The sequence below is a fragment of the Tenrec ecaudatus genome, chromosome 10 (assembly GCF_050624435.1).
Source record: "Tenrec ecaudatus isolate mTenEca1 chromosome 10, mTenEca1.hap1, whole genome shotgun sequence".
Classification (NCBI taxonomy): domain Eukaryota; kingdom Metazoa; phylum Chordata; class Mammalia; order Afrosoricida; family Tenrecidae; genus Tenrec; species Tenrec ecaudatus.
In genome coordinates, this window is record NC_134539.1 from 2,923,291 (window position 1) to 2,982,790 (window position 59,500).

The 59,500-nt window shown below is 59.3% G+C and overlaps 1 protein-coding gene across 1 annotated transcript; it reads right to left on the reverse strand.

The window, feature by feature from the left end:
• Positions 1-234: 234 nt before the first annotated feature.
• DBH (dopamine beta-hydroxylase) lies at positions 235-22,573 on the reverse strand. Its single transcript, XM_075558900.1, has 12 exons — positions 22,265-22,573; positions 20,003-20,149; positions 18,336-18,593; positions 14,063-14,239; positions 13,263-13,365; positions 7,236-7,402; positions 4,715-4,858; positions 4,349-4,387; positions 3,809-3,868; positions 1,864-1,991; positions 1,232-1,391; positions 235-366 (listed from the first exon to the last, which is right to left on the reverse strand). The coding sequence occupies exons 1-12, from the start codon at positions 22,541-22,543 to the stop codon at positions 235-237; spliced, it is 1,794 nt and encodes a 597-aa protein (XP_075415015.1). The 5' UTR covers positions 22,544-22,573.
• Positions 22,574-59,500: the final 36,927 nt, after the last annotated feature.

Consider the following 59,500-nt stretch of genomic DNA (forward strand, 5'->3'; position numbering starts at 1 on the left):
CCCCCCCATCCCCGCTCTCCAGACAGTGGGGGCTTACTGGGAAGCTTCCTTAGCATAGGGGACAGAGGGCAGGTCAGACATGCTGGGGTCCTCCAGCCCTAGGGGAGGGCTGGGGTGGGCCAGGTCTCAGTGGTCCTGGGCACAAAGAGCTGTTCTGAGGGGTCTTCACAGAGAGGGGCTGTCAGGGGGACAGGACAGGGACAGCAGGAGGGATGGGGGAGGAGCGGGCCCCATTCAGCCTCTGCCCCTAGTCACATTGACCACGGTGGGGCTGCTGGGGCGCTGGGCCCGGCTGGCAGGACAGTGCGAGGTGGGCCCCCTCAGAGTGGAGGTGATCTTGGGCAGCGGCTGTAGGTTCCACTCACCCTGCAGGGGAAGGACAGGGGTGAACTGAGGCTGGGGGCAGCCTGAATGCACCCTCACCCCTACGCTGCTCCTCCTCCTGGTGCCCCATCTTTTGCTCAGATGGGGTGCTCTGGGCACAGACTGGCTTCAGTCATCCTCCCCGAGAAGGCTGCCCAGCCCCCAGCCCACCAGACGCCCACCCTGCCTGCTCTCAGGCCACTGGCAATCACTGGGTACGGCCCTGTGCACTGGAAATGTTTGATTCAGCTGTTAACTGGCTCCTGAGGAGGCCCCAGGCTCTGGGCTGCAGGTCCTTCGGTGGCCCAGTTGAAATAAATTCACCATTTCCACATCCCGGGCCTCCAGCAAGCCGGCTGCATCTTGCGGGGGGGGGGGGGGTTCAGGTCTCTCCCAACCCCCATGGTTTATTTTTAGTCTCTGGGGGTGGCTGCCTGGCTCACGTTGCAGACAAGGGAAGTTGAGAGCAGCCCAGAGCTGTGTGCTGCCCAACAGCATCCTGGTGGCCTCAGCCACTCCAGAGGGGGCCTGCTGTCTGGCTGTCCCCCTGTCATCTGGCTGTCCCCGCCTGACCATTGGGCTGTCCCCCCTGTCCTCTGGCTATCCCTGCCTGACCCTAACTGCTTCCTCTGAGTGGTTTCTTTTCTTGCCAGCTTCCTGGATTGGGGGGACTCTGCCCCCCCCACTTGGGTCCTCTGGCCTGTGGACGGACCTCTGTGTACATGGGCGTGCAGCCTCAGGAAGGGACAAGGATGTCCCTGTGGGGGACACTACTCTCTAGCAGATGGGCCTTCGAGGGCCTGCCTCACTGTGCTGTCTCCACACCAGGTGAGCACACCAAGGGGAGGGCACACCTGGGGCAACCTACCTGGAAGCGGACGGCTGAGGACTTGTTGCAGTGCATGGAGATGGGGGCAAAGCCATACAGGGCCTTGAGCACGTCCCGGTTGAAGGCATTCCAGGGGACAGAGGCGAACTGCTGGGGGATGGAGGTCTGCGGGCAGGTGCAGACGTTCATGCTGTCGAAGCTGCAGGGGAAGGGACAGCCCTGCCAGGTGCAGCCGGTGGGAGGGGCCCAGCACGGCTGTCTCCCGATGAGGAGCAGAGAGAGGCTGGACTCTGGCACTGGCATACGTCAGATTCCGGTGACTAGGAGGACACGTCCCCCCCCCCCCCACACACACACACCAGCACTGTGGGCTCAGCACCCCCATGTTAAGTTGTGGCCCGTGTCTTCTCTGACTCCCCTCCCCCTTAAGGACACTGTTAGCTCTACCCCCTGCTGCATAGCAGGCACCTGTTTAACCTGCTTAAACTGGTCATAGGAACAGGCTGGACACTGTGGCCATCCCATAATGAGTGATGCCAGCCTAACCAGAAGCCTTGGCCTCAGTTTGTGGTGCCCGCAGGGCACCCCAGTCAGCAGTTGAGGCATGCTGCCCAAGCCCGCTGACCCTCACACTCCCCTTGCCCAGGCCCTGAGGGCCCTTCAGGAGTCACCTGTTCACCAGATGGAAGTACTTCTGCAGGAAGCCGGCGTCCATGGTACTCTTGCACAGCTCCAGCTGGGTCAGGGGGTAGTAGTGCACGTAGTTGACGCACATCTCCTCCTCGATCCCGAAGCCGCCCTGAGAGATGAGGGCACAGTCATGCCAGCACGTGGGCTTGCTGCCAGCCCTGCCCGCCTGCCTGCGTCTGCTCAGTCATGCCCGCTGCCCGGGGACCTCAGTATCCAGCTGAGCCAGCCTGCTCCTGTGCACTCAGCCCTTCAGTGGCCAGCTGTGGTTATGCCCATTCTGTGGACACAAACGGAGTCCCAGAGGGCAAGGGCCCAGCTGTAAGGCCCTGGAGCTCAGTGGCCGAGCCTGGCCCCACAGACGGGACAGTCCACAGATGGGAGAGATGGGACAGCCCACAGATGGGACAGGCCACAGACAGGACAGAAGTGACAGCCCACAGACGGGACAGTCCACAGATGGGAGTAATGGGATAGTCCACAGACAGGACAAACGGCATAGCCCACAGACGGGACAGTGCACAGATGGGACGGCCCACAGATGGGACAGTCTACAGATGGGGAAGCCCACAGACGGAACAGTCCACAGATGGAACAACCCACAGATGGGACAGCCCACAACAAGGCATGTTGGGGTCCAGGCTCACTGTCCCATCACTCAGCAGCAATGTGGCCACCTCAGGTCTGTCAGGACACCAAGTAATGCTTCGGGGTCTCTATTCACAAGGCCCCACCACCCACCCGCTGAGGAGCTCCGGGACTAGTGGGGGCTGGCTGTCCGCTGTCAGCAGAGCGCCCTGATAGCCAGAGGGCAGCCTGGCCTCTCCTAGGGCCTGCCTGTACACTAGGCCTGGGAGGAGAAGCGGGAAGAGAGGGGGTTGGAGTGATGGGAAAGAGTCCCTGTGGGGTGGGACAGGACGGGGAGGAGAGCACAGAGCAGGACTGGGGGCCCCAGCCCTTTGAAGATGTCCCTGTGGGCCTGTGGGAACCTGGGTACCCCTTGCTCTCTGGCAGCACAGAAGAATGAGACAACCTCCCCTCCCCCACTGGGCGGTGGAGGCCGCCTGTGACCAGCCATCTGGCCTGGCCAGTGACACTCAGTGACAGCTAAGTGGCCTTGTTCCGGATCAAGCCCCCTCCTCTCTGAGGTCCCTGGGGGACATTGGCCTTTCTTGTCTCCAGGCCAGAATTCCCGCTCAGACATCAAAGGGGGCTCATCTCCAACCCCCTGCTGGCTCTCTCTCTCTCTCTCTCTCTCCCAGGCATTTCAAAGGCCTCCAGGACTGGCAGGCCTGGTGGTCAGCATGGGAAGCTGCTCAGAGGAGCAGATGTCTGCAGTAGCCTGGCTGCCCCCTGGGTCTCAGGGACAGGGCCCCCGCCACCCACTGAGGAGGGGAGTCCCAAAGGCCACTCCAGGCCAGGCAGCCTGGGGGTGAGTCAGCTACCCAGGAAATGTCTGCTCCCTGGATACCTACCTGTTCCTGGAGACGTCCAGGACTGTGCCCTGCCAAGCCCACTCCCTGCCCCTGTTGGGGTATCACGGGGGCAGTACCTGCACAGGAGCTGTGGGCCCTCACTGTCTGCCCCTGGTGGCTGCACCTCGCCCTGGCAGGTCCCAGGGACTCTCAGACTGCCTCAGACCCCAGGCCAGGACGCCGAGGCTTGGGGAAGCCAGGTGACTGGATGGTACCCCAGTGTTCCTGACCCTGCAGATCTCAGAGTAGGGGTCGGGCAGAACCTGAACTCACAAGTCCCTGCTGGAACAGCCAGTCTGGGGGACCCTCGGAGTGAGGGATAGCCCCGGTCCTCTGAAAGCCACACACCACTCGAGAAAGGAGGACGAGGTGTCACTAAAGGGTGTAGAGTGTGGACCCGCCTCGCCCCCCCCTCCCCACATCTGTGTCCCGGGTGCACCAGCAGGTGACTTACCACAGTGGCCAGCTGCCTGTCCTCCGTGTTATACGTGCAGGAAGTGATGAGGACGTCCCCCTGGGGACCAAGCACAATGCCATCAGCACCTGCCCCTATGCTGCCAGGGGGAGGATGGCGGGTACTGCTCGGTCTCCGGGAGCCTCCTGGTGGTCCTGACCCCGTGGAGGCTCTAGCCTCCTGTCCCCAGTGAGCAGGGAGCCGTGGACAGTTAGCACCTGTTTGGCTTGAGACCTCAGGCAAGTCTTCCCTGGACCTGAGGTTCATGGGGAAGTTGGGGTTACTGGGCTTCTCCCTCACGCCCCCTCCCCCCAAAGCTCTCAGGTGTGAGTGTGGACGTGGCAGATTGGGATGGACGTCACTTAGTGTCCCCACTATGTTCCCCCACCCCCCGCAGAGGCCTTCTCATGGAGTCCCATGCTATTTCCCACAGGGTGACCGTGGAGTCAGCCCTGCAGAGACCGCTCCTCTGCAGCCCCCTCTGCCCCTTCCCCGTGGACCCCCATCCCCACCCCTGACTCCCACAGGGAGGACCCACACCTGGTGAACGGTCACCACCTTCTTCAGCATGCGGATCTCCTGGGGGCCGGAAGGAGAGGAGGTCACAGAGGGCAGCACCCAGCTCCCCACCACCCAGACTCCCTGTCAGTCCCTCCACCCTTCTGGGGCTCGTCCTGATCCCTCTGGTGGGGGCTGGGTGGTCTGGGTGGCCTCAGCCAGGCAAGACTGGAGACAGAAGCAGGAATGGGGAGCCATGGTCCCCACCCTCTCAATCCTGTCCACCGTGGCCCTTCAGATAGATGACTGGGGGCAGGCCATGCCATGTGATCCCCAACCTCAATCCCGCTGGCCAAGCCCCCCAGTTGGTCTCTGGCTGAGGGCAGGTCACATGGTCCCCATGCCTACCTGGAAGTGGGGGCTGTAGTGTGTGTCCCTGTTTACCACCTCCCTCTCCTGGCCGTCCCGGGCCAGCACCGTCACCACCTGGCGGCCAGTCAGGTGTGTGTGCAGCTGCGAAGCGAAGATGTGGATTCCGGAAGGCGGCAGTGCCTGCGGCAGGAGGGCCAGCATGTGGCAGCGTCAGCTCACCAACTGGCTGCCTAGCTGCAAAGTCCCATGTTCAAATCCCCCACCCGCTCCATGGGGCTCAAACCAGGCTCTCTGCCTCCGCAGACACACTGTCTTGGAAACCAGAGTGCTACTGGGTCCTAGAAGGCAGCTTGTGTTGAAATTGACCCCACAATAGTGCCTTTAGTCTTGGGTGCCAGGAGAGCCACGTTGGGCTGCTCACCACAAGGCCGGCAGTTCAAAGCCACCAGCTGCTCCTTGGGAGAAATACAAGGCTCTATGGTTACTGTCTATGGTTCTACCCTGCCCTGTAGGGTCACTGCGATTTGGCATTGGGTCGATGGCAGTGAATTTAGTTTTCCTGGCAAAATGTGGGACAGCCAACAGGAGGAAGACCACTGAGAAACAGATGGACACAGAGGCCATAACTGACACCCTCAAACCCGCCATGGGCAGTGCGATTTGCCCTATGGGGGTCCCTGAGTGGGAACTGACCCCATGCAGTGGGTCTGGCTGGCTTCTTTTCTGCTTGGAGTGGGGGACGGTGTCAGGGGAGAAAAGTGCAGACTCTGACTTTTGTCCTTAGAAGTGCCTGGAGTCTCCGGGCCAGGGACTGGCTGGCTGGTTCCAAGGTCCCCTGGGTCCCCTCCCTGGGCATAGGCACTGCATGGACAGGGGGTCCCTCACCCCAGTGACCCTGAGAGGGACCATGACAGAGCCTTTTATGTCACAAGGGCTTCCAACCCAAAGGCTCTGGGCCTAGAAGATGGTGGCTGCCAGGCATGGGGGCTGGGTTCTGGCCCGTCCACAGAGCAGCTGGTGGTCTCTATGGACGTGTCCAGTGAGCCGTAGCTCAGAGAGGTGCTGGCAAGAAAAGCCCTTTCTGCCTCAGCACACGGCAGCCCCTGCTGTGGACACAGCTTAGGGAGTCAGCAGCCTGACCCAGCAGATGTCGACTGGGTGACCATGCAGACCTCAGTGGCCTCATCTGTGACCGTGACCAGAGGTGTCCCTCCTGAGAAGTCCCCTTGTGAGTAGCCGTTGGGAAGACAGGTGATCATCCCGTGGAAACCGCATCCACGCAATGGACAGGTGTCTGCAGCCCAGGGCCAAGAGCCGTGGCCACAGGGATGCTGGGTCCTCCAGGTGGGTGGACAATGGGCGCATGGAATCAAACACCCGGACTCTCCCTCTCCTGGCGATCAGGCAGGTGTCTAACGTGCTCCCTGGGCCGTGTGGGAGGGGGTGCTTGGCATGCTCCTGTGCCTGCCGTGTGGGGGTGGGGAGATGTGTTGGTGTGGGAGGTTGGGGACATCTTGATGGATATCCTGACATTAAAAACGGGTTTCTGTGTGAGCACTGTCCTTCCCACGACAGAAGTAGCTGTCCGTGTGCCTTCGGAGGCAGCTGACCAGGGACAGCTGGCAGCAGGGCTGTCACTGAGGAGCTTGGGTCACTGTGGGGCAGCCGGCAGGCAGGAAGGACGGACAGACGCTGCTTGAGTCCTTGGCCCACCAGCCACACACAGGCAGCTGTGTCTCCACCGGGTGTCCTCAGGGCGAGGGACAAGCTGGGAGAAGCCTGGGGTGGGGGGTCACAGAGGACTGGGGCGGGGCAGGCAGAGGTGCTGTGTTGGGGAGTGGGGTGGGGTGGGGCCCACCATGTCTGGGTGCAACACATGCACCTCGTGAGGAATGAAAGCACGTGTCGGGGTGTCCATGGGTGGGAGGCTGCGCAGGGCCTGACTCCGCAGGACACTGCCAGGGGACGCCGGGCACAGTGCACTGAGCGCCCTGTGTGTGGGTGCTGATCTCGGCTGTGGTTGTGTGCCGGCGGAACAGCAGGGGCTGGCTCACCGTGTCTGTCCTTATTGGCCCTCATCACCCAGTTCAACCTGTCTCATCTGCGATTGCTCACTTCAAAAGGCCGCCCAATCCACCTCCCTCCACCCGGAGTCCACCCCAGCTCCCGGAGGCCCTTTCTGCACTGGCTTCCAACACTGGGACTCCTTAAGGAGGTGGACGACCTTGGCCTTTCCCTTGGAGCAGTGTCCCCACCCTCAGCGAGCTCCCCTGGAGGGCATGGCAGGGACTCAGGGGTGGGGCTCTGTAGACTGGGAAATGTGGGAGTTAGGGAACACTGTGTGTGTGACTGAGGAACGTTGCGGGCGGGCTGGCGACTGGAGGGGGGAGAACAGGGATTGTGGGGAATGGGAGGTGCCATCAACATGAGAGGGGAGAACTGGTCGGGTAGGGGGACCTGTGGGACTTTCCCTCCCACGTGACTTTTCTTCACACCTGAACTAGCTCTGATCAAGAAGGTCTAAAGTTCAGTGTGGGGAGAGTGGGTGGGGGCTCACCAGCTGGGTGCACTTGTCGGTGCAGTAGCCCGTGAGCGTGAAGGCGGGCTCCCGCGGAGGGATCGCCATCACAGGCGTGTACACCAGCCCCAGCTCCATGATGCCCGCGTCGTAGCGCCGCAGCGAGCGTGTGTAGTACAGGCGGATGCCCGAGGAGTCACGCCGGCCTGCGAGGAAGACCAGCTGTGAGCGCCGTTCTCTGCGGGGCTGGCCCGCGACAGCTGCTCACACCTGCTGCCTGTCCCCGCCCCGCTGATGTCAGGGCCCATCTCCCACCTGCGCAAGGGAAGGGCAGCGGACCCTGTAGGAGCCTGGTGGGGCGGGGCCAGGGGCGGGGCCGGGGCAAAGGCTCAGCTGGGAGGTGGGCGTGGGTCCGTGGATTTGGGACCCGGGAGAACATTGGATCCTGCGCTGGGGTGGCTTCCAGAGTGCTTGTCTGTGTCGTCTTCCACCAGCCGGGAACCTCAGCTGGAACTGGAGCTGGAGCTACAGATTCGGGGCCCTGCGCTGAGGCAGAGAAGGGGTGTAGCACCCCCGGGACACCCCCCCAAGCAAATGAAAGTGTGTGCACCCCAAGCTGCCTGCACTTGAGGCCTGCCCACTGAGCCCATCTCACTGAAGTCCTGCAGTAGGAGCGTGGCCACCTGGGGCAGGCTGTCACCGTGCTGTTACCGTCCCAGTCACTGTCCCTAGGATCAAGGGCACGGGCCTGGTGGCTCTGCCTCTCCAGAAGGATCGCTTGTTGCTCAAGCCACCTGCTGCTGGTCCGGCCCCAGCTGTCCTTCCAGACCCGCCACCACCTGTCTGCCGGCCAGCGGCCTGTGAGGGCTCATGGGGCTGCGATGCAGGAAACCGTGCCATAGGTGCTGAGACCAGCAGGGTCACCCGTGGTGGGCAGGCTCCAATGCCATAGCCCCCCGTGAGCGCCCACAGGTCAGGAGAGAGGAGGACACCGTCTCTGGCAAAGTAGAGGTCACAGGGTGAGCGGGACCCTCGGTGAGATGGAGGGTCCGCTGGCTGCAATGTGGATCTGAACTTGACCTTAAGGATGGCAAGGATCAGGCCATGTTTTGTTCTGTGGCACGTGAGGTCTCCGTGAGCTGCTGCAGCCCAAGCAGCAGCGTATCCATCTGCTCTGTCCGCTCTCTACCTACCTACTGAGAGAGGTAAGGTTCATTGTGCCAACCTGGCCAATAAACACATGTGGGGTTAATTGAAAGGCAGTGAGATAAATGGCTTGGTGAGCCTCGCCTTTCTAGTTCTCGGGTCTCTTGCTCTCTGATGGTCAGACCAGGGTGCAGCTGCCTTAGCCAGTTCCCTGCTTCAGCTGGCAAAGCTCACTTCCTGTAAGACATCCCTGAGGAGAAGCCACATGGACCTACCCCAATGCAGTCCTGGGTGCTGCAGCAGCCGTGTAGAGACCCCTGCCAGCCCTGAAATGCTTACACATTCACTGACTCGGCTTTCCTCCTGCAGTCAGCATCACTGCGTGTGTTTCATGAGATTGAGGAGGACTTTGTAGATCGGTGTTGGACATATGGCTGCTAATGTTGGACTTATGGGCTTGGACAGAACTGGGTTGGGATGCTTTCTGAATGTACACTTACCCTTTATATAAAACTCTCTCTTATACAGATGAGTTTCTGTGGATTTGTTTCCCTAGTTTACCCAGACTAACACACCCACCTACCTACCTACCCACCTACCTACCTACCTACCCACCCACCCACTTATCTGCCTGTCTTCTACGTACTGATCTACCAATCATCTGCTTACCTTTTATCCCTCTAGCTTCTATCTGCCTACCTACCACCTACCTGCTTACCTATCATCTTCTTTATTCAGTGTCCAGCTCCCACATGCACAGGGGGTGATTGAAGATACCATGGCTCGGGTCGGCCGCCCCTCCACCCTCACAGTGAAGAAGGAAGACAGGAAGCATTTGGATGGTGCAGGGAGATGAAACGTACCCGACTGCCGGGAGAACAGGCAGATCTTTCCTGGGAGAAGGACAGTCAGAAGGAGGGCGAGACTTCGTCGCATGTATTTTGGACATCAGGAGAGACCAGTCCCTGGAGAGGGACATCAGACTCGGTAAAGTAGAGGGGCAGCGAAAAAGAGGAGGACCCTCGACAGGATGGATGGACACGGCGGCTGCAACCACGGGCTCAATCGCAACGATGACTGTGAGGCTGGTGCAGGACCAAGCAGGGTTTCGTTCTGTCTCCGTGGGGTGGCTAGAGTCGACAGCATCTAACACTACCACCGCCACCACCTAACATCGATTTATCTTTTCTCCTCCTCCTCCCCTTCCTCCTCCCCTCCTCCTCCTCCTCCTCCTTCTCTTCCTGTACCAGTGTTCAATGCGGCCAATCTTTTCTTGAGATGTTCTCTAAATGCAGGTGGGACAGACTCGAGGTCGTACTTTGGCTCTGGTCGACCTGTCTTCATGGTGCTCAGGTGTATCCTGAACTCAGGTGAGGGAGATGGAGGGTCTGCTCCACAGCCTGCCCCTGGCCGGGTTTAGCTGCTGACCTTGAGCTTCTCCACCGTCTCTTCCCACAGACGCGGTCCGTCTGATTCCTGGGCCTTCCTTCTGGAAACGTCCGTGCGTGTAGTCACCGCTCGCGTTGATGAGAAAAGATACTTGCCAAGAACAAGTCGATGTCGCAACCTCTATCATGCGATCTCCAGCTTTGTTTCTGTCACCAAGTCCGTATCTTCCACCCACTGACGCTTCCTCTTTGATTCCAACGTTTGCCTTCCAAGCACCCATAATTATGCACGCATCTTGACTACACGTTTCATCAGTTTCTGACCGAGGGCGTTGGCAGGCTTTGTTAACTTGTATGTGGGCCTAGAGGCCGTTGTGTGAACAGAACAAGAGAATACGCCATGTTTCAAAATGAGGAAAGGTGTGTGTCAGGGTCGTGTCCTCTCACCATGCTTGTTCCATCCGTGTGCCGAGCAGATCATCAGAGAGGCCGGGTATCTGAAGAAGAGTGTGGCAGCAGGACTGGAGGAAGGCTGATTAACCACCTGCAACGTGCAGGGGACACTACCTTTCCTACTGACAGCGAGGAGGCCTGAAGCCCTCGCTGATGAACATCAAGGACTGCGGCCCTCAGCGTGGATGACGACTCGGTGTAGAGAAGACCCAAATCCTCCCAACTGGGCCCACAGGAACCTCCTGACCAATGGAGAAGAGGTTGATGGTTGTCAAGGACAACCAGTGCTCATGGAAGCCGACGTCAGGAGATCAACGGACGCAGGACATGAGTGACCCCTCTTTAGAGGGCTGAAGAGCAAGGATGTCGCTGGGAGGACTGGGCTGTGCCCACTGCCCCCTGGCACGTGCTGCACGCCGAGTGAGGAGGCCCAGGAAGGATCGCTGCATCTGAACTGCGTGCGGTGCCGGCGAAGGATGCGGCAGGACCACGGACGGCCCGAAGGACGGACAAGTCTGTCTTGGGAGATGTGCGGCCAGAGCACACCTTAGCAGCAAACGTGGTGAGGCTTTGTCTCATGTCCTCGGGACGTGTTGTCAGGAGAGACCAGTCCTTGGAGAGGGACAGCCTGCTTGGCAAAATGTGGGGTGGTGAAAGAGGGGAGCCCTCAATGAGATGGGCGGACACGGCGGCTACAACCATGGGCTCAGGTATGGGACAATGGTGAGGGAGGCACGGGACCGGCACAGTTTCCTCCTGTTGTGCCCAGGGTGGGTAGGGGTCAGAACCACTCGATGGTTCCTTCTCTCTCTCTCTCTCTCTCTCTCTCTCTCTCTCTCTCTCTCTCTGTCTGTCATTTCTAGATCTCTCTACTCATAGCTCTATCTATCTATAGATCTATCTGTGGATCTATGTAACTATCTATGTATCTATAGGTCTATCATCTATCTGTAGATGTATCTATGTAACTATGTATCTATAGCTTTATCATCTATCTATCTATGTAACTATGTACGAATCTATCTAACCATCTGCCTATCTACCTACCTATTTATCTGTCTCCCTATCTGTCATCTGTGATCTATCTTGACTTCTGGGCAGCCTCCCATCAGCCATCTGTGTCTGGTGGTCAGTGATGTGGGGCTCCGGTCCCCACAGGAGCAGCCCCACATCTGCACGGTCTCCAGTGTCCCCGACCCCTGCCTGAACCTCTGCTCATTGTGGGCCAGTCTGCAGCGCCATCCTCAGCTGATCTGAGGGCAGGCCCCTTGGGCATCTAGAGGGCTGGACAGACTCCACCCCTGGGATGTCTGCCAGAGAAGCTGGCATGGCCTGTGTAGCAGGAGGGGTGTGGGACCCCCTCGTCATGTGTGGGGAGACGTGTTAAGTGGTAAGTAAGGATCTTCCAGGAAAGGTGCCACCATCATCACCTGGCACACAGTCCTGGGCTGAGAGGACATGGCACCCACGAATGCGCAGGGCTGACAGGAGCAGTTTCCGTTGTCTCCTCCCTTCTCCCCGACCCCACATGTGCCTTCCTGTCTACTGAGAAGGCCAAAAGACTAGGGCATGGGCCCTAATTCCTGTCCTGGGGTCGGAGGTTGCTCCCACACATCCCAGCACCTTCATGGACATTCTATGCAGTAAGACCCATCCCCTGCCCCCATTTTACAGACAGGGAAACTGAGGCTCAAACCCTGAACAACTAAAGATTTCAGCCAAGACCTGCCAAGCTGTGAAGTACCAAGTGGGGGTTCGAGCCCAGAGCTGGTCACTGGCCGCCAGGGGCCTTGCTGGGGCTTCTGTGACATCCCTGCCCTCTTTGGAATGCTTCGCCTTGACTCCCTCCCCCAACCCCCCATCCTTGTCCAAACTCCAGCAGTTTCAGACTCTCCAGGCTGATGACCTCCGAGGGGAAGGACCGGAAGGGGGATGATGCAATTGGTTAAGCTGGGGATTCAACCACGAAATAATCAGGGGGCCTTGGTATTTATAGAAGAGCGACTCACCCAAGATCCGGGGAGTGACAGGCCCATGCTGGCAGCGGCAGCAGGCACACAGGTGCACCGGGCGTCCAGCAGACACGCTGCCCTGCCGCTTAAGGCTGTTCTCCAAAAATCCCTTTGCTTTCAGGTTTCAAATGAACAATGCATCGCGCATGGAGCTTAAACGCAGGTGACCGATTCCCTGCCGCTTGGGCCCAAGATCATTCCACGGCTACACGGGCATCGTTCACACCGCTGAAACATCAACATTGGCTGCCAATGGACAGGGAGCCGTGCCAGCCGCGGGCCCTGGGTGGGGGCTGGGTGTTGCCCCACATCCCCAGAGTAGCGGGAGGTGATAAAACAGGGGAGGGGGCTCGCAGTGAGGGGCGGGGACTGGCACTCAGCCTGGAGTGATGTTCTTCCTTAGCTCCCAGGCTATTTCTACCTTTCCCTTACACAGATAAAAACAAGTGTCGTAAGGGGGGGGGGGAGCGGCAACAAGGAGAAGTCATGTGACAGACGCTGGTGCTGCTCTTACAAGAGGAAGCGGGAAAAACTGTCTCCAATTCCAGATACAGCGGCACCCGGCCTGGCCTGGCCAGAGGCTGGCTCGGGTTGGTCTACCTTCAGGCACAGGGTGATCCAGCAGTGCCCGCCCCCTCTCTGCTTCTGCCCCTTCACTGCTAGCCACTCCTGGACACACTCTCTGCTCCCCCACCCCCATCCCTGCCCAGCCTGGACGGGACACTCCTCCCCCTGGACCCTGGCTCCCTGCTCATACGTCCCCATGTCTCCTCTCACAGGTCTGCAGGGAGCGTGGCCATCCTGTCACTCCACGGAGCCACGGTGAGACCTGGGGTTGCTGAGTGGCCGCATAGTAACTCAGCAGCACTGCCCAGTGAGGACCAGCCCTGTAGCACCAGTCACACACCCGCTCTGTCCTGCAGAGGCCGGACAGCAGGACCTGCTGCCCAGGAGAGGCATGGGGCCCAGAGCCGGCCCCCTGCCCCCCTGCACACGGTCAGAAAACCAGGGTGCACATTCACTCAGCACACGCTGCTCCAATGCACCCCTCCTGCCCGGCCACCTACCTTGGGTGTTCAGAGGGTTGTGGTAGTGGACCTCCAGGCGGAGATACCGGGAGGATCCCTGACCCCCAAAGGGCAAGCCCACTTCCTCCGGGTAGTAAAATGCCTGCAGGTGGAGTGGGGCCTGTCAGCAGAGAGTCTTACAGCCCAGTCAAACCCAGTGTGTGTGTGGGGGCAGGCCCTAGTGGTCAGCAGGCCCACCCACCACTCAGAATGAGGGGCGGCCCTGGTGAGAGGCTTGCACCCACTGCACACAGTGGAAAAGAGCACCCGGGCCACTCCCACCACCTGCCAACACCCTCCCTCTCCCGCCGGGCTGCTGGATCCTGGTGGGCTCACGCTCTTCCCCAAACCCACAATCCCAGGGGGACAAGAGGCCAGCCTCTGAGGACTCCTGTGGGACCTTGACACTCTGCGGATAGCAGGCCAGATGAGGGACGGGGACTTCGAGTGGGGTAGGGTGAGGGAATGATCTTTCCTGCCTCCCGCCTCCCCAGCCAGGCCATTGGGGAGGCAGTCAAACGGGTTGGGCCTAAGGACAGGGGACAGGTAAGGGGGTTGGGCCCAGAGAGGAAACACAGGTAATGGGGTCAATCCAGAGGAAAAGAGGGATAGATAAGGGACCTGGCCCGGAGAAGGATCACAGCTGAGTGTCCACCCTAAGATCCTGGTGGCCCACCTTAGCTCCCAGGGCCTGGACCAGTCTGTGGCTGCAGTCATTAAGGCCTGAGAGGGGAGCTAGGTTAGGGGTCACCCTAGTGAGCGGGCACAGTGGGGGTCAGCCCTGAGGTCCCGTGGCCCACCTTTGCGCCCAGGGCCCAGGCGGCCAGCACGTGGCGGCAGTAGCTGAGGCGCTCCGGCTTCATCTTGGAGTCGCAGGGCCCGTTGAAGTGGGGGAAGCTCTTGTACTCGGCAGCGCACTGGAAGATCTCCATGTGGTGGACCAGGGCCTCGTTGCCCGCGGTGACAATGGGCTCGTACTGCAGCGAGGAGGATGCCCACTGAGCCTGGGGAATCTCATGCCCACCCACTCACCCTCCTGCAGGGACTTGTTCCACCCACAAAGTGTGAAGCTTGGCAGAGTTGGTTCCAGGGACGCCCCCCAGGTGGGCCACCATCAGGACACAGGTGCGGTCTCCCAGAAGGCCACGTGAGGACCAGCTGGGTCTGTGATATCCAGCTGGAGGGGCAGGAAGGGCCTGTCCTTGTGAACTAGGCAAGGAAGGACATTGAGACCCCCAGGAAGGCAAATGTTCAGGGGGTCAGCCCGGCTCCCACCGCTGCTCCCACTTGAGGTGCGGTGTGGACACACCAGGTATCCTCTCTGCACAAGAGATCAAGACACTAGAGCCATCAAGTGGCCCAGCAATGAATGACATAACTGGGACGGTGACCAGACACACCGACAGACAGATGAGGAAAGATGCAGAAAGGAAGCAGGCAGTGCTGGTTTGGTCCCACCTGCAACCTGGGAGGCTGGGGCAGAGGCCGGCAACTGGTCTAAGGCTTAGGGACTTGCTCCACTAGGCTCAGGGACAGCATCTGTATGCTGGCCACTTTTCCCCATGCCCCAAGGGCCCTGTCCCCAGAGGTGCAAGCCCAGGTAGAGGTGGTGCATGTAGGGAGGGGACCAGGCGCCCCGGCCCCTCTTACAGATTAAATTGTGTAGGACAGTGTCTGCACGTCTATGGGGAAGTCCAGTTGGTACAGCTATTGTTCTGCTTCATGCAATGACCGCTAAAGCTAGTGGGGAAGAAATCCCTGAAGTCTGTCAACGCCTGAGGTCTGAAGTGATCAAAGGGGCCATCCAGATACATGACCGCCACTGGCCGCTGGAATGGGGGGAACTGGAAGAAAGCAGACAGTGGCCGTTGGGAGTTGGCCCGGTGATGGACAGGAGCGGGAGAGGGCATCGTGGGAGTTTGCAGGACCGATGCTCCCTCATTGTAAGTGCTGGTGAGTCTATGCACTTGGACATCGCCAGAGGGCACACTCGGGGATTGAATCTGTGGGGGGAGGTGTGGAGAAGCGCTGGGGTGGGGGGCAGGGAGTGGGGAGTGCTGTCTTACTATGGCTCTTCTCCCCATGTCTGGTCAGGAGCCCTGTGGTGTTGGGGTGACGACAAGTTGGGTTGTGACCTGCATGGTGAGCAGTTCAAAACCACCAGCAGCTCCACGGGAGAAAGACTGAGCTGTCTACTCTTGTCAGCAGGGAAGGGGTCGGATGAGTCAGCCCGATGACTGTGAGTCTGGTGTGGGTGCATCCCTGCGTATGTAACTGCCACCAAATGGTTAGGTGGGACCATGCAAACAGGGCCCATGTGACACTAATAGGGGGACTGGTTAAGTTCTAGCTACCACTCACCCACTCCACCTGGCTATCAGGATGAGGCACCTTTGAAGCAGGAGGAGAGAGGAATCTGACAGGGTGGAGGCCAGGGACAGAGATACCAGGGACAGAGACCAGGAGACCATGTGGGACAGAAGCAGAGGGGCAGCACCAACAATGGGATTGTGAGACAGTAACGGGGACGTCCTCGTCCACAGGCACAGAGGCCACGGGACCACCTGGCTGAGAGGCTGAGGACCACAGAGAGCCCTCGCTGCTGGCTGAGCCTGACTGGTTAAGCCCCCTAAGAACACCCCCCACCACCACTCATAATCATGAGCTGTGAGCTCTGTGTGACCATTGCAATGCACTACTGAGCCCAGCCGAGAAGCAGAGTGTTGTGGGAGGGACAGCTCGTGTCAGAGCCAACAAAGAAAGGCGGAGGAGGGATGCACATGTGTCTGAAGCCTGCCCTTGGCAATGGATGGGGATGTTGGACGTTAGGGCCTCCATGTCATTGTCTACAAGCTCAACGGCATCAGCCAAAACCAGGCCAGGGATAGGCCACCAAACTGCTCACATGCAAGTTCAGGTTGAAGCTGAAGAGGAAGGAAGCAAGTCCATGGGAGCCAAACGTGACCTTGAGCACATCCCATCTGAGTCGAGAGGCTGCCTTGAGAGCAGATGTGATCCACGGAGCCCTGATGGCTTAAGACCCTGTGAGCTGCGGATGACAGGAGATGATCACACGAGGGAAGCAAGAGGTCGAGTTGTCAACGAGAAGTCCAAAGCGGTGTCTGGAGAGACCCTGGAAACCGCTCCTCCGTGGAGAGTCATGGAGGCAAGTGGAAGAACTGATCGAGTCAAAGAGCTGCATCGAAGGCGCCTCCAAGGGGTCCGTGAATGGGCAGAGGAGAGTCTTCTAAGAAAACGTGCAGAGACCTGGAGACAGACAGCCGTCCAGAGACGCACACAGTTAGTGTGCACAAGGTGTCACACTAATGAAGCCCTGGGGCACACACTCATCTCTGCCAAGGCTCTTTGGAGACTGCCTCCTTCTGACCCCAAAGAAAGGCAACCCAACAGAGCGTGGGGAAGCTCGCGCAGAGGTCACGGATGCCACGCACCAGGGAAACTCCGCTGAAGGTCACGCAAAGACAGCTGCAGCCGCAGGCCCACAGCCGCTGCCGATGTGTCAGCCAGATTCGGAAGAGGACGTGGCCCAAGAGACATCATCGCTGAGGTCAGATGGATCTTGGCTGAATGCAGAGAACACTACAGAGATGTCTGCCCGTGTCTTATTGACCGCGTGAATCGTAACAACCCACGAATAACATTGGGCCACATGGGAACTCCGGAGCACGTCATTGTGTTCGTGCAAAACCTGTCCCTAGACCAAGAAGCAGTGGTGGGACCCCCGCGGAGAATGCGTGTGAATCCAAATCAGGAAAGGCAGGCCCACACCCTGAGCAAATGCCCCGAGAAGCTAGGGCAGAGGGAGAAGAGTCCGGCATTGGGATCAGAGGAAGGCCCATGAGCAACGTGCAATCCACAGATGACACAACCTTACTTGCCGACAGCGAGGAGGCCTTGATGAGGGATCCAAAGCTGCAGGCGTCCATCTGGATGGCCCCTCACCGTGAAGATAAAATCACCTGCCCAGCTGGGCCCATCAGCAACATCATGATAAACGGAGAACAGCTTTCCGTGACCCAGGATTCCGTTTCGCTGGGATCCAGGGTCTGCGCTCATGGCAGTAGCAGGCGAGGGACCCCATGATTCATTTCGTTGGCACAGAATCCTTTGTTCCCCTTCAGAGCAGACCCCAAAGCACACCTGACCCAAGCCATGGTGTTTCCGATCCTCTCATTTGCATGGGAAAGTTGGACAGTTAAAAGAATTTGATAGGATGATGATGATATTATGATATCCAGATATAAAATTCTTGAATTGTGATGTTGGAAAGAATATTGAAAGGACCATGGACCTTCCAGCAGAACCAACAATCCTGTCTTGGGAGACAGAGATCCAGAGCGCTCCTGAGAAGCGAGGCGGGCAAGACTTCGGCTCATGTACTTTGGACGGGCTCTCAGGAGAGACCAGTCCTGGAAAGGGCATCATGCCAGGTGAAGGAGCAGATCCCCAAAGGAGGGCAGGACCCTCCCCGGGGTGGATCGGTTGGAAGCGGAGAAGACCGGAGAGATGCGGACCTGCATGATGCTGACTGTGCCGGGGCATTGTGTGTGCGGATCATGACAAGCCGTGGGCAGCATGGGGAAGAGTGGGAATCCAGAGCACTTCCTTGTGCTCCTGCACACAGACCCAGACGGACGGACGCAGCAACGGACGCAAACGGCGCTTCCTTCTGCTGCGTGCGGGGTCACTGTGCACCAGACCGACTGGGAGGCACCCGGCAAAACTCCCAGCATCTGTTCCCGGGAAGACTGGCAGCCTCAGATGCCAGCTGCTGCCGGGAAGGCAGTGGTGGGAGGATGGGTGGGATGACTCTGCCTGGGGGTGAGTCACCTGTTGGGTGAGGGAGGCCAGAGCCATGGGGGCTGTGTGTCCAGCCATGCTCTGGCAGGTTAGACAAGCAGCAGACGCGGGAAGAGAGAAGCCACACCATAGGAGGGTCACCAAGGAGCGGGCGCCCGGGATCCCGACTGCTGGCCTCCTAATCTGTGAGCCTGCTAGCTAATCCCACCTCCCCCAAGTGGGACGTCTGTTATAGCCGCCCCCGCCCCCTACCATGACGATGTGGTGCCGAGAGAAGCCAACCGGAAGCTCAGTGATGTAGCACCAGTATGTGGTCTCGTGGGCTGGGATGGTGATGTTGGGGCTGCGGACCTCCATGGTGGTCAGGTCCCGTGGCAGCGTGGGCACCTCAATGTCGGGCTTCAGCAGCTGCACCCTCTGCAGCCCCATCTGCAGGCTCGACGTGTTGATGGCCTCCAGGGATGGGAACCGCTGCTGCAGGACCCCGTAGATCAGGTGTACCGTGCCGTCCTGCAGGAGTGAGGCCTGGTCACCCACCCAGACACACCCTACCCCGCCCCACCCCAAGGGCTCCATAGCAGAGGGTACAGTGACCCTCCCTACCCATCCTGGACAGGCCTGCTCCGGCCTCTGGAATCAGAGTTTGCTGAGGCTCAGCATGGACATGACCAGATAGGTCACCATCCAGGTCCCCCAGGCCCAGGGGCCATTCTGTCTTTCTGAATAAATTTTTCCTTCTTACCTCTCCTCCACCACCCCTCCTCCACCACCCCTCCTCCATCACCCCTCCTCCATCACCCCTCCTCCACCATCACCTCTCCTCCATCACCCTTCCTCCATCACCCCTCCTCCATCACCCCCTCCACCATCACCCCTCCTCCATCACCCCTCCTCTATCAACCCTCCTCCACCATCACCCCTCCACCATCACCCCTCCACCATCACCCCTCCTCCATCACCCCTCCTCCATCACCCTTCCTCCATTACCCCTCCTCCATCACCCCTCCTCCATCCCCCCTCCTCTATCACCCCTCCTCCATCACCCCTCCTCCATCACCCCTCCTCCATCACCCCTCCTCTACCACCCCTCCTCTACCACCCCTCCTCCATCACCCCTCCACCATCACCCCTCCTCCATCACCCTCCTCCATCACCCCTCCACCATCACCCCTCCACCATCACCCCTCCTCCATCACCCCTCCTCCATCACCCCTCCACCACCACCCCTCCACCATCACCCCTCCTCCATTCCCCCTCCTCTATCACCCTTCCTCCATAACCCTTCCTCCACCATCACCCCTGCACCATCACCCCCTCCACCATCACCCCTCCTCTATCACCCCTCATCTATCACCCCTTCACAACCACCCCCTCCTCTATCACCCCTCCTCCATCACCCCTGCACCATCACCCCCTCCACCATCACCCCTCCTCTATCACCCCTCCTCTATTACCCCTTCACAACCACCCCCTCCTCCATCACCCCTCCTCCATCACCCCTCCTCCATTACCCCTCCTCTATCACCCCTCTTCCATCACCCCTCCTCCACCATCATCCCCCCACCATCATCCCCCCACCATCATCCCTCCACCATCCCCCATCATCATCATTCCTCCACTAATACCCCCTTTGCCATCAACCCCCTATCATCATTCCCCACCATCCCCCTGTTTGCACCCCTCTGCCCAACCCTCATCCCAGTTGGGTTCCTTCCACTTAGCGTGTCTCCCAATGGTGACAACCAGGCCTTCTGTCGACTGGCCCACCCTTGATATTTGGCCCCAGGGCCCTGTGGCCAGGGTGTTGACCACCTCTTCTGCTCGGGTCAGCAGTCCAGCCCACAAGAGCATGGACAACATCAGCCTGGAGGGGTCCTGGACAGCCCATGCTCTCTGGGTCCTAGGAGACCACCACCCACTTCAATGAGGTAATCCTTGGGGTCACAGGTGTCAAAGGGCCTCTTGAAGAGAAGGTAGAAGCCATCTGAGGTCTGCTGCGCCTGTAGCAGCTGGTAATCCTGCTGGGCATCCAGGTGAACCTGCCCCTTCCGGTCACTCCAGGCATCCTGCAGAGACAGGAGGACAGGGGTGGCAGATGGCTCCGGATCTTCAGCCACAGCATACTCTGTGGTTGGGGGTCTGCTCCACTTTCCACGGCAGGTCTGCAGTGGGGGGCTGGCTACTCCACAGCCTCCGGCCAGCCTCTCCCTCTCCCTCTGGGACCAGCCACCTGAGACTTTGGGGAACTCACTGCCAATGTAGATTTCCATCTAGCTCCCCACCCCCACCCCAGTCTGCCAGCATCCCCTCCCTCACCTTCACCTCCACCCCCCTGCTCAGGCCCCCGGGCCTCAGACACACTCGACACTCTTCTTCAGGGAGGGGGCATAGACGGCCCATGGAGCCAGGTGGGGGCAGATGACAGACAAGGCTGGAGCAGCAGAGGTGGGCTGGGGGGTGTGAGGGGCATCACGCTGGGCTGTACCCTCTGCCTGACACCTGGCTCTGCACCTGCTGACCCTGAGCACAGTCCTTTCTGTGAAGCATGCCCCTTGGATGCCTTCACCATCGCCCCCCCCCAAATCCCAGCCAGGCATGGGCATGGGTAAACTGAGGCTCAGGCCAACTGCGCAGCTTTCAGGCCCTTCATCGGTAGTGGGTCTGCCAGCCCCACCCACTCTCACCCCAGCTACCTCCCCAAGCATGTCCACAGCAGATGCTGCCCTAGAGGCAGTCGGTGGGAGGGCAGGAGACCCCCACCCACGTGCTGGGCCAGGCCCAGCTGTCTTAAGAGCATCAGGGCCCCTTTCCATAAGTGTTTCTATCCCACGCCCAAGGCTCAGGCACTTTCTTCATTTTCCTGAGGAAGACGGCGTCCTGCAACACCTTCTGCAAAATGGTCCACAGAGCAAAGCCGTGGTTGGGGGTGACTGGGGGGCCGTGACTGGTGGGGGCGCATGGCCGGCTCTGAAACCGGGGCAGGACACTGGCCGTGAGGTTTCAGCTGGAAACCGAGAGTGAAAAAGTTTCAGGACACGCTACTGAAGGAGGAAAGAGAGCGTGGCCTTTATTTTCCTTTGAATTCATCCTGCAAATTAATCCCCCCATGTGCGGGATGGCGGCGCTCTCTGGGCCACTCTCCGAGCAGGCACTGGGGGGAAGCCTGCTCCAGGGAAGACCAAAGATCCGGATGAGGGATCCTCCAGCCCGCAAAGAGCTCTGGCTGGGAGCTGCAGGGCCCTGACCCCCTCCCCCGCCCCTGGGGGTGGAAGGCACCATCAGGGCCACCTTCTCTTCCTGGCTGCGCCCACTCCTCTGACCACGGGCCCCTCCCAGGTGGCCAATAGCGTATCCTGCACCAGCCTCTGTGTTTGTCTGTGATGGACATCAGGCCTGCCTGCCAGCCAGCCAGCCAAACCTCACGGGGACTGGAGGGGATGCGTCCACTTCAGCAGAGAGTTGGCTGCAGGACAGGCTACGCCCTCCCTGTCTCCCTCTCTGGACCCCGCAGACCTCCACGGACAAGAGTCAAGGACCCTTCTCCCCGCACAGTTTTGAGGAGAGCTGGGTGCATCCCCCGGAGGATGGGGAGCAGATGGGAGCGCTTCTCCCCTGACGAACCCCTCCGGCTGGCTGACAGCCCCAAGGCCCACCCCATACAGTCTGCTGTGACCTCTCTCTTCTCCACCCTGGGGTGTCTGAATCTCAGCACAGAGCTTAGTCTGGGGACAGTCACAAGCTCGGCCTGGCTGGCCCTGGGAAGTCACCTTGTCCCACACCTGGGGAGCACCCATACGCACCCCTCGCCCACCCACTGGTCTGGGTACAGCTATAAGGAGCATGCTCCATCCCACACCCAGGGTACCTGCAAGCTCACCCATCACGCGAGCTCCTGTCATCAGGAGTGCAGGCTGTGAGTGCCTGGGGTACGGTGTGGAGGGGTGGGTTGGCACTGGGCCAGGTGGGTGCCAGTACACTGGTCCCAGGTGACAGTACAGCAGCTCAGGGTGGGCAGTCGAGGGCCATGGAGGTGCCCCACCTGCCCCACTGTCAGCACCCTGAGCCCAGGAAGTACTGAGAGTGGGGTAAGAGAAATCTTCCTTGGGGGTCTCAGGAAGGTTGGTGTGGAAGGAGGGTCAGATGGGTACCAGCCAGGGGAGGGGACCCAGAGGGAGGCTCACCCCAAAGTAGGCTCTGTCCCCATCTGTCCAGAGCACGACCAGGTCTGCGTTCTCGGGCTCGCCACGGTCAGACATGCCGAAGAGCACGCCGGCCTGGAGCCTCCGCACCAGGAGCTGGAAGTACACGGTCTCCTGGGTGTAGTTGACATTCCAGGACAGCTCCAGGGTCTCCTCGGGGTTCAATGGGATGTGGTAGGTGAAGGGGCTTTCGGGGGGTGCCGAGCCCTGCAGCGCAGCCACCAGGATGACCAGGAACACGGCCACGGCGGTGCCGTACATGGAGGCCGCCTCACGCGCACTGGGGCAGGGGAGCCTGGGACACCTCCGCCGGGGACCGAGGGTCTGCATGGTGGAGTGCGCTGGGAGGGGCGGCTGCACCTGGCCCTTTATGCCCTGTCCCCCCAGGAGGGTGGGCCCGGGCTGCTCCGATAATCACATTTGTCTGGTGGGCAATTCAATTGTCCCCAGCCCCTCCCACCAGCCCATGCCCCGGAGCCAGACACGCAGTGCCCGGCCTCCCTAATTGGCTCTAATGAGATATGGACAACATCAGTGGGGCCGAAGAGGCAGTGGCCGCCCTAGCCCATCCCTCCAGCCCCCCGAGGAGCTGTTCCGGAAGTGGCCACCAGCCTCTCCCCAGTCCCCAGGGAGGCTGTGCTGACCCCACGTGGCGCAGTGGGCTGGGGGCCACCACCCATCCACAGATGGGGAGACTGAGGCCAGGAGGGTCACTTTGGAGGTGGCCTGTGAGGGTGGAGCTCCCAGCTGCTGGGGGCCAGAACCCTGCAGTGGTTTCTACAACGGGGGGCTTTGGGGTGTGTGTGCGAACCCAGCAGTGGTTTCTACAACAACGGGGTGTTGTGGAGGGGGGGCAATTTTCAAACTAAAAATAAAAGACGGCCTGCAAATAGACCCGTGTTTAGACACTCTCCCCACAGCCTGCTGTTCCCACTGCGTCCCGCTCTATTTCCCCACAGGCTCCAGCTGGCAGCCCCAGAAGGCGTGGGTGAACTGCTGGCGGGGGTGCTCCTGGGGGGCTGGGCACAATTGGGGTGCAATCCTGGTGGCACACCATTGGGGGCAGGGCACTGATTGGGGTGCACCACCAGGGGGTGCATGATGAGGGGGACTAGGCACTGACTGGGGGCTCACTGCTGCGGGCATACCTTTGCAGGCTGGAGACAGGCTGTGGGTATACTTCTGGGGAGTCCACTATGGGGGCCTGGGCAAGACTGGAGGTGCACCCTAGGGACTGGGGACAGATGGCAGGCCATCACTGGCTGGCGGCTGCATGCAATGCCTTGTGAGAGGTAGATCACACGGGTGCATGCTGGGGCAGATTGTGGGGTCCATTACGGGAGCAGCGTGTGGGTGCATTGCTGGGGTGGCCCGGAGGGTGCCCAACAGGCAGGAGAGGGCCTGGCCTCACGGGGAAGCCTGCGGGCACTCAGCCGCCAGGGCTGCTTCTCACCAAGACACTCCCATGTGGCTCCTGCTCATGTCCCCAGCTCCTCTGATGGCGAAGGCCAGTTCCAGAGGCAGCCACCACCACAGCGTGTCACTGGACAGCAGGCAGAGGGGCTCCCGCTGGTCCTTTGAAGGCCGCGGCGACAGCGCAGACCCTGGTCTCCGTCATGCATCTCCCCTGGAGCCTGGAGATGTGGGTGGACACTCCCCTTCCCCAGCTGAGAACCTCCCACCCCCAGCGCCACCACCAGACCAGGTGACAGGGTTCAAGGGGGTGACGCCAAATGGCTCTCTGAAATGTTTGGGCAGGGTTTCTGCAGAAATCACTTACTCAGTTTAATTTCCCCCTCCTCCTCCCTTCCCCGTAAACGTCAGTCTGCTCCTGTCGGCGTGCTATTTTCCTCTTTGATGGTGGTCTTGTGCAGCGTCTGTCTTTTGGGGCTGGACTGGCGTCACGGAGCGTAGTGCCTTCCAAATTCACCCATGACACGAGACTTGGCAGTCTCGTCACGGTTTTTCAGGGGTGCGTACTATTCCATTGTGCGTGTGCCTGTGTGGCGGTCTGAGAGAGAGGGAGTTTGTCCATCTCTAACTCCACACACGGTCATTCTGGTTGCCCCGTATTTTTGCTACTGTGCATACCGCTGTGATCAGCATGGCGTGCATATATCTGTCAGTGTTTTTGTGTTACTGGGGGGCACGGGGGTAGAAATCTGCGGGTCATCTGGCACTTGTATGTGCATCTGCTTAGGAACCCCCGGCTGCGTTCCCCAGTGCCGCCCCCAGCAGTGTCTGAGCGGCCCGGTCTCCACATTCTCGCCAGCAGTGGCTATTTTCTGGTGCGTTTTCTTTCCGTAAGAGTGCCCGCGGCAGGTGGTGCCTCCTGGTTGCTTTAATTGACATTCCTCTTGGAGCTGCTGACCCGAGCATTCTTCAGAGGACTCTCTGGGTGTCATCGTTGGTGAGTCGTCTGTTGGTGTCTTCCACCCGTTCTTTAACTGGGTCATTTGTGTCTTTCTTACTGAGGTGTTGGCGTGTTCTACAGACGTTAGAGTCCAGCCCTTTATTGGATACACTGTTGCCATTGCGCCCTAACCTGTGGCTTCGCTTTGGTTCCTTTGCTGAAGTGGTTGGGTAGTTTCAGCAAGTCCCGGCCCTGGGGGGTCTTCCGGGGAGGGTGGCTGTCCCTGGCAGTGTGCTTGTCCCTGGCACCTGCGCCCTCGGGCCCACCACCGTCTTTCCATTGGTGATCTTTCAGCTCCACAGGTTATGTTTGTCTCCAATCCATCCGTTGCTTTTCTGTATGGTGTGGGACCCATGCTTGTGTCCGTTCCATAGAAAGGTGCCCCGGTAGAGCGGTCAAGTTACAGAACAGTATCAGTGACATCAGAAAGAAGTAAAATTTGGCTGACGATCACCCTGCCTTGGTTGCAGCGGTACATTGACGGGGAGCTGCCAGAAGTTCAGGCCGGACTCAGGAGAGGATGCAGGACAAGGGACATCATTGCTGCTCAAAGCAGAGAGCACCAGAAAGATGCGTACTTGTATTTTGTTGACTATGACAGGGCTTTCGGCTGTGTGGGCCACAATAAACTGTGGGTAACCGGAGAAGAAGGGGAATTCCAGGGCACTTCACTGTGCTCGCGAGGAGCTTGAACGTGGACCCAGAGGCAGTTGTGTGAGCAGAAGAAGGGAATAATCCTGCAGGGTTTACGATCAGGAAAGGCGTGTGGCAGGGCTGTGTCCTCCCGCCATGCCTGTTCAGTCTGTGTGCCAAGAAGCAGGATGCCAAGATGAAGAGTGCCGCCTCAGGACTGGAGGAAGGCTCGTGAACAACCTGTGACGTGCGGTGACACAGCATCGCTGGCTGACAGCAAAGAGGACCGGAAGCCCTTACTGATGAAGGTCAAGGACGGCGGCCGTCAGTGTGGCTGACGGCTCCAGATCAAGAAGCCCGAATCCTCCCCCGGGGACCACGGGGGACGTGGTGAGGCACAGAGGAAGGTGGAAGGTGTCCAGGGTTTTGTCCTGCTCGAGTCCACACGCGGTGCTCACGGAAACCGCCGGCAGAAGGTCAAAAGACATGCACTGCAGTGGGTCCGCCTGCTGCACCGGCCTCTTCGGAGAAGCGCAGGGCAAGGGGGAGGTTACATTGAGGGCCGCGGGGCCCCTGACCCACGCCACGGTGTTTTCCGTTGCCTCACGGGCATGTGAAAGTGGGCCACTGAACGAGGAAGACTGAAGAATGGTTGCAGCTGAGTCGTGGGGCCGGAGCAGAATGCTGAAAGCAGCATGGACTGCTGGAAGGGAAAAGCAACCGGTCCCGGAGGAAGTCCGGCCAGCGCGCTCCTTGGAGGCAAGAATGGTAGGTCTCATCTTACTTGCTTTGGACATTGAGAGAGTTAAGGTTCATTGTGCCAACCTGGCCAACAAACACATGTGGGGTTAATTGAAGGGCGAAGAGATAAATGGCTCAGTGAGCCTTGCCTTTCTAGTTCTCAGATCTCTTGTTCTCTGATGGTCGGACCAGGGTGCAGCTGCCTTAGTTGGCAAGGCTGACTTCCTGCAGGACATCCCTGAGGAGAAGCCGCATGAACCTACCCTGATGCAGCCCTGGGTGCTGGAGCAGCCGCGTGGAGACTCTGCCCGCGCTGAGATGCTTACACGTCCACTGACTCAGCTTTCCTCCTGCAGTCGGCATCACTGCATCAGTTTTGTGAGATTGAGGAGGACTTTGTAGATCAGCGTTGGACATATGGGCTAAGTCGGACTAATGGGCTTGGACAGCACTGGGTTGGGATGCTTTCTGAATGTACACTTACCCTATATATAAGACTCTCTTTTTTATTCATTTTATTGGGGTCTCATACAACTCTTACCACAATCCATACATACATCAATTGTGTAAAGCACATTTGTACATTCATTGCCCTCATCATTCTCAAAACATTTGCTCTCTACTTAAGCCCCTGGTATCAGCTCCTCATTTTCCCCGCCCTCCCCACCCCCCTGCCCATGAACCCTTGATCATGTATAAATTATTATTATTTTGTCATGTTTTACACCGTCTGATGTCTCCCTTCACCCACAAGATTCTCTCTTATACACATATGAGTTTCTGTAGATTTGTTTCTCTAGTCTACCCAGACTAGCACAGACATGTCAGGAGAGACCAGCCCCTGGGGCAGGACATCAGCCAAGGGGCCTTCCAGAGCTGGACCCCTGGGGTTCTCTGTACGATGCAGGGCTCCTCTCCAGGGCAGCCACCAGCCCTGTCTCATTTCTGGCAGAGGACCGCAGGCAACAGGAAGTGCTCATGGTGTGGGGGAGGACCCATCTCCCGTCTTGGGGTCAAGGGTCCACCTGACTGCTCTCTCTACCTGAGGGGGGAGACTCAGGTGCAGCAGCATGCCCAAGGCTGAAGCACTGATGACCCCAGGTGCTGCTCTGCCTGGAGGCGTGTGGGGAGGTAGCAGGCACCAAGGTCAGGGACTGACCATATGCTGGCTGTTGACCTTGCCCAGTGGGTGGGAAGGCGCTGGTCAATAGCTGGTCCCTGGGCAGAATCGTCCTTGGAGAACTTTGAAAATGAGCTACTGGTCCCCGAGAAACACAGTGCTCAGCACCGTTCCTGTCACTGCTCAGCCTGTGTCCCCCTGGAGCCGGGGCCATCCAGCTTCCCACAAGACTGAGGCAGGGGGAGCGTGTGAGGGGGTCGGGGGGGCAAGGGGGATGGGATGCAGTGCCAAGAGGAGGATGGAGTGGGGTGCTGTGAGCAGGTAAGGAGGGAGGGGGAGGGCAGAGGAGGGGGCTGGGATCTGGTGCAAGGGGTGAGGGGCTGAGAGGTGGGGTGGGATCTTTTGAGAGGGATGAAGTTGGGTACTAAGAGGAAGCTGGTGGTGGGATGACGCTGGTGAGGTGGGCTGGGCGTTGTGTGATGAGGGGTCAGGGGGTGGGATACCCCCTCCACCCGAACCCCTTTGCTCGTCCCCGTCCCCCCCCCCCCAAGGCTGGCTCTCCGAGGACCGGCGGCAGGGGCGGCACCACCCCGTCAGGAGATGAGCGCGCAGCACATCTGGCTTCCCGCCAAGGCACGTAGAAGGCTGACCTCATTCGGAACCCATTTCGGGTTTTAATAAGCCCTTTGCTCTTCCGTAGCTGCCTCCGCTCCGCTGCCAGCCCCCAGCTGCATGCCCCCTCTCCTCTGCCACGTGAGTCCCCGGGAACTGCAGCCAGCAGGGCAGAGGGGACCCCTCCCCACTGGGCACTGAGTGAGGGGTCAGCAGGGTGGCCTGGGCACAGACATCATGGAGCCCAGCCCCATTCAGCTGCTTAGGGCCCAGCAGAGGCTCCCTGGGGTCAGGGCCACTGGGACCTCAGGGGGCCCCATCTGGGCCCTGGTCCTGAGAGCTTAGCAGCTCGCCACTCCCACCCCCAACTGAGCAGACCTCGGGGGACCCCTTTCATGTGGCTTGAAGGTCAAGGCCTGTGCTTCCAGTGGGTTCTTGTGGTGACTCAGGCCTGCGGGGCAGGCCACACCCTCCCCAGTGTCTGACTCAGAAGCCACCCTGGAGTTAGGCACCCCATGGCTGGCAGATGTCTGGGCAGTGGCCACAGTGGGTCAGCACGAGGGTCTGGCTGCTGTAACTGGGGAGCACAGCACCCATCAGGGTCCCCCTTCTTTTCCAGAGCAGCCCACAGATCCTGTGCCAAGCAGGGAGGGGGCTAACCTCCCAGTGCTCCCTTAGGAAGTCGCCCCAGCCCTCAGGGAGGTCAGCTCCAGAGGTCATCACAGCCAGGACTGAAGGCTGCCCACAGGGCCCAACCCCCAGGCCAGGAACCTGGGTGGGGGTGGGGCCCTCACTGCTGCTGGGGTGCGGCAGAAGGGGCTAAGGGGCTAGAGCCACTACTCCTTCAAGAAGGGGGGTCAGGTCCACTCAGTGGGCTGTAGGCGGGGGTCCCGGTGGGCTGGTTCTGAGTTCCTTTACCACACACTAGACTCTCACTCCCACACATACTCACTCTCTCATTCACTCACTCACCCACTCATTCATTCATAGACTCACTCTCACTCACTTGTAGACTCACTCTCATTCGTGGACCACTCACTCAACCACTCATTAACTCACAGATTCATTCATTCATGAACTTAACCATTCCCTCACTCACCCACTCACACTCATTCATTCATGGGCTCTCAGTCACTCAGTCACTGAGTAACTCACTCACCCACATGCACAAAGATAGCAGCATGTGGCCAACCTTGCGGTCTCCTTTCAGGCCAGCAAGGTCACTGGGGCTGGACACTCAGGGTTATGAGCCAGCCTGAGGCCGGGGTGACTCCCCAACACATGGGCGTGGCTGTACGGGGAGGCAGGAGCTGGACTTACAGGATGTCCAGACTCTTGAGACCCAGTGGAAAAGGAGGGGGGATTGATGAGAATGAAAGTGGGAGGAAACGGGCGGAGACCAACCAGTGTGCCCATCCACCAGTGTTTCCACCCCACCAGTGACCCACACAACCAGTGACCCATCCACCAGTGTTTCCACCCCACCAGTGACCCACACAACCAGTGTGCCCGCTCCACCAGTGTTTCCACCCCACCAGTGACCCACACAACCAGTGTGCCCGCTCCACCAGTGTTTCCACCCCACCAGTGACCCACACAACCAGTGTGCCCGCTCCACCAGTGTTTCCACCCCACCAGTGACCCACACAACCAGTGACCCATCCACCAGTGTTTCCACCCCACCAGTGACCCACACAACCAGTGACCCATCCATCAGTGTGCCCATCCCACCAGTGACCCACACAACCAGTGGCCCACGGAGAGCCCAGGACACTGAGCAGCAATGCATTCAACTGAGCTTGGAATTGTGGGTCCCCAGAAGAACCAGGGGTCCTCTCTGAGCCTCAGTTTATCATGTAAAGTTCAGAAAACAACTCCTTCTCTGCCCATCAGGGCTCTCATGGAAAACTGACCATTGGCTGAAAGGTCCCGGGATGTTCCTTGGAAGTGGGGGTTGGTGGGTGAAGCCAGGCTTCACTCTAGAGAAGGCAGCTGGAGTCCCCTGCGCCACCCCACCCCCCCAACTCTTACCCTGACCACGCTGCTAAGTGGTTACAGAGTAGGGGAAGCCTCTGTCCCTCCCTGGTCACAGCCCCCAGGCAGTCTGGGGAGGACAGTTCTAGAGGCACGTCTGCACTCTGACCTCATGACCACCGCCCTGCCCTCACCTAGTCACTGATGGCCCCTCCTGGTCCCATGGCTCTGGCCCTAGAATTCCCGTGCCCCAGAGACTCACTCCTGGACCAGGGAAGCGACCTGGCTGGGGGCTGGCTGGGACCCGCACTGACCCTCCTCTCTGTGTTACGTCCACCTTCACTGTCCCCACAGAGGGAACCACCAGTCACCTCCCAGGGTGCCCCCAAGTCAGCCTAAACCAAAGAGACCCTTGTCCTCTTGGCAGCTGTCTGTGGCCCTGCGGAACGCCGGGCTTTTCCACAGCAGCTCCAAAGAGGAAGGAGTTGGGCTCTTGTTGGCTTCAAGGCTCAACTACTAGTGAGACAAACAGCAAACTCATGGCCGAGGAGTCGATGCTGACTCACAGTGACCCCGCAGGACAAGATAGAGCTGCCCCCGTGGGTTTCTGAGGCTGGAACTCTGTCAGGCAGCGGTTCTCAACCTGGGGGTCTCGACCCTTTTGGGGGTCAAATAACCCTTTCACAGGAGTCGCCTAAGACCATCGGCAAACATATTTCCAATGGTCTTAGGAACTGAGACACCGCCCCTCGATCTGTCTCCAGGGGGCTCCGCCCACATGCAGATATGCCCACATATGACTGTTACCCATGCTACACCATGCTCCAAGACAAAATTTCATTTATTTGTCATTAAAAATAAATATTTCACGATATATCATTACATATTGTTTTTTGATTAATCACTATGCTTTCATTGTGCTCAATTTGTAACAATGAAAATACACCCTGACTATCAGATATTTACATGGGGATTCCTCACAGCAGCAAAATGACAGTGAAGAAGTAGCAACGAAAATAATGTTATGGTTGGGGGTCACCACAACATGAGGAACGGTGTGAAAAGGTTGCAGCGTTAGGAAGATTGAGAACCACTGCCTTTTTTTTTTTAATTGGTAGAAAATATATTTAAAAGACATAATCAAAGTTAACAAAGGATTGTTTTCTGGAATTTATAAAGACCGACCAAAAAGAAAAAGGAAAAGCTAACCAAGAAGCTAAACAGGAAAGGAATTCATAAAAGAAGTCGAAATGGTAAATAAATATATGACAGCGCGCTCGCTCACTCGCTCTCTGTCGTCATCAAGACAATAAAAGTGAAACTACAAAAAAAATAAAAAAAGAAAACACTGGCAAAAAAAAAGTGAAACTACAATAAGATGCTCTTGCACACCCCCTGTGTCAGCAACAGGCGTGGCGTCTGTCATACAGAGGCCGGCCCGGGCTGGGGTCAGCGCTGCGGTCTGTTGCTGGGGCCGTTGGCTCAGGTCTGACCATAGTGACCTCATCACGACAGAGAGGGACACCGCCCGGTCCTGAGCCAGCCTCCCCATCCTCAGGTTAGAGTCCTTTGTTGCAGCCACCGCAGCCGATTCATGTCATTGAAGAGCTCCCTCTTTTCCCTGACCTTCCACCTGGCCAACGTGCTGTCGTCCTTCGCCAAGGACAGGGCCCTTCCGAGAGTAATGTCTGCAGCAGGGGGCACGGAGTCACAGCATTCTCGCTCCGAAGGAGAGTTCTGGCCGTACTTCTTGCGAGATCTTCACCCCACAGCAGAAGTTAGAGGCAGGCCGCCTTCTGTCTTCCTTATTCTTTGCAAATCAATAGGTGCCCGTATTCACTGTTCGTGGGACTATGATTTGGCATACCCGTTTTGGAAAACAGTTTGGTCTTACTTGGTGAAGCTGAGTATACGCGGTTTTACTCCCAGGTGGATGCTCTCAACACCCAGGTCACAGTGTTTGTCCTGTCAGTGCTGACGAAAAGCTGGGAGCCCAGCCAATGCTCACCAGCAGTAGGATGCTAATCTGTCGTGTGTTGGAATCCATGGCGGGACGTCCCAGAGCAAGAATGAGTCAGCGCTACGGACTTCATTCACCTCAAGGAACTCCGGAGCCGGAGAAGCAAACACGGGCACAATGCAGCGCTGCACCAATATTGTTTATAGACCCTACATCCTTTCCGTTAGCAGCCCAACATGTAACCGCTCCACCCCCAGAGCGCCTCCACGAACTCCCGCTGGCCATGACCTCAGCAGCCGGGTCCATGCAGAGAGAGCGAATATATTTCCAATCATGGCTTATATACATTTCCAGGGCGGTGCAGGCCCCCGACTCGAGAACCACTGCTTTAAGGTTAACAGCAAAGCCTCCTTCTTCTCCCTCAGAGAGGCTGGTGGTTTCAAACTGCTGACCTTGCAGTCAGCAGCCCAAAGCGTAACCATTCAGCCAGCAGGGCTCCTCGGCTGCCAGTGACAAGGGAGCAAGTAACACTCGCACGCCTACCCCTCGGTGCCCTGCCTGTGTCTTTAGGATCCATTCTTGGAAGGGGCCTGCGGGGCAAAGGGACCGGGGCTTCTTTTTTTCTGGGGGACTTTCCACCGCCGACCAGACCAAACAGCCAGCTGTCTCCTGGGCACAAATCTCTGCCTACAGGTAAGTAGCTTTGGGCCGAATTGATGGGTCAAATTAGCGATTGGACCAGGCAGCTTCCCACCAGCCACCATCAAGCACATCAGGCAGCGGAGAGCAAATCCAATCCAGCCGGAGCTCACCAGCTGCCTCTCCGAGACCAGGCTCTGGAAGGGAGCCGGTCTCCATGCCCCGGGGCCTCTGACGTTCTCTGGGCTGGGAGAGGGGCAGCGAGTAAGCACCCTGATCCAATTTCCTGCTGCTGATTGAGTTAGGAGGCTTCAGACCAACTCACCCAGGGGCGGGCAGGGGAGGTCGAAGCCACAGGACAGAGACACCCCGAGGTGGGAGGTGGGAGGTGGCAAGCGCAGAGCCGGGTGCGGCTGGGAACATCCTGCTGGGTGGCCTGTGATCAATACCCAGAGTGACAGCTGCTTGGTGCAGAAGGTCAATGACTAAAGCTGCTGTCTCTGGCAGGGTGGGACAGCCGGGGGGCAGTGCGTGGTCCGTGCTGGGGTTCTGGCCAGGTACACAGACCCGTTGAGGAAGCCCGACTGTGGGATGTGAGGTGCCCATCTTGTGTCCTGGTCCCTCTACTGAGATCACCCCCTGCCACAGGCACCCCTGTAGCAGGCAGAAGGAGCCCTTTGGAACCCAAGCATCTGCCCACCCGCCAACGGCAGACACCAGCCAACCGAAAGTGGCCGTGAAGCCCCACTGTGTAAAAGTGCGCGTCGCTGCCACGGGGGAGCCCAGGAGCCCAGGGGAGTAGGGGACAATGGCCAGCAGAGTTCTGCTCTATGTTCTCTACACGTCTGCTTCCTGGCTGGACCCATTTGGGCTTGCGGCTCTGGGATAACCGATCTGTGGTGTAGGCGTGGGAGGGGAGCTAAGGGTTCTTTGATGGCGGTCTGTTTTGTGGGGCCTTTAGAACAGTCACAAGAAGTGAGTCTCCTTTTTAAAAAAGAGAGAGAGAGAGAGAGAGAGAGAGAGAGAGAGAGAGAGAGAGAGAGAGAGAGAGAGAGAGAGAGAGAGAGAGAGAGAGAAAGCTGGAGGGTTGGAGTGGACCCACAGAAGCTGGTGCATTAACCACCCCACCCATCCCCGAGGGTGGTGGTGGCGGCACCATCCCTCCATAAACCCAACCCAAACTCACTGCCATTGAGTTGATGGCTCACAGAGACCCTACAGGACAGGGTGGAGCTTCCCCTGTGGGTTTCTGAGACTGTCACTCTTCATGGAGTAGAAAACCTCATCTTTCCCCCGAGGAGTGGCCGGTGGCTTTGAACTGCTGACCTTGACGTTAGCAGTCCCACAAGTAATCATGACTCCACCAGGGTTCCTCAGGAACTGTCTCTGGCTCAAAGAAAGGCCTTGCCGGCTGTGTTGGTGGTCTGGGTGTGCCGGGTAGGGGCGCAGCGGCAGTGACCTCTGTGCATCCAGCAGCTCCCTCAGGTGATGGTCAGAGGGAAGGTGGTGCCCTCCTGGCCCCCACGGGCCCCAGCTTCTTCCCTCTCCCCTCCCCAGCCCCGTTTGGTTCTGCCTGCTTTGGAGAGGCACCCTTCAGGGCTGTTCACCAGCACTTAGGGTCCCTCAAAGACCCCATGCCGTGGCAGAAAGGTAGTTTGAAAAGAAGCGCACTATCAGAGCAATGCTGGTTCAGTACGGGGCCGAGGCCGCCTCTCTCGGGTCTGGGCTCCCTGGAACCCTAGGAAGAGGCTGTGAGCAGCCCCCAGGGAAGCTCCCCGACCCAGATGTTCAGGGGCTGCTTCCCAGGCAGCTCGAGGGGGGTTCTTGAGCCAGAGGAGGGGGCTGGGACATGGGGGGAGGGGGTTAAGGTGGTGTGGTGCTTGGAGGGGCGATTTGCCAGTGCGTGACCCCCCCCCCACCGCCGTGCATCCCCAGGGTGAAGTGAGCGAGCAGGTGTCTCAGGAGGACAAGGGAGGGGCCAGAACCTGCCAGGGGCAGACTCCAGCTCCACTGTGGGCCTGGGAGGATGGCTGGACGGACGGACGGATGAACGAAGACAGGGGCACCTGCCCGCTGCCTTGGCACATGATCCCGAGGGGCTGCTAGAAGCCTGGAGGAGGAGTGGCTGGAGCCGACAGAAGGAGACTGCGAGCGGTGTAATTACTGTACTCAGAGAGGTCCTGGCTCCGCTTATTCACCGGCAAGAATGGGCTTTTATCTCAGAGAGCTAATTAGAGATCATGGCATTTTAAAATAGACGGGCTGAAAAGCCAAGAGGCATCTGAGCAACAAATGAGAGAGGAACATGTGGGCACCCACTTCTCGAGGAATTCCCCATACAGAGCAAGGAGATGCAGGCCCTCTGAGAGCCGGCTGAAGGCTAGGGGTGACCACCCACCCCTAGCCCTGCACACTGGTGAGCCCTTCCCAAGTGGGGGGCAGGGGAGTGGCAGGGACGGAGGGAAGACCTCAGCAAACTTCCCAGAACCTCGGAAGGGTCACTGTCATCAGTCTCAAAGAGGCCACCAGCTCCTGAGCGGACGGAGCAGGTGACAACAGACCTGATGCTGCACATCACGTGGCCCACTTCCTGGTCACCCAACCAGAGAGGCTGTTGTTGGGTAAGTCCTGGGGGCTCCCCACCTGGACTACTGAACCAGAGCCTTGGGCCCAGAACATCCCAGAGGGTCTGGGGGCCTCTCTCTCTGCCCCAGGGAGAAACCACCCTTGTTTGGGGTCCACAGTGAACCCCTGTACTGTCCCCAGCGTGCAGGCATCTGATGGCCCCGTTACTGTATCTGAAGCCCCGCTCCCGGGAGGAAATGAGGTCTCCCGTGGATATGCAGATCACCCGCCCTACACTGGCGAGCCTGGCCGGCCATGGGGACCCACTGGCCTGCACCCTGACAGTGGTCCTCTCTCTGTGAGCAGAGTGTGACTCAAGCCAGCTCCTGTGCGTGCCGTGGCTGTGCGGACCGTGGCTGTGCGCACCATGGCTGCCCGTGACTTTGCGTTTGACTGGACACTGGTGCTTACAGAGAGCAGGAGAGGGAGGGAGTGGGCCTGGGAGAACAAACAGCACCAGGACAGACAGACCGAGGAGGCCTATCTGTGGGGCTGTGAGAACAAGCCAGCTTGGTGCTAGGCTTTGTAGCACAACCCCAAGGCCCCAGGACGGCGGCTCCAGCGTCTGAGGCAGAGAGATGCTGCAGCGAGCTCTGGCCGTCCCCAGCCCAGCGTGCTAGCATGACAGCCAGCTGCTGACACAGTCCTGGTCCCCACGTCCTGTCAACGAGTGACTCACAGGTGAATGCCGGCCTCCACTCGAGAAAAGGGGGGCAAGGGCTGGAGGAACTAAGGGGCTGAGATAAGACCCAGCAAAACAGCTAGAGCTGAGTCACCCTGCTCGGCAGCTTCTAGAGCTGCCCTGGTGTTAGGAACCAGGCCCACAGCCACCAAGTCACTATTCCCACTATCAGCGACCCTGCCGGACAGGGTGGAACTGCCGCCTCTGTGGGCGTCCAAGGCCGTGACTCTTGACAGGCGAGAAAAGCCTAATGTTTCCCCCTCAGGGCGGCTGGTGGGTTATCAGCCCAACGTGTAAGCATTACACCACCAGCACCACCACCATCAGCAGCTCCTTTGGGCAATAAACTCCTACAAAGACCCAGGTGCAGACAGAGCCTGTGCTACAAACCGTCTGCCTGCTCACCCGGGGTCTTTTGAGTGTTTATCACGGCAGACTTGGAAAAGCCCGAGTGATCACAGATGCAATTAAGCCTCCCTGTGCCGCTCTCCGAGGAGGCTGCTCGTCATCACTCATCTAATTAGGGATGGTAACGTGGACGAAAACACACACCGATTCTTAATATTGCTTGTTTTGCAGCCGGCCAACGTGCTCACCCCGTAATTGTCCTAATAAATCTCCAGTGGGCTTGGCCTTCCTCAGCGGACCTGACCTGGTGTCCGCTGGGCGCTGCCTCTTCTGGTTCGATATCTGCGTCCCTTATTGCCGCTGCTGGTGCAAAGTCATCACCTGCCGCTGCGGCCCTGCTGACGCTGCGGCCCACCCTCTGCCCTGCGAGTCCCAGCAAGCACCGCCCTGCTCCCCGAGCCGCGAGCATGGCCCCTCAAACCCAGAGGAGATGCTGACCTTGGTGAGTGACTTTCTCAGGGCCCTAAAGCCCTGCTGGAATTGTGGTCTGTGGTTCAAAACCACCAGCCTGCCCCTCGGGAGACAAACGAGGCTTTCTATCCCTGTAAAGAGTGACCGTCTCAGAAACCCACAGGGGCAGCTCTGCCCTGTCCTGTAGGGTCACTGTGAGCTGACCTGGGCTCAGGGGCTGGGGCTGTAGCTTGAGTCATGGAGGAGCCTTGGGAATTAAGCGTTGGTCTGCCAAGGCTACAAGATTGGTGGTTCAAACTCAGCAGCTGCTCTCCTAGCGAAAGATGAGACTTTCTACTCTCATACAGGGTTACCATTTCAGAAACGCTTTTTATTCAGTCTTTAGTTTTGTCTCTGTTGCTGGTGCTTTGCCTACTACCTGCATTAGATAGGCATGGGGAGCAAGCCTGGGGAGAAAGCAACGGGACCAAAGGTTCTGCAGGAACTTGTGGGGAGGAGGAGTCAGGGAAAAGGAGCGGTGAGCAAACAAAGCCACAAACAGGGGAACAACTAGGGAATTAAAATCAACAACAAGGAGGACATAGAGATTCTGGGGATGCTGGAGCAACAGCAAACTAGCGGTGAGGAATTACTAAGAGGCAGAAGAAGGGTGAGTGTGATGTGGGACAAGAGGAAGGTAAAAGGAAACAGGAAAGATCTAGGAAGCAAAGCTATGGATAGAGGTATAAACATAGGTGTGCACCTATGTAAATATATTAATTCATATAAATAGAGATATTGGCCCATATACATATATTTATATGGCAATACATTGAGGAAGTGGACAGACTTTGGGTCTCTGCTCAAGCCCTCCCTCAATGCAAGAACACTTTGTTCTAATAACCTGGTATTCTGTGGTGCTCACCTTCCTGACACGATTGCTGAAGACAAAATGTGCATAAGCAAATGTAGTGACGAAAGCTGATGGTGCCCAGCTATCAAAAGATATAGCATCTGGGGTCCTAAAGGCTTGAAGATGAAGAAGCGGCTATTTAGTAGAGAAGCAACAAGCCCTCATGGAAGAAGCACACTAGCCTGTAAGATCATGAGGTGGCACCAGGATCAGATAACAGCACCAGAAGACCCCAAACAAACAACATATTGTTGAGAACGAGGGAGGTCCGATCAGAGACCCAAAACCCATCTGTAGACAATGGGACATGCCCTCACAGAAGGACCACAAGGAAGGGATGAGTCAACCAGGGCGCAGTATTCCTCTGGCTCCTTGAGCCTTCATCACCCCCAACTATCGTGACCCCAGTCCAGCCTTTCAGCTCTGGCTAGACCAGAGCATGTATACTGGTGCATATAAGAGGTCAGAACACACAGAATCCAGGTCAGATAAGCCCCTCAGGAACAGAAAGGGAGTAGCGATACCAGGAGGGTAGGGGAAAGGTGGGAGAGGAAGAGAAGGGGGAACCGATTACATAATCCCCCAGGGGGATTAACAACATAAACATAGGTGAAGGGAGACATCGGACGACGTAAGATATGAAAATAATAATAATTTATAGTGTATCAAGGGGTCACAAGGGTGGGAGGGGAGGAGAAAAATGGTTGATTGCTCCATACAATACATATGTTGCCATCATTGTTTTCTAAACATTTGCTTTCTATTGAGTCCTTGGGATCAGCTCCATTTTTCCCCTCCCCAACGAAGGCAAAGGTAGCAAACACTTTCAAGGGTTTATTTCAGAGCTCCGGGAAGGGAAGAGAGAGCAGAGGAAGGGACGGGAGCATCCTGAGCTCCCGGGTGAGGTTCAGGACCCCCAACTGGGGTCCCACAAAGTCACATTGTCCAGGTGAGAGGTGGAGCGTTTTATAGCCTGGGTCTCACGGCAGGGATTAGCTGGGGAATTTTCCACTGCAACTTTGTTGTCTGCAGGTCCAGAGCTAAACATGGATAAATTGTGTTTGATACATTGGACATATGGATTATTGGAAGAGATGTAAGAGCCCCCGATAAAATGATTTTTTTAAAGAAATAAACTCACAAGGGCAGTTCTACCCCATCCCACAGCGTCACAAGTAGTCAGGATCAACTTGAGGGCAGTGAGGGGGTTTGTGGTGGGAGGGGAGGTTGTTTCTGGGTTTTGATTACAGCTGATAACTGCAAGATTGGCAGTTCAAACACACCAGCCGCTCTGAGGGAAAAGAATGAGGCTGGCTGCTCCAGAAAAGGAGGACAGCGTCATAAGCCCACAGGGCCCGCTGAGTTTAAGGAGCCCTGGTGGCCTAGTGGTTACCCATTGGGTTACCAACGGCAAAGTCAGCAGTTTGAAACCACCAGCCACTCCTCGGGAGAGAGACGTGGCTTCCCAAGACTGTAGAGTGCCCGACTCGGAAACCCACATGGGCAGTTCTACCCTGTCCTGTAGGGTCGCCGTGAGTGCCGCGTGTAAGAGGCCTGAAGGAGTCCTGTGGGTTAAGGTCACAAGGTTGGCGGTTCAAACCCACCAGCTGCTCTGATGGGGAGAGATGAGGCTGTCTGCTCCGCGAATCGACTCTTCGGCAGGGGGGTGGGTTTGGTAAGGAGCCCTCGTGGCACAGAGGGCTGCTCACTGCAGGCAGCAGTCCAAACCCACCAGCGCCTCCTTGGGAGAAAGATGAAGCTTCTCAGATGGTGTCAGAAGCCCACAGGGTGGGCCCCACTCTGTCCTCAAGGCTCGCTGTGAGTCGGAGCTGAGGGCGGGACCTGGCAAGCTGGGCCCCGCAAAGATACCGTCCAGGAAACTGTAGTGGCCCAAAGACCCTGGTGCCCTTAAAATGACGGAGGACCCCAAAGACTTGAGGTGAAGAATGCTTGGCTGGCGGAGGAGGAGGCTCCAGGTACAGGCTGAGCTTTGGGCGCTGAGGAGACCAGGCCCAGCCCGTGGCCCTCTCTGATGCCGAGGTGCTCTGCCATCAGGAGACAGGCTCCTTCCCGGCGGCGTAGACAACTGTGATTCATCCAAGGACACATGCCACCTGCTGCCGCCACTGTCCCGTGGGGGCTATGCATAGCTCGGTTCTCGGTGCATGCCTCCCGGCAGCCCCTGGGCTCCCTCGGGCTCTGCCCACCCTGGCCAGGTGGCACAGAGCTAGACACAGAGACAAAAAACCAAGTCTGGGTCACCCAGCTAGAGAATGGCAGAGGGGGCCTCAGAGCCAGGTGTCCTGCCCGATGGGCGCTGGGCCTCTCTGCTCCACCCTCCAGGGTCTGCCATGTTCTCTGTAATTTGACACGAGTCCAGTGACGATTGTGAAAGGGCCCTGGTGCGAAGCAGTTAAGTACGTGACTGTTCACAGGCCGCTGGCTCACACGCACGGGCGGCTCTCTGCTGTCACGTCTCTGGGGTTTCACTATGTAAAAGCCACCAGGAATCTCTCTTCAAGTAGACGGGGCTGCCATGGGAACGGAGGCAGCCCCACATGGGGGGTGCACCCCACGCCTGCTCCCCACTCACCCTCGATGATCCACGTCCACATGCTGCGGTCGCCCTGGCAGCCACCTGGCCCCTTGGTCACCCAGCATCTCATTGAAACAGGCTGCTGCCAAGCAGGGCGCTGTTCTCACCAGCCACACACACCTGTGGCTCATTGACTCTCTGGGTGAACTCGGGCTGGGCGCATAGACACAAAACCCCTCTAAGGGTGGACAGGGAGGATGAGCAAACAAAGGGGGTTTCAGGCTGGTGTGTGCAGAAGGGAACATGGTCATTGCCGTGACCCCACATCTGGAGGGCTGCTCTGTCCAACAGTGTGACCTGTGGGGTCTTGTGGGAGGACAGTGCCAGGCCATACCTCCTACTCTGTCTCAGTCGGCTGAAACCCATCCACCTGGAGACCCTGATGGATATGAGACACCAGTGGCACGGCTGCCACTGTCCCAGTCATCCGGTGACCAGAGGGCACTGAAGGTCCCTGGTAGGGAATCACACCCAGTCTCCCACATGCTCACCACTACACCCAGCCTACCCCAGGCCCTCAGCTCACAGCAACCCAGAGAGTGGTTCTGAGACTGTCAATCTTTATGGGAGCAGACAGCCTCGTCTTTCTCCCCAGGGAAGCTGGGTGGGTTTGAACCTCTGATCTTGTGGGGAGCAGCCCAATGCCAGCCCACAGGAGCACCCAGACTCCCCACACACATGTGGGGACTCCAGTTGGGATGTTGGCCATTTGGTGCAGGCTGGGAGAAAGCAGAAGGTGGGATGTTTACTGTCCCCCTGCCCCCTCTGGGTACCCCTGGTCCTTCTTTGTGTCCCCTGTCCCCCCTGTATGAACTCCTGTCCCCTACATGTCCCCCTGCCCCCACATGTACTGCTGCCCCCATGTCCCCTGTTCCCCATTCCTCCATATGTCCCCCTGTTTCCACATATCCCTCTGTGCCCACATGTCCCCCTGCCCCACATGTACCAGTTTCTCCCGCATGCCCGCCTCCTGGGACAGGGCTGGCGATGACCCCAGAGAGAGTGGCCAGCAGTTCTGCAGCAGGCTCCTCCTGGAGCACTGGGCTCCGACCTCTCCCTGGGAGAGCCCCTGCCGTGGACAGCTGGGCAGGCCTTTCATCCCTAATGCCTAGTATCTTCACTGTACATGGATGCCCGCCTGCCTCGGGGTGTGCTGGGTAGGCCTGCTTCTCCACGGTCAGGGTCAGGGCTGCCAGGTGCAGATACTTGCCGAGCCCCCGGGAGACCCATGGACACAAAAGGCCTGGCCCTACAAAAACCCCCTGGACCCCGTGAAGAGTGAGGCTCTGTGAAACGGGCACATGTGCCCCGGTGTCGGGTGTTATTCTCCAACCAGCGTTGAACCATCTGCTGCGTCTGAGCTGAGCCACAAAGCTTGAGTTGTAGAAGGGGCTGGTGACGGGGACAGAGCTGCTGCCATAGGCTGAAGCTGCCAAGCACTAACAGGCAGATTGTAGGGGAAGGTGCTGGGGTGGGGGTGGGGGTGATGCAATGCTGTTCTCCCACCCCCGGGCCTGTTTCTGGCCAACCTGCGGGAACGGGGTGTAACTCCAATCTCGTATGGCATGCACTGGGAGACAGGCTATTTGAGGAAACCTGACAATGGATTGTTTTCATAAAGTCAGACCAGGGCTCCTTCCTGCAATTCCATCAACACACATATATATGGCAGTGTAGGGGCTTACACCCTGTGCTGCTAACCTCAAGGTTGGCAGTTCAAACCCACCAGCCACCCTGAGGGAGCAAGATGAGCCTGTCTGCTCCAGTAAAGAGTTATAGTCTCGCACACCCAGAGTCCATTCTATACTGTCCTACAGCGATGCCAGGACCTGGGGTCGACTCAAAGGCAGTGAGTTTGAGTCCAGATGTGTGTCTGTGCGTGTGTGTGCGTGCACATGTGTGTGTGCGTGCATGTGTGCGTGTTGTGCATTTGGTTATGGATCTTAAAAGCAGGCCACGATGTCACTATATACAGAATGAGTTTGTTAGCGACCAGCCAGCATTACTCTCTAAAATAAATGAGCTCCACTCAGCCATGCCACTGGCTGGGTGACTTGGCTGTCACCTGTCCACTCTGGAAGAGAAGAGTGACAAAGGCAGCTGCCCCACGGGCTCTGCTTTAAATGGCCTGGGCTCAGAGGGCAGCACTGCCAGCAGCAGGTGCCCAGCCCTGCTCACTGTGCTTCCCAAGGGCTCCGAGCGGGAGCGGGCAGTCGAGGGAGTCTGAAGAAGTAGAAAAGGCTGGGCCCGTGACACCGGCCCTTGGCACTGGTGCTTCTGTTCACATCCTTGATACCACTTTGTGGGATATAAGCCCCCTGGTGTGCAGTGGTTACACACTGTACTGTGAGTCCACAGAGTCGGCAGTTCAAAACCCATCAACAGTCCCAGGCTGGCAGAAGCACAGCGGGCAGGGGGCAGTGAGTTCTGAGGAGATGCGGCAGGTGCAGCGAGCTCAGCCTGAGTGTGCGGGAGAGGAGGGCACAGGAGTGCCGCAGGGCAGAGCCAGGGCCCAGCTCTCCCCCTTCCTCAAGACAGACAGGGCCTGGAGGAGTGGTGTAGGGAAAGTCTCCAGGACCTGGATTGGACAGCTCTGGGGCTGAGGGAGGGACGTTGCGGGTGGGGTAGGGGGCAGATGGCGCTCCAATCCTGGTAGCAAGCCCCTGGGCTGCCTCTGCGCAAGCAGCAGAGTCTGTCTGCTCAGGGGGATGGACCTCCCTCGGCCTGGCCTCAGTGGCCTCATCCCAGAAGGAGCTGACCACCCGACAGTCGGCAGTTTGAACCCACCCAACAGCCCCTCGGGAGAATGTCCTGGCAGGAAGACAGTGACTGAGGAGACCCCACAGAGTGCCCAACAGACACAGCCACAGACATAACCACAGCCACAGGACAGGTGGGGCACAGGGCACACGCTTCCTGCCAGGGTGCAGCTGCTTCCAGGGAGTATGCGGACCCCCAGTGAGAAACACGGACACTCACAGAAGCACAACTCTTAGCGTCCACGTCCTCTGACCCACAGCCGGGAGCCCTGCTGATATAATGGGTATGGCCTGGGCTGCAACCCCAAGGTCAGAAGTTCAAAACCACCAGTTACTCTGAGGGAGAAAGACGGGGTTTTCTATTCCCGTAGAGTTACGGTCTCAGAAGCCCACACAGGGCGATGCTATGGGGTTGCTGGGAGCCCAGATATACTGGGTGGCTCTGAGTTTGGGGTCTCAGCTCAGGGCCCCTGGGCTGCATTCTCTGCTGTAGGGACAGAGGGCCACTGCCAACCAGTAACACTCTCAGGCTGGAGGGGCCCAAGTCTGCCCCACCCTCTGTAACATGTGGCTGCTGGCCCCAGCTCTGGGCCCTGGGGTCAGGTGGCAGAAGCTGCTCACCTAAAAAATGAAAAGGACCATTTTGATTCAGTACCCAGATGGCTAGGGCCCTCCACGGGTGGAAGTTCTTCTCAGACCCGCCTTGATCCCCGCTGAGCGATGGGGGCAGAGGCCTGGGGACTTGCCCCAAGGTCGTGTTGCTGACCACAGCAGCTCCAACCCTACTGCGAAGCCCAACGCCACGGACACTCAGGACGCCAGGAAGCAGGCCGGGCCTGGTGGGGGCGGGGGCCGGGGGGTTCTCTCTGAACGGGCGCTGGCCCACCCCAGAGCCAGCAGCCCTCAGCACCAGGGACAGCTCCCGCTGCTCCCGCAGCCCCCGACAGCGGCGCGCACGGGCCCGCGGCGCGCGCTTCCCGCCCGCTCGAGCGCGCGTCCTCCCCGCCAGCGCGCTCCCCGCGCCGGGACCTGGGCTGCAGCCGCGCGCCGCTCGCAGGGAGCCAGTCGGGCGTCCGAGCCGGGCCGCGAGCAGCTGGGCCGGGCGCTCGGCGCGCGCCATCACCCAACCCGGGGCTCGCGGGTGGCCGCAGCGTGGCCTAGCGGCTTCTGGTTGCGCCCTGCCGGGACTCTCCAAGCGCCCCATCCCGTGCGCCCAAGTCCTCGCCCGCGGCAGCACTGTTCCCACGGCTCAAGGTGAGGGCTGGAGCGGGTGGGAGCCGAGGCCGCGGCGGGAAGCTGACTCCCTGCCCCTTGCGCGCCGGGGAAGCCTGCCCCACGCGTCACCCTCCCGTCACTGGCCACCCTGCAGCCCCAAAGTGGCGGGGGTGGGGGGCGGGCAAATGAGGTGGGCAGTAGGGGCCTGAGGGAGGGCTGGGGATCTGTGCGCCCTGCAGAGAGGGAAGCGTGGGGGAGGGGCTGCCCTGAGGAGGGAAAGTTTCCAGCCCCCCAGTGGGCATCTGGTCCCTCCTCCTCGCTTTGACGCTGTGGCCCAGGACCATCCATAGGCACCCAAGAGGAAGAGACTCTGGCCCCAATTCGCAGATAAGAAAACAGAGGCTCAGAGAAGTTTAGTCACTTGTCCAAGGTCCCCCAGGGACTCAACTATGCCAGCCCCAGTCCCGATCCCCCTCCCCCACCTCCTCATTCCTGCCTTTGTGTAAAATCTCATTTTAACAGATTGGATACATCGGGGCCTTTTGGTCAGAACCGAGAGATGCCCCCCACCCCCACGTGCAGGAAAGATGTCAGGCCCCCTTCCAGCTCAGCCCCCTCACCACTCAGGAGACTGCAGTCCCAGGGCCAGGGGCCACATGGGCAGGGTTCCTGCTCTCGCCTGTGCTTGCAGCCCCGTGAAACTGAGCGGAGCTGAGCCAGGGGCCCTCAACCTGCCAGGCCCTCTGGTACCTTCCATAGGAGTCGGGTGGGAGGAGCCATCCTGCCCCCACTCACCTGTACCCATGCCCAGCCAGACTCTCAGGGGGCTTCCAGGTTTAACAAGAACTGACCCTCAGCCCACCTCCCTCCAGCCCTTAGACCTATGGGTCCCCTTCGCTGGGGGTGGGGCCTTGACCCTCCACCTCCACCACACCATTTCCAAACATCACCAGTGTTGGGAGAGCTGTGTCAAGGGGGCACCCAGGGATAGCTGCGTCGAGGGGGTGCCCAGGGAGCTTCAGGCAGCTGTGGGGGGATCCTTCAGTCTCTTACTTGCAGCTGTTTGTGGAGAGTCTCCCTCTGAACTGGGGGGGAGTGGGCGGGGGCTCTAGCCACAAAGCAGAAAAGTAGGGTGTCCTTGCACCCTGGGTCCGGCTGGCATCACCATCAGCTGGGTGCCCAAACGCAGTGAGGCAGCTCACCTCCATCCCCTTGGGACCAATCTGTCAGGAACCAGCCCTGGAGAGGCGTGGGGTCTAAGTGTGGATGGAGCATAGATACCCACCTTCTGCTGCCCCAGGGACAATGGGTGGGCTCCAGGGGGCACGCTGCCGAGCTGTCCGTTCAGAGCACTGGCACACACTGCTTTGCATGGGCAATGGGCCAAAGGGACACCCCCCACCAGGAGCCCTTCCTTCCGCACTGCGAGCCAGAGTACCCCTTGTTTGCACCAGTATAGCCAGCAACAGGGAGGGTGGCCCAGGGGAGACTTCTCCCATCTGAGTGACCTTGGGCAAGTCACTCTCCCCCATAGCTGTCTGGCTTCTCGCCTGTCCAGGGACCAGCCATCACTTTGTCCCTGTGAGTCAGCTCCATGAGCTTCCTACTTGCATAAAGACTTTGTCTTAGAAACCCACAGGGGCAGTTCTAACCTGCCCAGTAGTGTTGCTATGAGCTGACACCCACTCGATGGCAGTAGGTGAGCAAGCGTGTGAACCTGGAGGGGTGAGACTGCATGGGGCCTGGCCCTCCTTCACACTTCAATGCTCAGGGACCCCAGAGGGGCTTGGTGATCTCTGAGCTGGCCTCAGTGTCAGCCCAGCTCCTCTGCCCACTCACAGAGCCACTCCTGGGTGCACTTCGGGGCACTTGCTCCAAGTCAAAGGCAGAATCAGGCACTGCTGGTCTGGAGGCGTCTAATCCCACAGGGCGCCTCGGCCTCCCCATACGCCATGGAGGGTGGCACAGAGCCAGCGAGGCTGGGTGGCAGCTCAGGGGTGAGGTGGGCAGCACAGCATCTCAGTAAACACATCTGACTGTGCCCGTGTCCTCGGCCTGCGCCCTGCCTGCGCCCGGCTCAGCTGGCTCCGTAGCAAGTCCTGTTCGTGAGTCAGGAAAGGAATCTGTGAGCACCGAGACCTCAGGGAATCCACACAGCCACGCTGGGCCCCGTCTCCCGCCTGCAACAGTGGGGGTGCCCCCTGTCCCTTGGGGGCGAACGGTGGGCCCCACGTTGGCCTGGCCACATGCAGGAGGGGCGAGGGCGCTACTCCACTCTCCCACCTCCCTGCACTGGCTGGGCTGGCCGAGTCTCAGCCCCTTGGATCAGCTCCAGCGGATCTGACAAGCTTTGTGTCTTCTGCGCGCGCCAGCTCCTCTCTGGGGAGGCGGCTGCATTTCATCGCCAGCAGAGGCTCTGGCTCGGGCGGTGGGCTCCTCCTCAAGGCGCCCTTTGTTCCCTGAGGACTTGAGGCCCCCAAGCAGGCACACGCTGTCTGTCTGTCTGTCTGTCGCATCCTCTCCCAGCCTTGGGCCACCTCTACTGCTGGCCGGGGAGAGGTTGAACCCAGCCTGGTGGTCTCCAAGCCCCACTTTGCTGCTTCCTGGTGGTGGGACCCTAGGCTGTGGAGGGGGCCCTGTGGCCCCTGATTCCTGGAGGATTGACCGGAGACCCAGGTGAAAGCCTCCGTGCGTCCTAGGTGAGAGAGAGGCAGGCAGGAGCTTCGCCGGCTAAGCGGAGGCCTGAAGCCTGGTGTGCCTGAGCCCAGGCCGGGCTTTGGGCAGATCTGGCGATAGAGAGAGTGCTCAACTGTGGAGAGGCGAGGCTGGGGCAGCAAGGCTGCTTGTCCACCCAGGAGGGACAGTGGGAAGAAGGGGCAGTGTCAAACCTTTGCTCCCGGGCAAGGGGTCTGCTGGTGTCGACACCGTGGGTGTCAGAGCAGTGTCCGAGGTAGGGCTCCTGTTGGCCAGAGGGGATGGGGGCCGGGGGAGGGCTGAGCTTTCAGCTTCTGCTCAGCAGCAAAGCTGTGCTCCACCCTCCCTTCTGTAAGCTCAGCCTCCCCGCTGTGGTGTGAGGCCGGCTCCCAGGGACCCCACAGGACAGGGTAGAACAGCCCCTGTGGGTTTCTGAAGCTGTCGCTCTTCATGGGAATCCAAAGCCCTGTCTTCCTCCCCTTCCCCTTTGTAGCCCCCTCTAAAGCCAGGCCCAGACAACCCTCTAGCTCGGCAGGGCAGATCTGCAGGGTGGGCCACCCATCAGCAGGGAACCAGGAAGGGGCCTGCACGGGGGCTTTCCGCTTCTGCCCCCAGGGAGGGGCCAAGCGTCCGGCCCCTGGGTGGATGTCACACTTCACCTACCCTTTGTAGGAGTGGCCAGGGCAGTCACCTATGTCCTTGTGCTTGGCCGACCCTGGGGCGGAGGTGGAAGAAATCCAGTGGACAGGTCCGGGCCATTCTAGAAAATTCCCCAAGGGTGACAGCGTGGCTCCGTGGATGAAAGAACAACCTTTGGGGCCAGGTGAAGGTACTCAGCCTCTCTGGGCCCCAGGTTCTTGACTGAATAAGGGACAGAGATGGCATCTACCTGGTGCCACATGCAGCGGTTGCTAGTCGAAGACCCCTCTGGGCTCGGCAGCCCGACCCCACCCCCCTTGTGGCTTCTGGCTCAGCTGGCCTGCGAGGCCAGCCCTGGCGAACATGAGCCCGTGCTCGGGCCAAGTCCTGACGGCCATTCCTGCTGCTCCGGGTCCACACGGGCCAAGCCAGCGCCTGCTCCCTGGGGCACGGCCCTGCTCATCATTGCCATTACAAGGAGGCTTCCTCTGACTGCCCTCACTCCGCAGGGACAGAGTGCTGGCTGTGGCCAGGGGTGCCCTGTCCCCCGCGGTTCGGGCTCACTGAGTGTCTCCGTGGCCCCGGGGGTCACGCTCACAGCAGTTCAAACGTGTTCCTCGCTCCAGTCGAGTGTGAACACGGCTCTCTGTGCCCCGGGGAAGCGAGCACACTCACACAGCACGCGCCTCCGTTCCATGCGGCGACTGTGGCCTCGGTGGGGAGCGTGGAAGCCAGTGCGTGCCGTACATCCGGAGTCGGGCACCGAGCTGCTCCCAGGGGGTCCCTGACCAGCCGCCTCAGCCCCCCACCCCCACCCCACAGAGGCCCACTGGAAGCCCGTGACGTGCACTATCCTCAGGCCCCAGTCCTGGCATTGACAGACTCCCGGGAGAATCTTCCTGCGCAGTGGAGTTTGAGAAGCACACTGTTCTAAAAAATTCCCAGAGCCCCAGGGCAGACGGCTGCGGGGTGCTGTTACGGTAGCTTGGTCCCACCCCACCCCTCCGTACACTGTGAACGAATGCGCTTCAGTTAGAGGCTAAATGGCTCTTTAGTGGAAGAAGCCAGAGCTTGTAACCCATCTTTTATTAATACCTGAATCCAGGGTCCGAGGTCATCTGCGTGGTGGTCCTCACACGCCCTTGTCTTAGCCGATCTTGACTGTCCTCCTCCGTTCACGCAGCCCCAGGGTCACTGCCCAGGGTGAGGGTGTCATTGGGCCCTTGGAGCCCGCGTCTACAGAGAGGGCCCTCATGGCAGGAGGGTGGACGTAGATGGAGCTGCATGAGCAGTGGGTGGGAGGGGCAGGTGCCTCCTTCTGAGGAGCTGGTCTATGGTCCCTGGCTGCTCGCTGAAAGGCCACAGGGTCAAGTCAGCCCACAGGCACCTCGGAAGAAAGCCCTGGCCACATACTTCCTAACCACCAGTCACTGAGAACCCTGAGCGACTGGTTCTGCTCTCAAGAGCCGCACAGACAGCATGGTCTGCCCACAGGCTGGGCAGTCAGGGAAGACCCCAGAAATGGAGGCAGGGCGGATGCACTGGGGAGGGGGCGTGGCGTCTTCTAGAGATGTCTCCAAATGGTCCCTCCTCCATATGCCCCCTGAGAGTAAACAGACCAGGTGGGGGACCTCTCCTCAGCCCACTGGATTAACACTCAGGCACCTGCCAGGTGATTGAAGTGGGTTCCAGTCTCCCCAGCTCAATGAGACACAACCCCTCCTGGCAGTGCCTTGAGGGTCTCTTAGATGACTAACCCCTTGGTGCACCCCCTACATTTTTCTTCACAAGAGGGAAAGTGGGGGTGGCCTGGCTGTGGCCTGGGCTTTGGACCCGACTGTGGCTGTGGCGTCGTCCAAAAGCTCAACACCGTCAAGTCCATGATGACTCACAGCGACCCTGTAGGACAGGGTAGAACTGCCCCCGTGGGTTTCCGAGACTGTCACTCTGTAAGGGAGTGGAAAGCCTCAGCTTTCTCCCATGGAGTGCTGGAGGTTTGAACTGCTGACCTTGTGGTGAGCATCTCAACACATAAGCACTACACCACCAGGGCTCCCGTGCAGCACCTGCAGAGCTGTAAATGCGAGTGTGTGCCACGTCTTCAAAACTCTCCTGGGCGGTGATGGTGGAGGCGAAGGTGGAGGTGGTGGTAGAGGAGGTGGAGGTGGTGGTGGACGTGGCAGCAAACACCGTCTCACTTGAGACAGGCGGGGACTTCCCTCATGTGAATTAGAGACATTGGTTGTCCTGGTCCATGCTCACTTTGGACACTGTGGGCAGGAGGAGTCCAGCAGCCCCGGCTGGTTTAGAGAGAGCCCCACACTCTGAGCAGAAAGTCAGACTCTCTCCCAGCGGAGTCTCCCTCCTTTCCCAGGCTGGTCCCCGGACCCTGTCGTTCCTAGGTGCCCGGGGACAGTTCCGTACCACGCCATCCTCACCTGGTCCTGGGCCATCCACACAACGGCTATCTGTTTGAGCCCATTGTGGCAGGCTTTCTCGTTGAGGGCCTTCCTCTCTTTCGCTGACCCTCTACCAAGCATGATGTCGTTCTCTGGGGTCTGGTCCCTCCCCATAACATACCCGAAGCGCGTCCTGCATCCCTTTGATGATCAGGTGTGTCCAGCCTCTGGGGAGCATGCTGGCTTTACTCCCTCCAGGACAGGTCTGATTGTCCGAGGTACAGTAAGTGCCCGTCACCAACACCTCAATTCAAGGGCATCGGTTCTTCCCCTGTCTTCCATATTCCCTGTCTGGCTTTTGCCTACATATGGGGTGACCAAAGCCATCATGGTCAGGCACACCCTAGACCTCAAAGTGACATCTTTTCTCAATACCTGAAGGGTCCCCTATCCTTGGAATGGGCACAGGTAGCCATCTCCCAGACTTCTTGGCACTTCCAGCCCTGCATCTGTCTGTTCAAACATCTCAGTGCCTGTGTTTCACCAAAGGTCACATGTTGGCCTGCAAACCACAAGGTCGGCAGTTCAAGACCACCAGCCGCTCCAAGGGAGGAAGCGGAGGCTTTCTATTCCCATGGAGAGTTAGTCTTGGAACTCCACAGAGGCAGTTCTGCCCTGTCCTGTAGGGTCACTATGAGTCAGAAGGGATTCGGATAGACGTGTTTCATCAGTGCTTGCAGTACCACCTGCTCTTGATCACACAGCGCCTCCTGAAATGGTTGGCAGCCAACCACTTCCTTTTGGACTCTGCGTATTCCTTCCATCTCCTTTGACTGGCTCTTGCTTCGTGCAATATTTTGCCCATACAATCTTCCAGTTTTGCATCTTGAGGCTTGATTATTCTTCTTCTTTTGTTCTTTCAGCGTAAGAAATGCTGAGCTTGTCCTTCCCTTTGGGGTTTTCTCTGCACAGGTTATCAGAATACTACCTTCCTGAGCCACCCTATGAAATCTCTGTTCCGCTCTTCGACATCATCGTTTCTTCTACTCGCTTTAGCTACTGTGTGTCCAAGGGCCTTGTCTGGTCTTCAGTCATTCACTTTCGATGCATCGACTCTCCCATTGAGAAGGTCTCTACACTCAGGCAGGACATACTCAAAGTCATTTTGTGGGTCTCATGGACTTAGGTCAACTTTCCTCCACTTCAACTTGAACTTGCATGTGAGCAATGGATGGTCGGCTCCACCGCTGACAATACTGAGCTTCCCCATCGTCTCTTCCCACAAACGTGGTCAGTCTGACCCCTGTGCCTTCCCTGCAGGGAGGGCCCCATGGACAGTCGCCACCCACGTGGTTGAAAAGGTGGGGTGCTTTCATTGAGTGACTCGCTGGTCCTGCAGCGTTCTACCACGCGATCACTGGTGTCATTTCTATCTCCATGGCCACGGTATCCAGGTGCCCGACCTTCTGGGTTCCCGACAGTCACACTCCGGTGACCAGTAACTGCCAAGGCATCTTGCTGATTGCTACTCCATCGATTTCAGACTGCAGGAGTTGATGGAAATGGCCCGTGTCTTTCTCTTTGGGATCAGTGGCTGGTTGTGGTAACTGGTCTTCCTTGTGGGCCTACGGCGATCTCTCTCCTCATGGCATGGTCCTTGATTCCCAGTGAAGTAAAGCGTGCGATTGTCCAGTTCCGAATGGCCCATTTGCTGCTCCCTGATGCCCAGGTCCTGACCCCCAAGTGTTCAGTTTCATCGGTGAGGGAAGGTCCTGAGGCCTGTCCTCCGGCACACCATCACGTCGGCTCCGCTGTTAGGGCAGCTCCTCCCTTCACTGGGGGCTCGTCTTCCACCGCTCTGTCAGCTGGGGCCTGCTGCCCTCCACTGCGTGTCCACTGGCCGGTCTTCTTCAGAAGCTGTGGCCGGGTCTTTCTTCCTAGTCCCTGGGCACAGCGGCCCGATTCTGGTTCCAAGGAGGCTGGGGGATTTTTTTTTTTTAATAACTTTGACCGTTTGGTGGAAAAGGAGCGGCATCTGGGCCATTCAGCTGCGTGGTGAGCTGCTGGTGTTTACCTGTGTGTAGGTTTGTTTGGTTAAACACTCTGGGTGCAGAAGGGCCGGCTCCGTGCAAACCCATTTACAAAATGAAAAATACAGTCAACGTGAATGTTGCCTTCCTGCAACTTCCCACACGAGAATTCCCCCCTAATGACTAAACAGCTTTCTATTTCAAAAACAACACCCAAAAAATACAAATAAAAAAAGCCTTGTGCGCAGAGTCTGAAATAATCACTTGGGGGCTTGTTCCTCCCCATCACCACCCTCTCACTGAGCCAAGTCGAAGGAGGCCTGGTGGCGTAGTGGTTCCACACTGGCTGCTAACAGAAAGGTCAGCTGTTCACAGCCACCTGTTGCCCTGCTGGGGAAGGGCTTTCTCTTCCACTAAAGAGTTCGAGTCTGGGACACCCACGGGGCACGTCCTTCAGGGTCGCTGTGAGCCTGCATTGGCATCCGCTTGATGGCAGTGACTCTGGGGCTGAGCTAGGGGGGAGGGACTTAGTGACCTCACAGGAGGTTGCAGCTGTAGGCCAAGGAGCACCTGCCCACCTCACCCCCAGCAGAGACCAAGAGGGTCCCCGGGACATGGGAGCTGTGCAGAGAATGCATCTGTGTCCTAAACTCTCTCTGGGGGGCACTTAGCTGAGCGTTTCGAAGGCAAACAGACGTGGCCCCGCCTGGCTCCTCCCGGTGCTGGTGCGTCTCAGTGAGTGGTGGGTTGCAGTGAGCAGTGCCCCCTCGGGGGGCTCCCGTCTTCCTCATCACGTTTACTGCGCCACCGTCCATTTTGCGTGCCCCCGGGACCCACGCGGCGCCCCAGGAGATGTTGGGGGAACCTCAGGACGCAGAGGAGCACCTGAAAAGCTGAACCCTGCTCCGCCCTCGCTGCCGTTTCAGGACAACCGCCTCCTGAACCAGTGGCGTAGCACGCTGCACGTTGGGCCGCTAATCGCAAGGCCAGCAGTTCGAAACCACCAGCCGCTCCTCGGGAGAACAGCGAGGCTTCCTGCTCCTGTAAAGAGTCGCAGCCTCGGAAACCCACAGGCACAGCTCTACCCTGTCCTAGAGGTTCACTGTGAGTCGGCATCCGCTTGATGGCGGGTTTGGCTTCAGGCTTGGGCATCCTGTGTCAGGACCAGCTAGGAAGGGAGAGACGGAAGTGGGTGACAGTGGTGTTGCAGCCGCCGGCCAGCAGGCGGACCTTGCCCTTTGTGCAAAATGCCTTTTCTTCAGGCCTTTGGTGGCAGCTCTCTCACGGGTGCACGATGTTACACAGACTGGACAGCGCCCTTGCCGGTGACCGCCTGCGTTCTCAGAGAGCCCCAGGCCAACAGAAGACCTTCAGTCAATCAGTTAGGGCTGTACGGGTCCCAAAAGTATACTTGGGCTTTCAACTGTGTGGGGGTCAGCCTTCCTAAACCCCAAGGATTTCTGGGTCAACCTTAGGAGACTGACCTCTGGCTGGGCCCAGCCTTGTCCCTGGCCAGCTCTCCGGGAAAGCTGCTCTGATCCACAGCCATTGAGGCCAGCCCTTGTGACCAGCCTCCGTAGGTCCTTCCCGCTTGTTCCGTGGGAAGGCAGGGCTCCTGAGCCAGGGTTCCTACAGGACCTGAGCCCCAGCCCCTGGGACGTGGGGTAGGCAGACCCCCACTGCCCGACCATGAGGTGTCCCTGTTGCTCACTCCCTGTGGGAGGATGGGGCTCAGAGGGCTCCAGTCCATGGGGAGTGGCGAGCCGAGGGGAGAGGGGGCAGCTGGGCACGTGGGGTCCTCAGGGCGGAGTTCAGAGGGCTCCTAACACCAGTTCCTAAAAGTCACATGGTCTTCGAGGCAGACCCTCCCGGCAGGACCCCCACGACCACCGACAAACAACTGAGCCCAGATTTTAAAGAGGAAAATGGCAGCTAAAAAAATCCCAACAGGACCATTTGCTCCCGACGGCAGGGCCTTGGCCACAGGGGACGCTCTGGAGGCCGAGTTGCCTGGAAACAGGTGACAGAATTGCCACGTCCGGTGCGGGTGTCTCGACAGCCAGCGGCACAGTAGGTGGCCACGGGCACAGCTGGGGCTGTGGACACATAGGGAGGAGTGGAGGAGGGACGTGGCATGGGCAGCCTGCACTGGGGCTGACTTCAAGCGCAACCAAAGACCCACTGTCGTCATGGTGTGGATTCTGACTCACAGTGATGCTGTGGCAAGGGTGGAACTGCCCCTGTGGGCTTCTGGGGCTGTAGCTTTTTAGGGAAGCAGGCGGCCTCGTCTCGCCCCCTCGGAGCGGCTGGTGGGTTTGAACCACGGGCCTTTTGCTTGGCCACTGAGTGCTTTACTGCTCTGCTCCTTGGCTTGGCTCCAGGAGACCCCATAGGGCAGAGCAGACCTGCCCCTGAGCCTGCCAAGGCCGGGCATCTTTATGGGAGCAGAGGGCCTCCTGTGTCTCCCATGCCAGCTGCCGAAATCCCTGCCAGGTCTGAGCGTTGCAGATGGGGGTCAGGAGGGGTAGCGGTGGTGTGGGTCTCAGGCTTAAGGTCCCATAGACTGGTGCTCTGACACCAGGGCCCCATGGTGCCCAGCTCTTCCCCTGCCTCCCGTCCCTGCCCCCGGCAACGCCCACCCGGGCCTCTGAGTTGGCTCCAGCTCATGCTGCCCCGCCCCCACCCCAATCAGGGAAGAGCTCCAGTCCACGAGGTCTCTGATGGCCAGGGGTCAGCAGTAGATCAGTCCACAGACGCCCCCCACATGGATCCCCAAGGTCTCACCACAGCCCCCCACAGAGACCCCATGGATCACCCCACAACATTCCACATACAGGGACCACCAGGTTCTCCCCACAGGGACCCCCAGAGTCTCCCCACAGTCCCCCACAGGGACCCCACGGATCACCCCACAACATTCCACATACAGGGACCCCCAGGGCCTCCCCACAGGTCCCCCCCAGTCTCCCCACAGCACCCCCACAGCCCCCGGGGTTCCAATGTCCGGTGTCAGCAGTAGACCGCCAGGCCTCTCTACAGAGTGTCTGCACCTGGCCCTTAATGGAGACTTCCCAGCCTCACCTCTGGGGCCCTCACCCATTTTCCAGTATCCACTACCCACCTAGAGGCAGAAGTGGGGGGCACCTCTTGGTGAGGGCTGTCCTCCCGCCCCTCTGCCTGTCCCCTAGCTCTGAGCCCCCAGCACCAGGAGAGCAGAGAGGACAGGAGTGGGGAGGGAGGCGAGCTGGAATCAGAACTTGGACGGGAGGGGGCTCAGCTGGCAGAGGTGGGCTTTGTGCCGGGGCCCTGGCAGAGAGAGCACCCAGGAGGAAGATCTGAGCTGAGATGGGTGGGACCCATTGCTGGGAGAAGGCTGGGGTGTCAGTGTGGGTCATGAGGTCCGGGGATGGGCCTGTGGGGGCTGGAGGAGTGGCTATCAGGACTGATGTGGGGAGACTACTTCTAGGGGGACTCTGCAGGGTGCAGCTTATCAGCTCCCTCAGCAGGGCACCCCCACCTGTTCCAGACACAGAGGGGAGTACAGGGTGAGGACCTCTAGGCTGAGCCCTCTGGGCACCATCCCCTTGCCCGCCCCCAGCTACCACAGGCTTCGTGAGGGAAGGGGGTCACGGCTCGGTGTCTGAGTCCCCAGCAGGTACATAACCCCACAGAAACACCCTTCCTAAGGGCCTGGGCCTGGTCCCCAGCATTCACCCACCAAACAAGGGCCAGGACCTGGCCCCCAGCTCCTCTGGGAGTCGGACACTGCCTTCAAGACACACCTGTGACTCATCAGGCAGAGTCCTGGGGTTGGGGGGTGGGGAGAAACTTAATGCCCCTCCCCCAGCCCAGCAGCTGGGGGACGCCTGAAGCCCCTCCCCATCTCAGCACAGGCAGCCTGCAGCTGTAGCCATGGAAACTTCTGACAACCTTGCGAACAACTGGTGCTGGTGTGTCTATATTTATTTATTGTTTGTCTGTTCTTTTTAGAAACACAGTCTGCCTTCCCCATGGCCCCCTCCCCGACGCCGAAGCCCAGGCCCTGCTCTGTACCCCCACTCACCCTGCCCCCTCTTGAGTGCCTGGGAGCCCAAGGGTGGTCCTTGGATGGCAGCGTCAGCACCTCCAGAGCCGTCCCCACCATCCCTTCCCTATGAGGTGTCCCGGGGAGAGAAGAAGCTAAGCCGAGGCCCAGGGGAGCTGAGGCCAAGTGTGGGGGGCGCCTGGGGAATGAACCTGGTTGGACATCAAGGCCCGGCCCTGTCTGGCCAGGTCACTCACGCTCTTTTGTCTGCCTCAGACAAATGGGACTGTCTGGCTTCCAGACCCAAGAGCATGATTGCTCCTCCTGCCTCTGGGTCTGTGCACAATCCCCTCCCACCACTGATTGCCCTTCCCAGCGTCTCCTTTCACCCTGGAGCCCCCCACTGTCCTGCAGGCCCCAGTGTCAAGATCACTCTTGCAGGGCTGTTTGCAGTCTCTGACACTGCACCCTGCCCGCTGCACCCCAAGTGCGGGCTCCTAAGGCCAGACACTGGTGCTTTGAGACCTTGGAGAGTGGGAATCAAGGCAGGCTTGCTCAAGGTGCATGGTGGATGAGGATGGAGGTTTCAGGAAGCCCAAGGCCGAGGGGCTGGCCCTGACAAAGACCCAGGCAGGAAGAGACAGTGTGTGGTGGGAAGGGCCCCAACCCACCCACTAGCCCCAGTTCCTGACTTGCTGCCTTCCTTACTGCCAGGCGGCCCCCCAGCCCCTGGTTCAGGTCGCTTTAGTGTGTAGGACAGGGATCGGTTACCTGTGGGTATTGTTCAGATCATGGTGACTCCATTTGCTTGAGAAACATATGTAATGCACGCGGGTAATTCTGTCCTTGTGGTGAGGGACAGGGTGGGCTCTTCTGTCTTGAAAGCTTACCGGCCCTTGGAACATGGATGGTCCAGCCAGGCCTGTGTACAGCCTCAGCCCTTCCAGCCTCACACGTGTCCAGCAGGGCCTTCCACCCACCTCCAAGAACTTGGCAGTGCCCTCTGCCCCCTGCTCCCCTCCAAGGGGGCTGTGTGGGCCCCAGAGGACCAGGGAGCCCAGCACCTCTGAGGGCTGCCCTGTTGGGGCATGGGGCTGCCAGTGGACACCCAAACTCCAGTCTCAGGAGAATGAGTCTCTCCTATCCTCCCCTCCCCTTCTGGGATGCACTTTGACCCTGCCCTTATCCCTTCAGGCCCTGGTCTGCACCCCGCAGGGTCATCCAGGAGCTGGGGCTGCGTCCATCCTGGCCTCAGTCTGGTAGATGGGGAGCCAAGAGCCCAGACATCCAGGGACCAGGAAGAGGCCATTGGCTGCAGCCATCTGCCTTCTTCTCTCCCGGTCTCCTTCTCTGGGCCTGACCCTGCCAGGCTAAGATGGAGCTGCAGTGGGCGGGGAGCAATGGCTCTGAACCCAGGAGACCCCGGGCAGTTTCCTTCTGACCCCTGACCTGGCCTGCAGGCTCTGAGATTCAGTCACATTGGGGGCCTGCCAATGGAGTTGCCCCTGCCCAGCCCAGGTGGGTGTACACCTGTGCCCTCCACCTCTGCCTCCTGGTGGTGGCCCTACAGCCACCGGCCCCCCACAACCCACCATGCACCCCTCACTGGGCTGCCTGACGGCCAGGCCAGCTCCACCTTCGGGGCTCTCTCCGGGTTCTCAGGCCACACTGTGCCCCTGGCAAGCCTTTAGGACAGGATGCCCCCCTGTGTAGGAGGCTGCCCTGCGCTCCCTGCCACTGTCTGCTCCCGGGAGACCCTGGGGAGTGTGTGCCTGACGGTGGGCCTGCCTCAAGCAGCGTCCACGCCCTGTCCCTGATGGGCAGCTTCCAGTAATGCCCGGGACCTCAGAGGCTGGAAGGGGAGGAAACCCCCAGAGGGCCCAATCCAGTGCTGACCCCAGGGGGGGGGGGGGCGCGGGGGGAGGGAGAGGCTCACAGGAAAGGCTTGTGCCACAGTGCTGCCTCTTCTCGTGATGATGCTGAGCACCCCACCCCCCCAGAAAGGGAGGGCAGCCCTGCTCCCTGGGCAGAGCCCACCCTCTGCTCAGCAAGGTCAGAGCTGAGGCCCACTGTGTGGCCGCTGCAGGGCGGGCAGTGGGCCAGCTACAGCCCTGGCCCTGCTCTCCTGCCGCATGCCCACCTTGGTGCGGCCGCCTTCTCCTGCGGGGCAGTCGCGCCACAGAGCTCCCTCAGGGAGCCGGTGCCCAGCGCAGGAAGCCGGCAGCCCTTGGAGCGTGAAATGAGGAACAGATGTGGAGGAGGCCGCAGTCTCAGTGGGAACCCTGCCGCCCGTGTTCCTGTGAGCGGCGGAGGATGGGCCCTGGGCTTCCCGGGCCAGACAGCTCTGTTTGGACAGGAAGGCGGCTGGCCCTGGGGTGGAGCTAGAAGACCTGCTGAGGAGAGAGCCTCTCTCCAGGTCCTGGGCCTCGGTTTCCCCTTCTAGGAAGGGGCAGTGGCCACCACAAGGCCAGAGAGGCCTTCTCAAGCAAGGACACCCCCAGCCCCACTCAGCTCCCAGGAGCCCGGCTGGGGGCCGAGACGTTGGTACCTTAGCAGTGCCCGCACCCCCATAGGTCTGGTGCCCAGCAGGCTGGGCAGACGCTGGGCTAAATGGTCCCCCAGCTGGCTCTGAAGATGCTGGGTCTGGCCCCTCCTGAGAAACCCCAGGGGTTGGGGGACAAAGCAGAGCAGGTAGTAAGCACCAGGCAGATGAGGGTGTACACTGGGGCAGGGGGCACACTGGCGTGGTGGGGGTGGGGGCAGGTTGTGCGAGAGGAGGGAGGCAAGGGGACAAGAAAACCAGGAGTCGAGCAGCCGGCTGGGGAGGCCCAGATGGCAGTGATGCTGGGGCCCGTGCCAGAGGAGGCTGGGGGGTGGGGAGGACAGGTGAGGGCACCGTCTGGCTCTGCAACCAGGTGTTTCCCACCAGCAGGAGACATGAGACGTGGGCAGTGGAGGGGGGATGGCTGCCCCCCTCCCAGCTGGGGGTGGGGACAGGAAGCACAGCCGTTTATAAAGCTTTAAAGCCATTCCGGCCCCAGGGGGCTGATCAGCAATTCAGCAGGATCCTGGCCAAACCACCGGCTGGCTGCGTGGAAACTCCAGGCAGGGTGGATGGAGCAGCAGGCTGCCACACACTGCGGGCACGGGCACGAGCTGCCTCTGAGCCGTCGCTGAGACTGTCCCATCCTCACATACCACCTCTCCTCACTTCAGTCCCCCAAGCCCTCGGTGGGTCCCCGGACACTGGACTGGGCCATCTGGAGAGGCAGCCCCACGTCCCCTCCAGCCCCCAGGTGGCTGCAAGTCACTTCGCCTGTGGGCCTGTCCCATCTCTAGCCTCAAGGGCAAGGCTGGCCTCTGGGGGCAACGGACACATTGAGCCCCATGGCGAGGTCGCCCCGCCCGGCTCGTGATCAGTGACTGTGACCCAGTGAGACAGCAGCCAGCAGAAGGCCCGCCAGCCCCATTCCTCAGCGGAGGAGACGAAGCCGAAGAGGGAGGCTGCTGGCCCAGGGTCACATTTGGGTAGATGGCAGGATGCAGGCCCCTCAGGTGCAGGTCACATGTCATATGCCATGGCCAAGAAGGCCTGGAGGGAGACCGGGAGTTGGGAGAGGCCCCTGAAGGAATCTTGCCCACTCACGTGGTATGGGATTAGGAGGGCCCCACACCCAGCCCTTATCAACCTCCATCTTGTTCCACGGCTGATAGGTGGCAGGAGAGGTAGGGTCCCAGCCCTGGCATTGTGA

Coding starts and splice junctions, on each gene's coding strand:
- DBH (XM_075558900.1), bottom strand. CDS start 22,543: ATGTACGGCACCGCCGTGGCCGTGTTCCTGGTCATCCTGGTGGCTGCG. Junction 4,859..7,235: donor CCGACAAGTGCACCCAGCTG/GTGAGCCCCCAC, acceptor CTCCTGCCGCAG/GCACTGCCGCCTTCCGGAAT. Junction 1,392..1,863: donor TACTTCCATCTGGTGAACAG/GTGACTCCTGAA, acceptor CTTCCCCTGCAG/CTTCGACAGCATGAACGTCT.